At 40.6% G+C, this 72,089-nt stretch overlaps 1 long non-coding RNA gene across 1 annotated transcript; it reads right to left on the reverse strand.

The window, feature by feature from the left end:
• Positions 1–12,722: 12,722 nt before the first annotated feature.
• LOC112545178 (uncharacterized) lies at positions 12,723–37,400 on the reverse strand. The gene is made up of 6 exons (XR_003088615.3): positions 36,654–37,400; positions 29,314–29,447; positions 24,980–25,072; positions 23,200–23,382; positions 18,082–18,220; positions 12,723–14,374 (listed from the first exon to the last, which is right to left on the reverse strand). It is a non-coding gene; the product is annotated as an uncharacterized LOC112545178 (long non-coding RNA).
• Between the last annotated feature and the right edge of the window lie 34,689 nt (positions 37,401–72,089).

Consider the following 72,089-nt stretch of genomic DNA (forward strand, 5'->3'; position numbering starts at 1 on the left):
CTTCATAGGTCATGTTTTTTAGACCTTTAATCATTCTTGTTGCTCTTCTCTGGACCTTCTCCAATTTCTCCACATCTTTCTTGAAATGTGGTGCCCAGAACTGGACACAATACTCCAATTGAAGCCAGGCATGTCCACATTAACAGAGCCTGCCTCGGACTAATTTTGAGGCTTCCCTGTAGTATGTACACACTATTTCAATTTTGTTATTTGGGAAATTATTACTTTGAAATAATTTCATAGTGTAGACATGTCCTTAGATATATGTTTATGTTTAAACACCTGATAAGCATATTCACAACACTGAAAGACATCAATTAAGCCTTTAAATAGTATCTCAAAAACGCAGGGCTCCATCTATTCTAGAACACCATTCAACATCACCCTCTCCCGAGAAAATCCAGGAAATTGCCAGGCAGTATGCTCTGAAATTCCTCAAATCTGAGCCCTTGCAGGCCAATCTGAGGAGTACATTTGACAGCTGAGGCTCCCCTTGCAGAGCTCTGGCTACTGGCTCTCGTCAGTCTGGTTCATTGCAAGTACTGCAGAATCACAAAGTTAGAAGAATGTTTTCCATAAGTGAAAAGTCAAAAGCATTAAGGACATTGCAGGTTAAAGTAAATTACTTGAACTTAATTACAAATTAATTTGTAGACTATTAGCAAAATGAAGGTGTAAACAATAAACACACCTTATATATCAATCTTCAATTACAAGACAGAGATCAGGGAAAGAAGCAAATCTCACACTCTTCCTTAAAATACCCAGGAAACAAATAATCATTGTAATATTTAAGTTACAAACTGACCTCCCTTTAAGGTGCTTAGAGGAAGAGGGGGCCATAGGTGACAAAAAACACATCTGAAATACAATAGAAAAAAAGTCTTAGTCTAAGATTTAAAAAATTAAATGCCTGAAGCTAGAGTTCTAAATCTACATAAGGTGCCTAAATCAAATGGCCTGATTTTCAAGAATGCAAAAACAGGTAAACAGCTCCTCACTTTAAATTTTGCCCTAAAGTATGTGGTAGTGTTTATTTTTGTGAGTCTTGTTTCTTTTTTAAGAAGAGTTGGATTTGGGGAGAAAAAAATATATACCTATGTGCCACTTCAAAGGGCAACTGCCTACTCTCCTGATTATTGGATTGCTATTAGCCAGGACCCCAAAACACTTAGGGATAATGGTGGGAGTATACTGAGACCTGACGAAAAAGAGCATCAGCTAAACTACTTAGAATTCTGATACAGAAGAAATAACAATCAGTTCTTTATTGAATGCTGCAGGTTTGGCACTTTCAGGTAGTTTGGCATCCATTAAATATTTTGTTTCATTATATCCAGTCATGCTACATTTTTCTCATGTAATTTAATTTGAATGTTGCTGGGAAAGCACAGCCACAAAAGCACAAAACAAAATTCATTTAACATTCACTGCAGAGACTTTTTTCTATTGGGAGTTACCAGTGTTAAACCTAGCAACATGGAAGAATGCTGTCCCAAATACACTGGCTTTTTCCCCCCTGGCATCCTTTCAACACATATCTCACACCTCACTCAGAGAAATGTCTCAAGTTGAATGTAAAAGGAGAGTATTTTACATTAATATCTTAGGAATTCTATACATTTTGCATATATCCAAAGGTTTAAAAAGGGTCTAAACTAAATCCTAAATGTAATCTGGCTTTCTGGCAAAATTGCTGGATATCAAGGAGCAACCTCTCTCAAATTACATTATTTGAAATTGGTTTCCAGCATCCATTATATGACTAAGAATTCCTTGGCACAAGCCAGACATCGACCTTGGTCATTTTTTAATAATAAATACACATTGCAGTGCTCAGCACTGAACATCTATGTGATTTTAGGATTCTAAATCTCACTTTCAAAAATGATTTAGGCTATTTTACATATTGAAATGAGGAGTGCTAAATACCATTTCAAATCTAGACTTTAGTACTATACAGTTCACTTTGCAAAGTATGCTGTATAGTAGTCTTTAGCTCTTTGTTTTATAACAAAGGAAACACCCAGATATTTACATATGCATACATATCTAATTTAATTTTCATTGTCTATATTGGTCAGGGCTGGCGTTAGACTTCACCCAGCTCAGAGCAATGTGTGAGAAGCTCAGATCTGGCCCTCCTGGAAGGCTTGGGGTTTCAGGAAGAAGGGGCAGAGCCAGCAGTGGTGAGCTCTGTATGCCACCTAGACCGTGCCATGTGGGGCTTTGGCAGCAGATGCCCAGAATCCCAGGCCCTTTTAAAATTGCTGGGCCCCAGGGCAACTACTGCCTTTTTCCTCCCACTGTTGGCAGCCCTTATCCTGATGTTTATATGGCCCTCATCACTGCATTATAGGAGTCCTAGGCTTACACTTCTGTGAGAACAAGTTACCAAATGTGCTGTCACAGCTATGAATATATAGGCCCAGCCTTGGGGCAAGGTAAGCAAGGTTCCCTTGGTCCCGGCACTGCAATAGACAAAAATATTTGGGGACTAGTTGCCAATCAGATTTATTGTGCTGAGCAGGTCTCAAGTTGTGCTAACAGTTGTTTTAGTTTTGTTTAGCGATTAAATTGTATAGCTACAAGCATTTTTAATGAATAAAAAGGCTTCACAAGATTATTTTTTATTATGTCACACTTCACAAACTCCATAATTTAGCACAGATATGAAAACTTAATTATTTCAGTTATGGGGGTGTTTTATTTTGTCACGCCTTGACCCGATGTACTGTAAAACTTCCAATAGAAGTTGGGTCTCAAATAAATGCTGGGTCTCTAATACAACCCAGGGATCTCAGGCAGTTTATACTAATAGACATCGGGTCCCTAATACAAGCTGGATCTCTATAGAGGCCAGGATGCCAGCAACACTTTGTTATACCAGCTTACTGAAACAGGGAGTTGATGCAATCATCTTCATCTGTATCGAAAATGGCCTCAAGTCGCAGAAAAACATACCAAAATCTCCAAAACAAAGAAATTTACTTTCAATGAGTCTTTTACTCTGTTAGGGTATGTCTACACTACAAAGTTAGTTAGAACTAACGGATGTTAGTTCGAACTAACTTTCATAGGCGCTACACTAGCGCTCCATTAGTTCAAATTGTATTCGAACTAACGGAGCGCTTAGTTCGAACTAGGTAATCCTCATTCCACAAGGATTAAGCCTAGTTCGAACTTACTAGTTCGAAGTAAGGGGTGTGTAGCCCCTTAATTCGAACTAGTGGGAGGCTAGCCCTCCCCAGCTTTCCCTGGTGGCCACTCTGGCCAACACCAGGGAAACTCTATTGCCCCCCTCCCGGCCCCGGCCCCCTTAAAGGGGCACGGGCTGGCTACGGTGCCCGTGCCAGGTGCAAGCCTGCCAGCACCCAGCCAGCAGACTCTGCACCTGGCACGGCTCGAGCCAGCCACCCGACGCCCCCCAGCCCTCCCCCTCTTCCCAGGACCAGGCTGGCGGCTCTTGGGAGCTTGCCCGGGACCGCAAGAGGTGGGCACCCGCCTGGTCTAGTGCGGACATCGTGGACTTCGTCCACGACCTCCACACTAGGCACAGGAAAGTGGCTGTCTAGGGCAGGATAGCCGCCAGCCTGGCCACCCAGGAGCAGGTGTGCATGAAAATCAAGGTGGTCCACTGAGACCCCCGACCCTGAGCCCTGAACTAACAATGGTCGTAGTGGGTCAGACCAAAGGTCCATTTAGCCCAGTAGCCTGTCTGCTGACAGCGGCCACTGGAGGGGATGGACCCTGGAGGGGATGGACCGAAGACAGTGACCAAGCCATTTGTCTCGTGCCCTCTCCAGCCTTCCACAAACCTTGGGCTGGGACACCACTTCTACCCCCTGGCTAATAGCACTCCATGGACCCAACCTCCATGACTTGATCTCACTTCTCTTTAAACTCTGATCTAGTTCTAGCCTTCACAACCTCCTGCAGCAAGGAGTTCCACAGGTTGACTCTTTGCTTTGTGAAGAACAACTTTCTGTTACTAGTTTGAAGCCTGCTACCCATTCCTTTCCTTTGGTGTCCTCTAGTCCTTCTTTATGGGAACTAATGAAGAACTTTTCTATATGCACCCTCTCCACCCAACTCCTGCTTTTAGAGTCCTCTATCCTGTCCCCCCTCCGTCTCCTCTTTTCTAAGCTGAAAAGTCCCAGTCTCTTTAGCCTCTCTTCATATGGGACCTGTTCCCAACCCCTGATCATTTTAGTTGCCCTCCCCTCTCCCAGCCTCTCTCTTCCCCTCTCCCACCTCTTTTTCCCAGTCTCCCCCAGTTTTGTTCAATAAAGATAGATTCCATTTTGGAAGACGTTATCTTTATTTTGTACATCAAGAAGAGGGGCTAGGGAAGGGTAAGTGGAAGAAGGTGAGGGAGGAATGGGGTACGCGCCCCCAATGGGGAGGACTGGGGTGGCTCTGCGGGCTTCTGGGGGTGCAAGCTCTCCTGCAGCCCCCCCAATTGCCCCCTCTCCCCAGATGGCAGCCTGCGGCAAGTGCAGCCGGTCTGATGGCCGAGTGCTGTGATGTGCCCAGTGTGGGTACTCCGGGCAATCCAAGCCAGGACTGCTTTGCAAGCGGGGCACCACTGAGAACTGTCTGTCCGGGGTGGGGGTCAGGACCCTTTAAGCACAGCCCTCAGCTAGCCTGAGACAGCATCTCCACGCTCTAAGTCCTCCTCTGATGCCCTGCCAGCACTGCTTCCTGCCATCCTTAACCTCTGTTCAGGGTCCACTTAATGTGGACATGCTAGTTCGAATTAGCAAAATGCTAATTCGAACTAGTTTTTTAGTCTGGATCCGTTAGTTCGAATTAGCTTAGTTCGAATTAACTAATTCGAACTAAGTTAGTTCGAATTAACGCTGTAGTGTAGACGTACCCAACACTGAGAGTACTGACCAGATGTTTTAATAGACATCGCGTCTGTCAAATAAATGCCATGTCTCTAATACAAGCCAGCAGTCAGACAGTTTCTACTAATAGATGCTGGGGGCTTCCACTGGAAGTTTTATGGTAGTGTATAATGAATCACAGTGAACAGTGAAAGCATGGCTGATGACATTGAAATAGACACCAGAGCGGTGTCTACACTGCACCCCTTTTCCAGAAAAGGGATTCAGATTAGACACTTCGGAATTGCAAATCCGCGGGGGATTTAAATATCCCCCGCGGCATTTGCATTTACATGGCTGCCGCTTTTTTCTGGCTTGGGGATAAGCTGGAGAAAAGCGCCAGTCTAGACGCGATTCTCCGGAAAATAAGCCCTTTTCCGGAGGATTTCTTATTCCTACTTTAAAGTAGGGCTGGCTTGAAAGTAGGGTTTGAAAGTAGGAATAAGAAATCCTCCGGAAAAGGGCTTATTTTCCGGAGAATCGCGTCTAGACTGGCGCTTTTCTCCGGCTTATCCCCAAGCCGGAAAAAAGTGGAAGCCATGTAAATGAAATGCTGCGGGGGATATTTAAATCCCCCGCGGATTTGTAATTCCGAAGTGTCTCATTAGCATCCCTTTTCCGGAAAGCGATACCAATGTAGACACAGCCCAGTTGAAATTTCTTAAATCTAGAAGTGTTGGGGAATAAATCCAGCAAGCGACTTGTGCTGTCTAGTCTAAACTCCGTAACCCCTCTACTAGTTTTGACTTAAACTGGAGCATCTACCGGGTGGGCCCTGTTGTCAGCCTGCTGCTTTGGGCCCGCAAACTCTTTGGCTGGGCCTGTGAATATAACTGCTACATTTCCATGAGCTGGGTGAGCAATCACAGCCAAAAGTTATAAGTTTATATGTAGCACTTCAGCTCATGTATTTTGTGTTGCTGGTGTATATATGTGGGCAGAGTTGGCACCGAGGTTTGTTGTAAGGATTGGTTCATGAGTTAGAGTTATTATGGTGCAGTGTGTAGTTGCTGGTGAGAATATGCTTCAGGTTGGCGGGTTGTCTGTGGGCAAGGACTGGCCTACCTCCCAAGGCCTGTGAAAGTGAGGGATCATCGTCCAGGATGGATTGTAGATCACTAATGATGCATTGGAGAGGTTTTAGCTGAGGACTGTAGGTGATGGTCAGTGGTGTTCTGTCGGTTTCTTTCTTGGGCTTGTCCCATAGCAGGAGGCTTCTGGCTACACGTCTGGCTCTGTCAATCTGTCTCCTCATTTATGGGCTGTGTCCAGACTCAGGGGTTTTTTCAAAAAAAGTAGCCTTTTTTCGAAAAAACTTCACCTGTGTCTAGACTGCAGCCGCATTCTTTTGAAATTAATTCTTTTCTTTCGACAGCGGTAAACCTCATTGCACAAGGAAGAACGCCTTTTTCGATGGAGATCCATCGAAAATAAGTGAATGTGGACACAGGGAGGCCACTTTTTCAAAAATAATGGCCTTCAGGAAGAAGCCCTGGTGGACAATCTGGGGCATGCCTTGCATGTCTCTGGTTCCTGTCTGCAGCCATTTCTTAAAGGGACAGGCACCCTCACAGCCACTTGTGGCAGCAAAGCAGCCAGAGCGCATGGCTGGTGAAGTGCAGCATGTCCCAGCCCCAAGACCCTCCTGGCCCTTCTAGAGAGCCTTTTGGGGACCCAACCAGGGGCTCCAAACGCCGGGCACCGTCATGGTCTGGGCCAGAGCTCAAGACCCTTCTCGAGCTCTGGGGAGAGGAGGAGGCCTTACAAGCCCTAAAAAGCCAGCGGCGAAATGCGGACATTTATGCCCGCATGGCAGAATCCCTGGCCCAGAAAGGACACTACCCCCACACCCAGGACCAGGTGCGCTCCAAAGTTAAGGAGCTGCACCAAGGGTATGTGAAGGCCAGGGAGGATAGCTCCTGTTCTGGGACAACCATCCACTCCTGCCCTTATTATACTGAGCTGGACCAGATCCTGGGTGGTGGTGAAGCATGCACACCACGGCGTCTTGTGCAGTCAGGCTTGGCGGACCCTGTGGTGGACGCGCCAGAGCAGGACCCAGAGCAGTCAGGAGATGGGGACATGGTGCCAGAGGAGGACAGTGAGGAGACGGCGACCCTCACCCTGGAGCCAGTCACACAGACCCCAGAGGCCTCCCAGGTGTCATCTGACACCAGAGATGAAGCAGCAGGTGAGTGCAGTGAGGTTGTGTAACACCCGGGGGGGGAGGTAGGTGGGTGCACAGTGGGTGATGCACAAGGGAAACCTGTAATGCTCAGGCTAATGCCCAGGTCACACACGGTGTTACCTTCAGAATGTCTGATTCCCCTGTCTCAAGGAGAGGGCATGCCCTTTTGGACAGCTGTTGCACACATGACTGATTGTGACAGAAATGTAGCCGTGTTTCTCTGATCTGAGGAAGTGGGTCTGGCCCACAAAAGCTCATCCCCTAATAAACCATCCTGTTAGTATTTTAAGTGCTACATAGTCCAGTTTTTTATGACTGATTGTGTCTTCTTCTTTTCCTCCACAGCCGGACCAGCCGTGCAAGAGGGCTGCAGCACCCCAGCCCCACCTCCATCTCGGGGACATGGGAGCCGCAGACACAGGCGTGTGTATGCGGACATCCTGAGGCAGCATGTGGAGGCCATGCAGGAGCTCAACACCATCCTGTGAGAGAGGGCAGAGGCAGAGGATCGGTGGCATGACCGGCTGATGGAGGAGCTGGTCCAGCAGTGCACGTCCCTGAGTGCCACTCTCAGGGAGGTCTGCGGCTTGCCTGCTCCTGTCCCTAGTCCTGCTCCTCCAGCACCCCATGACCCCACCCCACCAAACCCCCCTTCCACAGCAGCATCCCTTTCCCCCCTTGGACCTCTCTCTCCCCCAGCCCTCCAGTTCCCCAGCCCCTCTCTCCCCCAGCCCTCCTCTCTCCCAGGCCTCCCAGTCTCAAGAGCACCTACCCGCTGTTATTCAGCCAACTGACAGGTGCACCACCCGATCCTGTGGCTATGGTGGACCCCGAACAAGAGGCCCAAGCAGGAGACTGAGATCAGGCAAGCACCGTGCAACCTGATCCCATTCCCCCCTCCAGGTTTCAAGCACCCCCATCACCCCAGTTAAATGACAAGGAAAGTGTTAAACAAAATGTTTATTGTACATAGTTTGGCATGAAAGTATATTTTCTACATCAAAAATGAACAAAAGCTTTTTTATGTTTGCAACAGTTATAGTATTTTCCAGTGAGTGATATTTAAAAAAAATAAAACAGAACTTATTCTTTTGAGACAATCCCTGGTGTTTATTATTTCTCCAAGCAGGGTCAGGAGATGGGTTGTGGAGGGAAGCTTCTATTGGGCCAGGGCCCAGTCGCCAGGCAGAAGCCCCTCAGTAGAGTCAGTGGCCTCCAATTGAGAATTGCTCCCGTAGGGCCTCCCGTAGGCAAACAGCGCCTGGCGGATGGCAGCTTTCCGGGACTGGGCAAAGTGCCTCTCCTGACCATCAGCACCTGTACCCCACCCTGGTAGGAAGGCCTCCCCTTTCCTCTCCACCAGGTTATGGAGAACGCAACACGCGGCCACCACCTCAGGAATGTTGCTCTCCCCCATGTCTAGGTGTGTGAGCAAGCACCGGAATCTCCCTTTTAAACGTCCGAACGCACATTCCACCTGGTTGCGAGCCCGGTTAAGGTGAGCATTAAACTGCTCCTTGCTCGCATCCAGGTGGCCGGTGTAGGGCTTCATCAGCCACGGCATCAGGGGGTAGGCGGCATCAGCCACTATGCACACTGGCATGTGCACATCCCCAACCGCAAAGTTGTGATACGGGAAAAATGTTCCTGCCTGAAGCCTCCGGTAGAGGTACGAGTTCCTGAAGATGCGGGCATCATGTGCCCGCCCTGACCACCCAACACAAATGTCAGAAAACTGGCCACGATGGTCGACCAGGGCCTGGAGGACCATAGAAAAGTAGCCCTTTCTGTTAATGAATTGGGCTGCTCGATGGGGCAGTGCACAGATTGGAATGTGTGTCCCATCGAGCGCTCCTCCACAATTCGGGAAGCCAAGGGCAGCAAAGCCAGCCATGACGCTGTCCAGATCTGGTAGACAGACGAGCCTGTTCAGCAGCTCCGAATTGATGGCCCTCACCATCTGCAGAATGAGACAGACAACAAAATGTTAGAAGGGGTGCCTTATCTCTTAGGAGGAGAACCCACCACCCACCTTCCCTCTCAACCACCCCGGGAATCCTCTCCTCAGAACTCCGCCCCCCCCAACAATTCAGGGTGAGTGGAGGAGCTCTCTCCCACTCACACTCCATTTTGCCCTTCCTGACAGTCTCCCTTCCCCCCACCCCAAACTGTGACTGTCCCCAGACAATGACTTACCTCCATCAGGATGTATCTAACAGTAGACCTGCCCACTCCAAATTGGTGTCCCACGGAGCGGTAGCTGTCAGGGGTTGCCAGCTTCCAGAGGGCAATGGTGACCCTCTTTTCCATGGGGATAGTGGGCCACAGGTGGGTGTCTTGCCGTTGCAGAGCAGGGGCGAGCCAGGTACACAGCTCCTGGAAAGTGGTCTTTCGCATCTGGAAGTTGTGTAGCCACTCTTGGTCATCCCAGGAAACTGAGCACTCCAAACCAGCACTGCAATGCCTTGCTTACCTCCTAGAGGGACAGCAAAGGCAGCTGCAGAAGCAGAGCAACGGGTGTTCAGGGGCGTCCCTTTAACCACGCGTCTCTGCAAAGGGCAGGCAGCAGCACCCGGAAGGAAATGCTGCCCCCATGCCCTGGCAGAAGCAGTTCCGGGTGGCTTTTAATTTCGAAAGAGCGTCCAGCTCTAATATCATCAATTCACAGACACCTACCTTCCTTCCTCCCCCCCCCCCCGCATCCCCCTCCTGTTCTGCAATGTGATTTGTCCTTTTCATATTTGTTCATTTTTTTTAATTGTATCCTTTGGTATATATGGTTGTGACTACTTTCTTCCACTATTTGATCTGAGGAAGTGGGTCTGGCCCACGAAAGCTCATCATCTAATTAAAGACTAACAAGATGGTTGTTAGTCTTTAAAGTGCTACATTGTCCTGAATTTTGCTTCAGCAGTCAGGATGCTCTTTTTCGAAAAAGCGGATCGATTTTCCGATCCGTGTATTGTAGTCTAGACGCGCTTTTTCGAAAGAGGCTTTTTCGAAAGATACTAGATATACTAGATACTAGACATAGCCATGGTGAGGACTGGCCTACCTCCCAAGGCCTGTGAAAGCGAGGGATCATTGTCAGGAACCAATCCTTGCAACAAACCTCGGTGCCAACTCTGCCCACATATATACACTAGCAACACCATCACAGGACCTAACCAGATCAGCCATACTGTCACTGGTACATTCTCCTGCACATCTACTAACATAATATATGCCATCATGTGCCAACAATGCCCCACTGCTATACACAATAGGCCAAACTGGACAGACCCTATGTAAAAGAATCAATGGACACAAATCTGATATTAGGAATGGCAACATACAAAAACCTGTAGGGAAACACTTCAATCTTTCTGGACACACAATTGTAGATTTAAAGGTAGCCATCCTGCAGCAAAAAAACTTCAGGACCAGACTTCAAAGAGAAACTGCTGAGCTACAGTTCATCTTCAAGTTTGACACAATCAACTCTGGATTAAACAAAGACAGTGAATGGCTTGCTAACTACAAAAGCAGCTTCTGCTCTCTTGGAATTCACACCTCCAGATCAGCTACTAGAAGTGGGCCTCATGCTCCTTGATTGGATCCACCTCATCATCTCCACCCTGATCCTGGCCTGCATATTTATACCTGCCTCTGGAAATTTCCACTACATGCATCTGACGAAGTGGGTCTTTGCCCACGAAAGCTTATGCTCCTACACTTCAGTTAGTCTATAATGTGCCAGAGGACTCTTCAGCGCTTTTGAACATTCAGACTAACACGACTACCCCTCTGATACTTGGTCCTATACACTGACATTACAGCTAGAAGTCTAGCCATTTTAGAGTTTCTGGTTTCTTTATGAATGAAAAGTGAGCAGTTAAAATCTATACACCAACTGATCTTAGACTTAAATGAACCTATCCACAGTAGAGAGATCTTCCATTTCATAATTTTTCTCTGGAAAAAAAAATTGGGGATGATAAAAAGGAAAAAAAACCAATAAAGAGAATCTGAGTCCCAACAGTTAAATATCCTTCAAAGAGCAGGTAAAATTAACTAACCCTTTAGTTAACCAGGGCCAGATTCTCAAATGTGGCCTCCAATCATTACTATAAAATTATTTGCACACAACAGGGCTAATCACTCTACCGGTGTGAATTCAGACTCACTCCACTGACAGTGACTCTACAATCATGCATGCAAAATGGGTAATTCCATGCATTTGTGTCCATCATGAGAAATATATACAGGTTTTAAGTCCTCAAAGAAATGTGCATGCAAATTTTATGAATGTACCCTAGGAAGTTTCATATCAGCAAGTTGAATCAGAAAAGCAGAGCTAGGTGATTCTTCTCTCCCCCCCGGGTGCTATATTATCCAATGAAAGGCTTACAATAAGTTTGCACCTTTGACATAAGATGATGATGTATGTCTGGATTTTCTGGTATGCATCCCATTGCTGTTGGCTGATTCTGAAGGGAAGAGAGTAGAGAGACAGGTCCATATAAGGGCTTTGTGGGAAAAGAGGGAATGTTTAAAAGATTTATGAAGAACACTTACAGTAGCATGAGAATTACAAAGCAGATGAGTACTGTATGAAATACTTACTCCCCAAAGAAAAATATGTCTAAGGTCTGTCTCCAGGAGGTTCTTACTGTCTACAATTCTAGTCAAAATGATGGCACACCAACACTCCATTAAGAGAAGTCAGCACTTTATACCACCTCTCCAGTTAATATAGTTAGCTTTCTATATCTTGTATTACAAAGAAGAGCCTGGGCCACTAGGAAAAGAACTTAATTTTTCCAACATCTCGTGGTCGTATGAAATTAAGCAGCTTAGTGAAAAAGAGTTTTTAAAGGGTGCAAATCCCAGCTCTGTGAAGCAAAGATTGGAGAGCTCATTGAAAGATACTCACATTTTGCTAAAACTTTCTGGCAACTTGAGCCCCAATTTTAAGTTCAAATTTCATGATACTGATGCTGAATTGTTATTGACGTTTTGTCACTGAAAAGATTAAGCTAAAAATATTAAGCCAAGAACATTAGAATGGTAGAAAAACAGATAAGGCAGAATAAAATTATTTTATGGCCCTAATTTTGAGCTAAAAGTATTACCTCAGACAGATTAGCATAAATATTGATTTCAGTGTAGTTACTCCACATTCACACTGTGTGTTTTGAGTGAAAATTCTGGCCATTTCAAAGGGCATTTGGTCACATTACTGAACACCACGTAGCTTGATATGCTTTTCAGCTTCTGACCATGAGATTCTTAGAATTGGAATATTATCGTCCAAGTACCAGGATTAAGGCACATCGGCAGAGCTGTGCGAGATGCATATCACCAGCTCATATTAGGTCTAGCTCTTGCCATTACCACTAATCTATCACTCTGGTGAGCAAGAATTTGGAATAGTTAGGGTGATCATATTTCCCAAAAGGAAAATGCGACACTGTGCAGAGCTCGACCCAACAGTTTTCCCAAGCCACTCCCCTCCCATCACCAGTCACTCATATCCTGCTCCTCCCCTCCCCATCATTCAAACCATGTCTGTCCAACACAGACTGAAACCTTTCCTCACCTCGCCTCCAGCCCATCACCCCCTGCAACAGGCTGGCATTTCTGCTCAGCCTCCTATGCCGCACACACACACACATTCTTTGACACTATACCACATCACTTTTTTTTTTTTTTTTTTTACAAGAGTTGGCATTTGTCCCATTTGCACTTGTCTTTTTGATCAGCTGGTAAAAGCAAATGGGAGAATGCCCTCTTTTGCCCCCCAAAAAGTCAGGATGGCTGGCACAGGGCTTGAAAAAAATACTGTCCTGGCCAAAATGTGACGTATGGTTACTTTAGGATAGGCTCCAAAGGTGTTGTCAAATATATTAGAAAGTTAACATTTGAACCTCTGATCCTCATTCCCACATAGGCCCTGTCAAGCTTAGGGGAGTTTTTCAAATATTTTTTTATTATTGCTAACAACAGTTCACTTCCGCTGGTGCGGACAGAGACTCTGTCGAGTGGAGACAGACCATTGCCTTCGGTTAGTCCTCTGAGCAAGGCTAATTATCATGGTGACTATCACTGTTTGCTGGATCACCTGCTGCTGGTGGAGAAGAAATATTAGCAGTGATGGAAATATTTCCTTAGTGTAGACAGGACCAAAGAGCTCAGAATTCTAAGTGACATAAACAAATGCATTTTTTATATGGATGCAGGAAGACAAGAAGAGAAAGTGAAGTTAGTTACAAAGGGAGTTCTACCAAAGTAAGGATTTAGCTAGGCACAAATACAGTCCACATAAATGATGCAGTATCCTTGGACCAACTAATCAATGTCACCCCTTTTGGGACTCCAATAACCCTAACAGTCTCCAACATACAAGCAAATTTGCAACTGCTTCTCACAACCATAACCTAATCCCGTGACAGATTCTCCCCACCTCAGACCTCCATCCAGGGGTGGATATAGAGCAGGGTGAATGGGGCGGCCGCCCTGGGCCCTGCGCTTAAAAAAGCCCCGCGCATGCGCCGTGGCGCCACCGCACATGCGCATGGCGTCACGGCGCATGCGCCGTGGCAAAGGGGAGCCCCGCGGAGTTATGCTGCCCGGAGCCCCGCAAAACGGTCATCTGCCCCTGCCTCCATCAATATTAACACCAGCATAATATGGTATACTATAGGCAAATCTGAGCTAGTACAGTGATCACTGTATGTAGTAAGAATAAATAAAGAAATAGAAGGGACAATGCAGTTTCCAAACATCGGCAATTGGAAAACATCCTAGGATTAAAAGGTTTCAGCAAAGGAAGAAAGAGACAAGCTAGCATATTTAACACTTTCTCATTGTTGCTAACAGAATTAACGTTCATAATTAATTAATTTATGGACACCTGCTTGATATCAACAGAACAGACACACCCCTGCAATTACTTTCCCTTACAAAGGCACATTTATTTCATTCTGATGACACATGGCTTTTCTAATTTCCTGTGTAACCACCTCCAGCTCTCTGTATATCTTCCCATTTCAAATTGCCAACAGGCTTCATGCATATCTGTAGATGTTTGAAAACAGCAGGAAGAGCTTTTTGATGTTTCTAAAAATGTTCAACCAAAGTTTTTTCTGGGTAAGCACAACAGCGCAATAGCCTCTGTTTGCAGAATCTCTCCTTTAGTTCATGTCATTCATATGAAAGGACTTCAGTCTTCTGAGAAAGAGTGATTTGCCATATCGTTAACATCTGTCCAAACTGCTGTAGTCAGAAGTCTTTCTTATTAATGACAATGCCACTGTGAAAATAAAGCAGCAGGAATCATAGTGATATTGGTACATTTTCAGTAGTCAGCAGAAGACCTTATTTTCTATGATTAGCTCTTAACAATGTCAAGTGAGAAATTTAAATTAACGAGCACTTCACTTATTGAAATTTCAGCACTTTTGCTATTTTCATTGATTTCTATTTACTTTGGCAAACTCAGACACAAAGGACATATTTCTAGATGTGACTAAGCAGACTAGTAATATACTAGCAAAGATGGATAAAGTGATTAAACATTACACTTAACTCTGAGACTACTCTGAAAAATTAACATAATAGAAGAAATAGGTTATTTATGAAGCACTCTTATGGTTTCTGTGTTCCAGTCAGTGTCACCTTAAAGTTATTTTCTTCTTGATCTTTCCATGCTAATGACTGGCCTATAGTACTTTCACTGGATGGTAAATATGGTGTCAACATTTTAATATAATCCATTTAAGTTTGCACTATTTTATTCATTGTTCAATACATACCAGAAAAACAGCAATGTGTCATAGCTACATTCTAGCCTCCTGGCAGAGACCAACATAAAGGACTCAACAATACTTAGCCCTTGTAAAAGTGAAAAAGGTTGAGAAGCACGCAAGGAACTTTTCCTCCCACACCCTTTACATTCCCTGCACGGGGTCCAGCTGCATTTCCTGTTAGCACCACCTACAGTGCTAACCAACTCAAAAGGTACAGATTGGGTGAATGAAAAGACAAGGCCATGGCCCCACTCCCAATGGCTTGTCGAAAGAAATGGTCAAATGGAAAAACAGAGCATGAAATAGACAGGTGAAGCTGTAGGATGGCCCACCCTCCAGGAATGTCGAGGAGTCTCCAGGAATTAAAGATTAATCTTCCAGATGCTGCAGCAAACAGATCACTGAGAACTCTCAGAAGGAATATCCCAGTGGGGGGCAGCACTACCTTGGCACCAGGAACTTCTACAAGATTCAACAATCCATTTTGGGATCCTCTTGGGTATAGGGAGGGCAGGACTGACTTCAGCTCTGCCGGAGGCTCAGTCAGTAGGATAGCCATTTATTTTTCTTCTGGGTGGGTGTATGAGCCAGAGTCTTCAGGAGAAGCTCCAATAGTAAGTCCTAGAAAATCTGACAGCCCTACGCAGTAGACTGTCTCAAGTCTGAGAGCATATGACAGCAACTGTTCTTGGAAAGTTCTTAGGCCTGTATTGTCCAGGTAGTTAGATTAGATTATCACAATGCTCTCTTCAGGCCTAGGAATGTAATCTATGAATCTATAACAGTGCATTACAGTGCACCTGGAGTTTGCTGCCAATCACATCCCAACACCAGTTTGGTTCTGTCCTGACCTTCAAACAGGCTTGTGACCCAGAACTATATGCTGAAGTCAATAGGAGTTGCCATTATAGCCATATGGATGTAACCAGTAGTGAAATTTTACCCTACAGCAGCAGAATATTCCTATCTTCAAAACAGAAGCATGTTTACAGGCAAATTCTGCAAGGTGATAAGATGTCATGCATGCTCAGGGTCTTGTATTTAATCACCCAAAAGATGCATCTACTAAAGCTTGGTAATTAACATGAACAGTGGCCCTGTGTCCATAAAATCTTAGAACCATATGCTGTTCTGGATTTGCATGTGCAAAACCTTCTGACATTACCGAAAGAAACGTGCATGCATCAAGAATTGTATTTGATCCTTAAAGAAGAATCTGTTACAAAATTGACAGATGTGGAAAAAGAACTTCACTTATTTTGACCTCTTTTATGCCACATAGACCACATACATTTAAGTCCATGGGAATTTTTCCACTGATTTCATTAGAAGGATCAGGTCTGTAGGGATTTGCCTAATTGTATTTGTAAGTAAAGTATGAAGCCTATATTGCTTGAAGATTTTGACACCAATACTTTCCCTCCTAATGGCGCACATCCTAGAAAAATAATTCAGGACTGCTAGGCCCAGGGCTTTCTTCTTGAACTACAGGAGCTTGGCCACAGCAAAACACCCTAATATTTACAGAAGGCCAAACCTGCCATCCTTACTAATGATGTGGCGAAGATGACTCACAGAAGCCTCTTGTTAAAATTCTACCACCAAAGTAAAGGGAGGGTTGATTTTGGATGGAGTTCACCCCTTTCTCCAGTCAGCTAAGTCATCTTTAGGGCTCAGACACTTCTGAAGAGCAAATAGTTTGGTTTGGGGAAAGGATCAGATTTCAATCATTTAGTATTAAAAACAGAAAGGTCCTTGATGAGCATGCCTTAACCCACACAACGTCTGAACCAGCAATCCTTCATTCGAGATCACTATACTCAGCGATTATACACTGCATACTGATATTAGTTTGGAAGCAAGATAAATTAAACTAAAAAAAACTTTATTGCAGAATAATAGTGTTCACATGGAAAATTATACTAGTGTAACTATAGTGCTATAGTTATGCTGGTATAGGTTGAACCACTCCAATCCAGAACTCTCTGGTCTGGAAACATCCGTTGCTTGGAATGATTTTAATTAGCTTGATGTCTACTTTTCATGGATGTGACCAACTTTCCTGTCATACAGTTTGTTTACAGCCACCAGTCCTAGGTCTCAGTGTTCCGTATTATTTAGCTCCAATTTACCCCTAAATCCTTAAATGTAGGTAATGCTGCTAGACAATACTGACCTCCCATGGTCTGGAAAATTCTCTGGTTCAGGACTGGTCAGGTCCCAAGGGTGCTAGACTAGAGAGGTTCAAACTGTATAATTATGTCAGTAATTTCCACATGTGGACAAAACAAAAATGTGAACATTTCCCTCAAGTGCCCTTATCCTGTATGTTTGCGAAGTCATCTCGCACTCTTTCTTGGTTACAGCTACAGTATATGAAGGTTTCCGCTTAACTGGGAAATTAAGAGAAAACATTTCCCAATTCCTTATTTTTGTTGTCAGGAACATGGGTGCCTGTGGACAAGTAAATTTTAGCCTGAGCTGAAGGGAAAAATATTTCGTTTCATCTCCTTGTTTACTCATTCAAAACTAAAACAGTTGTAGTTGTACCCGAGTAAAGATTACAGGAGGTCCAGAAAGCCTTTTATTTAGATCACCAAGCCCTCAAGCTACACCTTTAAAACTTTTGGGAAAGTTTGGATTCAATCAAAAGAAATTGTACTGTAGCTTGAATTTCTCTGTCAGTAAGCTACACAATAAGAGACAGAAATTCTGTACTGTATTAGAAGCACTCCATGATTTTTAGAAGAAGAAAGTGAAAAGTCACTTGTCAGAAACTACATTGGGATACTTGGTAGGCAGCATGTAATTATTTGAGCTGGATTTTGGCAAGAGTTTGAGGATTAACCTTGTTTGTAAAAAACATGGGCTTTTTAATTAAAAAGTCAAGATATGATTTTGCATCTCATTGTTGGAAACATCTTAGAAAGGCTGTTGAGCTACTATGCCATGTGATCAGCACTACTCCAAGTTTTCTAAAGCACCAGTTCAATTTTAAAATTATAGCTGATACTTTTTCCTATGGTGCTTCTGTAGCAATGCTAAAAAAAAAAAAGCTACAATGTGCACTCACTAAAACAAACACATTTTAATTAATAACCCTCTTCCCTGCATCCTTAAACTGTGTGTATTTATTACAACCAATGCATTACAATTAACTGAAGCAATGCATACAGAAACATTCAATATGGCAAGATAAGAGTATACTTACCCAGGTAACAAGCGATATAGCTGTGTACACAGCTACCAGCAAGCTCTCTATAGTTTGTAGACAGGTATTTGGTACAGTTGTGCAGGAAAGGAACTACCTTCCCCACAAAAATTTTCAAGATCTTGAAAGAATTTTATGTCTGGAATTAGAATTAAAAGTCAAAATTTCATATTTTATGAACCAGTCCTCCCCCCAAAAAAATGGGATTGGTTCAGCAGCTGAAACAATTTGTTTTGATAATTTTGAAGCATTTTGTTTTTATTGCAATCTTTTTTTATGTTTTTAGTACAAATTAAAGTTTCTAACCAAAAAGTTGGGTCACAAATCCAAAACTTTGTTTTGAAAAAGGTCAAAACTAGATGTCCCAACAATTTCAAAGTTTTAAGAAAAAATGGCAAATTAGGAGATTCAGTGAAACTGAGCCTTTCCTGTGGATAGTTTTGGTCTCAAACCCAGATTTTCTGGTGAAACATTTAAATCAGAAAATTCCCAATCAGTTCTAGTTTGGGACTAAGATTCTTGAATGCAGTTTTCAAATGTGAACAAAGAGATTCCCTTTATTGTACTAGGTAAAGGAAATGTACCAACGAATATTGTACACAGCTATAACATAACATATACAGCTATACTAGCTCCATTATATAAGAATGTTATTTTATAGACACATTAGCCCAGGTTTTTATGCCAATTAGGTAAGTCTTAAGTAAATAAAATCCTAGTTCTACAAAATGTAGCCACAATGTGCTGTGTTTTTGTGCTGCACAGTAAAAGCCTCCATAGGAACTACTTAGTTTAATGGGAATGGAGAGATGAGGGGGATGGAATTTCCCAAAGTTATGCTATTCACCCTCAACCTTGATAATAAGGCCAGATATGTTCTTCAAAATGCTGTTGTCTGCAGCTACCATACACATGCTGCTCCTAGTGTTCAACCCTGGATTCTGTGGCAAGGGCACAGTTGAGATCATGCCATGATGAAGTGAAGGTAATCACAGACTCACAGCACTTGCAGGTAGCCACCCCCCGAAAATGGAACTAAATTGCCTCTGGAAAGAGAGTTAGATATTATTGTAATGAGTCATGGTGGGGTGGGAGGTATCATGCTTGACTTAAGGGCAGGCTTTTCTTATGTTGCCTGTGGGAACCGTTTTTGACAGGTGATCAGATAAAGAAACATGATTCTCCCCCTTCCCCCACCCCATGCAAGAGCAAAATGAAGCCTCTGTCTATTGCTAGGATATGTCTGGAGTGGGGGGGGGGGGGGGAAGAGGACAAAAATTATCTTTTGTGTGGAAACCATCTGGCAGGGAAGGAGAATATTTTGGAGGATTATGATCTCACTATTAAGAGGAGTGGTGCTATGTAGTATGGATACAATTAAACAGTCATCTCTTCAAAATGGAAGCTGAGGAAATAGACTTTCAAATGTGGGGGGGGCAACGTGTTTTAATTAGTTTGCCATCAGAACCTCCCTCTTGTTCCTCAGGAACAGTCTGGACTAGACCCCTCTTGTGGTTCTCTGACCCTATGATAAGAATTAGCTTAAAATAATAATTTAGAGAGCACTGAGACAGATGGTATCAAATGACAGACACTTGGCATTTTCTACCTTGCAACATCAAACTTAACAACCTGCAATTCAGAGTAACAAAGGGAGTACTCATTGCAACTTCAAGTTGAGAGGATAAAAAGGTATTGCTCCAGCATTAACTCCTCTCTTTCATATTGTTACTGATATGGAAATATACATTGATTGCCTGTCATTAAAGAATTGTTTTGCCCCACAATGCAGTGGTTTGCGTATTTCCCCAAAAGCACTGGGGGAATGAATCATTACTGAAACAATTTACTTTCAGTTAGTGCATGAATGCCTTCCCATGATGCTTTGATGCTTTGTTTGTCCTCCTATAAAAATTATTTATGACCCAAGTGTGATCTTTTAAATCAGAATACTTATTCGGAAATCAAAGCTCTAGCATGCTAATGCAAGTAGAAGCCCTGACTAATTTTTCAAAGCCACACTGAATATTCAAAAGCTGGAACTGAAGGAGAGGAGTTAACATTAATTAATATTTGAAGCAGTAAAATAAAAGCAACAGTGAAGCTAATTTTGCAGGACAATTAATCATGAGTCTTGCTAATTACACATGGGATTTTGCAAATGATTTTTTTCTCAGGTAGCAGAGTAAAAATGATAATCCACTACCCATCAAAATCATTGGCTTTTTACCAATGTCCCCAGCAAGAGCAATTAGTGAGAACAGCAGAGCCCTAGTAATTGCATGTCAAGAGAGGAGAATGTTAGAATTTTAATTGCTCCAAATAAAGACCACTTGCTTATACATACACCTGATTGTCCAAAACAAGTCTGCAAACCAGAGCAAGAATGTAACCACTTCCAGGTGTCTGCATAAAAATAACTCTGTGGGAGAAGCACTCTCTAAGCAACACTTGCAGTTTCTGAAAGAAAATATCAATATGCACTTACATTGTGAACTGCAGTGTCATCACTTGGCTATAAGAACTGCAACAAAAATATCACCCACTTGGGGGAAATGTGCATATTTTTATATTTGCCAAATATTTATTGCTGACATTTTTTGAAAAACTTTAACTATCTTCAGGGTGCCAACAGCTTCAAATTTACTGAATTTTAGGATCACGATAAAATGTTTTTAACAAGACATCTCAAGAGAGCATAAAATAAAAATTACCATATTCATGAGTGCAAGCCTGTAAGATTGCAATGCTATAAACTGGATGTCTATAATTTGCATGTGACTTTCTTAATTAAAAAAAAAATCTCTAGTAATTGGAAACCCCAGAACTGTTTGCACTTCATCCCACAACCTTTACATTCTACCTTCTTTTGTTTAATATATGTACACACAGACACACACAATTGCAAATTATCAATAATATTTAACTGTGTATCAAGATCTAAATGATGATGGATACATTTAAATATTGCTTTCCAGGAAATTACTACTCTACTGGTCATGAAGTAGCTTAACACATTTATAGTTTAAACATAATACCCATGTTTTGCTCTTCAAAACATGCACCATTTACTCTCATTTTTAAACCAAATGACCAAATTGCCTTTTACGTGCCTCTGGTTCCTATTGTCTTTTGGTCTTTTCCTTCCATCTCTAAGTACAGCATATTGAGGTGTTAAACTGTGTATTTCCTGCTATTAGCTTTGTTTGTTGGGCATCAAGATGACAGCAGTAACCTTTACTTGCCTCAGTATATTCTTTGCATGTTCAGAATCAGTTTACACTGTTTATTACACCATGATTACTTAAAAGAAAAAAAGCAGGTCATACAGAGTGCTGCTTTCTTTCCTGAATTACCAGCAGATCACAGGTGTTTATCAGACTCCCGGAGGTGATTCAGGTAATAAACACTAGTATGGCAGCTTAAATGGTTACAAGCTTTTCCACAGAACTGAGTCCTTGCAGTCCTATCATTTTGCATATATTGCTCACAAATGGCAAATTATTTATGCAGCCTCTTTAAGTGATTGCTTATGGCTTTTATTTTATTTTTCCAAAGCAGAAACCTTTTTAAGATGTGACAGTTTGTTCCCATGACAAGGCAAAGTATACATTTATCCATATGTCTGATTTGTTTAAGTTCCTGTAGATGCATTTTGCCTGTGACCTTGCTGTGCCCTCCCATTAGTTCAAATGCCATTTCTGAGATAGCACCAAAGTCATAACAACAGTTACTTTATCTGTAGTTGGGTACTGAGGATAACAAGAATATCCAACGTTCTGTTATGGGATGAGTTTTGTTTAGAAATTCTTTATGGGAAGTACAAAGACAGGAGTGGAGGTTGAAGCTGTCAAACATTTTCATAGGCTGGCCCATACCTTACTACAAAGGTGGGTTGCCTTCCTTCCCATTCACGAGTGTTCAAACTACCACCCTCTTCCATTCACAATGACAGAACAGCTCTGTGGCTACCACCCAGGAATTGCTTACATGGAAAAGCAGTGTTAGTGGAGTGTTTCTGTATATTTAAATGTAATTCAGCAGCTGAGAGAAAAAAAACAGCATGATGTGAACAGCCAGCTTTCCATGGACCACCAATTTGAGAACTACTGTGATATAAAATGTAAGCTGTGACCCAGTCCTGTGACCCAGTTCAGTCCTCCTGAGGTGTAACAGTTAATTCGAACTAAGGACTTAGTTCGGATTAACTTCTGACTGCCGCCTGTAGCCGCGGGCAGTCAGTTCGAACTAAGGGGATTTAAAAATGGCGCCCGCCCGGGAACATGCAAATGAAGCCCGGGATATTTAAATCCCGGGCTTCATTTGCAAGTTCGAATGTCTACATTAGCCACCCTAGTTTGAACTAGGGGGCTAGTGTAGACATACCCTAAGGGTGCATCTACACTGCACCATAGGTCAAATTCAGATACACAATTTTCGTAGCTCAAATTGCGTATCTTATTTCAAAGTTATTTTGAAATAACTTATTTTGAAATTTGGCGCTATCTACATATCACTTATTTCAAAATAAATTGCTATTCCGAAACGTCCCTTACTCCTTGTGGAATGAGGCTTACAGGGACGTCAGAATAGTGAGTCTGTTATATTTCGAAATAACAGGCTTGCTGTGAAGACCCGGGACAGTTGTTTCGGAATACTCCGGTATCCCGAAATAGTGTTTCAGTGCAGATGTAGCCTAACAGTCTAAATAGACAGATGTATTATCCCCATTTTGCAAATGGGGAACTGAGGCACAGGAAGATGAAGCAGTTTGCCCAAGATCACACAGTAAGTCTGTGGCAAAGTCAGGAACACACATTCTGAGTCCCACACCAATGCCTTAACTTTAGGGCTATCCTTCCCATGCAGTTGAACACAGCAACTAAATGCGCCATTTTATATCAGTTTTCTCAAAACGCTGTAAAAACTAGTTCAGAAAGAAAGCAGTAGATATTGTCACGCCTTGTCATTTATTGTACTAGGCAGTAAATAATTAAAGTTCAGATTGACCTCTATTCTTTTAATACTCTCTATTACTTGTCTATAATTTAGGTTCTCTAGTGCTGTCTGTATTTTTGGTGCTATTTTAACTTGTCATTGTTGTAAATCTGATCTTACCTTACAGAACATGAAATACTGTTTGTGGACACCAGCCAGTACATATGAGCAAAAGAAAGTGCAGCAGGAAACGCCAGTGGTTTGGGAGAAGTTAGAATGGTTTCCGATAGCTTCAGTTTCATAATTCCAGACACATTGGTGGGTAATAATTTTCAGAAAAGAAAGAGTGGCTCAGCCCCAGATCTTTGTCAAAAGAAAACAAATATAAATTCAAATGAATTCATGTTATAGGAATGTCCCAGGTGATTAAAGCTTGGAAGACTCCAGAACACTTGAGCAGTCCAGGAGACATGTCTTTGTTCATTCGTTTTCTTTTAAAAGGAAAAAATATCACTAACTCAGTGAGGCCACAACCTAATCAAAGTCAACACTGAAATAGTGACATTGGTGACCACTGAAGAAGCAACTTTCTCTTAAAAAAAAAAAAAGAGTAATACATTTAAAAATATTTCACTGCCCAAATAGCTTGGTGTAATCTCAGTGACTTCAAGAGAATTACATCAAACAAGAATCTGGCCCCATATTTTAATTGCACTGTGTTGCTTTATTAGATGGAAAAGTTTTCTCCCACAACACTGTAAACAAAGGAACTAGACAACTGGTACTGAATATGGCACATGATTTGCTAATAGGGCAGAGAAATGTATGCAGTACAGCTGTTTATATCAGGCAAACAGGTGCTTGATTTTGGATTTGCTGACTAACTGCAATTTTAATGGCTTTTCAGTGAGATGTAAAAGGGGAATTGTGGAGTCCCCCACACCAGCTGAGGCTCTGGCCCAGAATGTGTCAATAAAAAAGAAAACTGCTTGGCATTCAATTGCTAGATCTTTTTGGTCAGATCTGGTGGAATTTTTAAGGGATACAATTCAGCATAGAGAGGGCAAGTAGGAAACACAATTTCGTGGAGTTTCAGAAAGGTGCATGACTGTCACTCTCAATAAATTACAGCAATTTATATGGCTTTTTTATTACAGGTGCAAATAAATATGGACACATCATACAGAGACTTAACAATTAACCACAAATCAGGTAAATATACATCTATATGCTACCAAAAAGCCCACAAAAATGCAGGCACAAAATCAGAGGCTAGGTTAAGGATAGATTAATTTATCTAAATTAATATTAAACCCAGGACTCTGCAGCACAGGCTGAAAAAGAAGAACTGGTAGCAAATGTAGAATTTAGATCATATCACCTTCCCTCTTCAGGGGGTACTGGGTCCAAGACTGCCCTATCAAAGCTAACAGCAAGAGAAGTAATTAACACAGCAGTGTTCAGAAAAGAACAAGAAACGCTAACCAGAACAGAATCTCTCAGAGTGTGATTGTTAGCCAAGAAGCAGAGTTCTAGACAGCTCTCAGACTCTCTTTTTTTACATTCTTAATGGTAAAGTATAATTAAAAAGACTGCTCTCCCAAGCTCAAAGACTGTCTGATGTTTTCAAACAGGAGAAGATACTGAGTGGGAAAAAAATAAAACTGCCTATAGTTTCACATTACACAGACTAAACTCAAATATTGTCTTTTGAAGTCAAGCTTAGTTCAGTTTTTCATTCTCAGTTGCTTCACAATCCCTTTCCAATGTATAGCACTATTAAAGGTCAAATAGTGTCCTTCTGAAAAATTATCAGAGAACCACAGTGACTCTAGCTAAATGTTGGTAATGCCCCAATCCCTGTCCCCAACCTGCCCTACTCCTGTCACTGAAGAGATGTATACCCAATCCTGTCCAATCTTATTCCAAATTGCTCCTTACCTTTTTCAATATCATTTACCTTGGCGTTTTCCCTGTTTTACGTTTCCATTTGTGTTCCTACTTTTTCCATTCTTTAACCTATTTAGACAGCTGCTTGGAACCTTTTCAGGTGCTGAAATATGAAAATGTACAGTGAAGAAGAGAAGAAAAAGAAAAAGAAACAGGGCAGCATTTCTCAAACAAGGGGTCCCCACCCAAAAGGGAGTTGAAACCCTATTGTAAGGGGTGGGGACGTCATGTTTTTGCCACCTTACTTTGATACCACCTTCTGAGCTGGGGAACCAGAGAATAGCAGTTGGGTGTCTCTGAAGTTAGCACCACCAGTAGCAGCAAAAAGGGTGGCATGGCAGGAGAGATGGGGTTGTTACTTTTGGGGAATGGGGATGATCATAGCCTGGAATATTTTCAGAGGGGGTCCCAGAAGAGATAAAAGAAAGGTTGAGAACCCCTGATATAGGGTAACAGGATGAAGGTATAAAATATCATCAAAATTTGTCTCCTGCAGGTAGGCTCCTTAAAAATTACCCATAAAGATAAGATTCAGGACCCAGAATTCAAACACTTCTCATGACATTTATTTCTTTTCTTCTCCGGGTAACATTTTGAGTAATAAAATCCTAGAACACTAGAACTGGAAGGGACCTCGAGAGGTCATCAAGTCCAGTCCCCTGCCCTCATGGCAGTACCAAGCACCATCTAGATCAGAACTACTCAACTTTGGAAGCCCCGGGGGCCACAGTGATACTCACAGCACATGCGGAGGGCCACAATTTAAATGTGGTTGAATATACATGCAAATATATATGCAAATAGTTTCACACTGATGGGCATGAATACAAAAATTAAGGCAAGACTACACAACACACAGGCCCCATTTAAGTCAGTTCTGCTGATATTAATAAAATACAATATTTACCCAATTTCCACCCATATGACAGCACTATTAATGAGCAATGACAGTCCAGGAATTTAACTATTAAAACACACATCAATAGAAGACTATTATATTGACTACTTTTTTGTTTTTCTCCCAAACGCGGGCATCCTTTTAGATACTTGAAAACTGCTATCATATCCCCTATCAAGCTGTGCCTACACTACAAAGAAAATTCAGAAAAAGGTATGCAAAACGCAAACTGCAATTTGCATATCTTTGTCTGCTTTTCTTCCAAAAGAGGCTTTTCAGAAATGTGGCCTGTCTACACGGGGCCAAATGTCAGGAAAAAAGCCCTCTTTCAGAACATCCCTTATTCCTCATAAAACGAGGTTTAAAGGTTACTGAAAAAACGCATCTGGTTTTCCGAAAAAAATTTTTGGAAAAGCAAATGCATTCCTTGAACGCAACAGAGCTTTTCCGGGATACATCTGGTATCCCAGAAAAGCTCTACAGTCTAGACATACCCTCAGTATTCTAAACTAAACACACCCATCTTCTTTCAGTTTTCCCTCATAGGTCATGTTTTCTAGACCTTTAATCATTTGCTTTTCTCTTAACCTTCTCCAATTTCTCCACATCTTTCTTGAAATGTGGTGCCTAGAACTGAACACAATACTCCAACTGAGGCCTAATCAGTGCAGAGCAGACCAGAAGAATGATTTCTCAAGTCTTGCTCATAACACTCCTGTTAATGCATCCCAGAATTATGTTTGTTTTTTTGCAACAGTGTCACACTGTTGACTCATATTTAGCTTGTGGTTCACTATGGCACCTAGATCCCTTTCTGCAGTACTTCTTCCTGAACAGTTGCTTCCCATGTGTGAAACTGATTGTTCCTTCCTAAGTGGAGTACTTATTTGTTCTTATTAAACTTCATCCTACTTATCTCAGACCAATTTTTCTAGTTTGTCCAGATCATTTTGAATTATGACCATATTCTCCAAAGCATTTGCAACCCCTCATACTTGGTATCATCTGCGAACTGAATAAGGGTACTCTCTATGCCAATATCTAAATAGTTGAAGATACTGAACAGAACCAGTCCCAAAACAGACCCCCGTGGAATCCCACTTGTTATACCTTTCCAGCATGACTGTGAACCATTAATAACTACTTTCTGAGAATGGTTATCCAGCCAGTTATGAACCCATCTTATAGTAACCCCATCTAAGTTGTATTTCCCTAGTTTATTGATAAGAAGGTAATGCGAGACAGTATCAAATGCTTTACTAAAGAAAGTTAATAGAAAGTTGATAAAGAAAGTTAGACATTTTCAGCATGAATTAGCACAAAGCTATCTACCATGAATATAACTGAATATGACTATGATTGTAATAAACTGGAAAAATGCAGCATCCAACAGACAAAGCTCTTCTATATAATTAAAGTAAATCTAGAATTCACTATGTAGAGTCCTTGGGTGGCTGCAATACTCTATATGTGAGAGCAGATCAGTGTTCCCTGTAAGCTGTGCACTTATGTGGCTGCTCAGGAGAGATTCAAATGACACTCAGCCTGATTATCAGAACACCCACAGCTAGATGCCTTGGTGCACTTAAAATTATTCTGCGCATGGATGGAAAATATTAGAGGAAACATTGGAGCAGATACAATCAGCCAGAAATCCCTTTCATTAGGAGCTAACTACTGCTTCACCTTGTGTGACTATGCTGTGAGACTGAGTGAAGATGCCACAAACAGCTTTTCCCCTCCACCACCACGAACCAGGCAAAAGTTAGCTGTGCTCAGATGCCAAGTGGTGCCCTGTGATCACAAACGTGGTTTTAGATATGGTTTGAACCTTCCATGGATGTCTGTCCCAGGAAACAGGTGCTGGGGAGAGGAGTAATACACATACATACACTTTTCTTCTGCAGCAGCTATATGGAGCACCTGCTGCATGGGCTGCCCCTATGCTCGTCTAATAATTCATCTATACTCATCCTGTTTTGCTAAACTGCTTCAGTTGCACACACCAAGTTCGGTTAACAAGAGGAGAATGTAGTTCTAAACTCTGTAAGAGTGACTGGAGATAATAGATAATAGCTCATAATAAATTTCATTCTTTAATTAAGAAAAGGGAAGGGTGCTCTGTAATTATCTATGTATAATAGATAATTATTATGTAGCCTTCAATTTCTCCACTGCAGGGAAACATCTCATACTATTTTCAGGAAGAACTGAACTCATGGCTGCAGATATATACCTGTGTTTGTTGCCAGATCATTTCCTTATCACTGAATCTGTGGCACATTAAGTCAAAAGATACTCCCAAAATTACATTTTTCTCCTAACAACATAGGCTACACCAATGGCATGGCTTTCTTTCTAAATGCTTGCACAGCATCAAAACAAAGTCATGTGCATGTTAACACACTGAAAGCATGACTATGCTATGCAGAAGGTCAACTTTTTTATTTTCCTTTAGCCTCCAGGTCTCCATTCCAAATCTATCCCTTCTGCAGAATCCAGCAGAGTTCACAGTGTAAGCTCCTCAATCTTATTAAATGTCACAGAGCTTGAGTGGTCAGGAAAGGAGCACTCATTGGGTGGATGGGGAGCAATCAGCAATTGAAATGGTTCTCATATATAAATATTAAGTCTCAGAGCGGTAGCCATGTTAGTCTGTAACTTTGTAGTTTTTAAAGTTTTAGTATTCCACAGGACTGTTCATTATATAGAAGTATAGTTCATCAGTAGTGCTACCCGGCCCAGATAGTGAAATGATAATGGGACTAAAACACTTAATACATCCACTACTTGCTATCTCTTCTTTCCATAAGAAGTCCTCCCCTTTTCTATCACTGTTTCTGGCAGGGGGTTCACTCTCACCACCATCAATGCTTTAGCAAGTACATCATTCTCTGGACAATGAGGTAAGATCAAACAAGAGCCTTCTTGATGAAGTTCACACCCAGGGTCAAGATTCCAACTCTATAATGGTCCTGAACCATAAAAAAAAAACAGAATTCAATGCCATGTCCTAAACTTGAAGAATGCTCAGATCTAGACATTGATCCATATCTGCACTTTATGAATTGAACCCAGCTCTGAAATTTTGTAATAAATTCCTTTAATTTCATCTCCTTATTTCATCTCTACATGTTTCTGACTCAAAGTAGATCCTTTCAGGCCATGGCTCTAGTACTTTGAATTGTGTCTCTTCATCATGTATGCTATTTGATTAACAGGTGACCTTGGCACTAACCCTGGTCCAGACTTTAAAAAAAAAAAATGTCCTGAGCCATGTGGATGGAGATGCAATGAAATTAATGGGATGAATACGGTCCATCATACTGTGTCAATGATTAGGCCAAGTCTGCCATTTGGTAATAAAAGGTAATATATGCAGAGCATTAGTCATTATTTCATAATTATTCTTATTTATTTTACTTTAATACCAGGAATAGCCTTACCTGAAATGCAAACAGTGTCCCGCTATTTTCTCAACAAAGCGTAAGTTTCTTCCTTTGTGCAAGCACAGTAGTGCTTCACATCAGATGTACTATTCAACTCACATCTCCTTTTCTGTGGAGTGGGGAGAAAGCTTCTGATTGAAAGAAAAAGCAATCTTCATATTAGATACACAATGGTAAAGACCATAATGGCATCTAAAAGCATTTCCAGTAACACTAACAAAAATTTATTGCTTTCTATATGCTTGTTAATTACATTAATCATGATGAACTCTAATATTATCTACTAATAATCTTATATTGATATAGGTATAGATGCAATGTATAATATATATAGGAATTCTACATTTGTCTGCATGAAGGACAAATGGAGTGCACTTTTTTCATTACAATTTCAGCTGCATTTTCTTCCTATGCCTTAGGTAAAGTCAATCATATATTGCCATGAAAAGAAATCCATAACTCATACTGTTCTGAGGTCAGTATTTCCTATTTTGGGGAGAGAAGGTTCACTTAGTATTGCCATAGAGCCTGTTATGTAGCTCTGAAAAAGGGGTAGCACATTCAGAGATTTACAGGCTTCAACTGAAAACACTTTATGAATGTTAATAAAATTAATCTTCATATTCAAATTCCTTTTATGCATTTAATTTATCATCTGTTGACAATAACATTTTATATTTAATGTTGGAGTAAAAAAGGTTTCACAATAAAATGGAGAATGTCAATAAATATGCCTAATACCTCTTTTAAAAAGTGCTCATATTCATGAGCACCATATATAAGTTTTCTGACTAAACTCTGTCAGCTCTTGGATGTCAAGCAAATGTTTAACAAAAGTCCACAGCATGCATTTATAAGTGAATTTATAAGCATGAAAGTGAATGCTGTTGAAGTATGTGCTAATAAAGAAAGGATTGTCCACTGGTTGGGGGCTAGTCCAGGACTCCAGAGATGAAGGCCAGCTCTACTGCAGGCTTCCTCTGTGACCTTGGTTTACATTGAGTTAGTTTCTGTGTGCCTCAGCACTCCACTTGTAAAATGAGGATGGAAATAGTTCTTTTTCTCACTTGGCATTGCGAGGAATAATACATAAAAGTTCTGAGGTGCCCAGGTACTATAGCAATGAGGGCTAGAATGTACTCTACATAGATAATGATCATATTAAACCACAGTATCTACTATGTATCAGTGAAGATCAGTCACACACACCATAGACAGTCAGAGTGGGTGTTGCTGAAATAGTCAGCCACAGAAATTAGATGTGACAGGACCAATAGGTCATCCAGTCCATACTTCCTGGGAGTCAGTGCTGCTTGTGCTAAATCAATGTGGAAATCTATAAATTGGCAGTTCCTATATAATTACATGAGTGTATTCGATACCCATCTGTTCTCCAGAAGCTAGATCATTATGTTTTCTCATTCTAGGGTTTTTCTCCCCCTACCACCACCCCCCAAGTCCAATGGATGAGAAAAAAAATTAGAATTGGTCAAAAATTCAATCCAGATTTTTTTCCCCAACAACCTTTCTGTAACCAAAAACTTTCACAAAAGCTTTCTCTTTTTAAAATTTACATTTTGCCATAATAGGACATTTTAGAATTTCAAATAATTTTTGTTCAAAATGTTTATGTTTTCATTTCTTCTCCCTATTTTTGTTTCTTTCATTTATTGTTGCTACTGAATGCAGTACCACAAGGGATGCCTGATTAGCTATTTTAGAGTTTTTCTTTTTCCTTCACTTTTGCAGAAATCACAAAGAAAAAATTAAACTCTACTCTGAAACTTTTCAAAAGTTGGAAAAATGTTGAAGAGTTCTGGGATAGCAAAAAAAAAACCCCTACCACCTATAAACTACCAACCCCAAGGAATGTGAGCTTCATAGAATCATAGAAGATTAGGGTTGGAAGGGACCTCAGAAGGTCATTGAGTCCCAACACTGCTCAAAGCAGGACCAATCCCAACTAAATCATTCCATCCGGGCTTTGTCAATCCCAGCCTTAAAAAACTCTAACAATGGAGATTCCACCACCTCCCTAGGTATGCCATTCTAGTACTTTACCAATGCCTAGTGAAATAGCTTTTCCCCCAATATCCAACCTACACCACCCTACACACTGCAACTTGAAACCATTGCTTCTTGAGGACTGCTATGAAATTCTCACCCCATTCTTCTCTTCTGCAAACTAAAAAAGCCCAATTCCCTCAGACTCTCCTCATAAGTCATGTGATCCATCCCCCATTTTTCTTGCCTTCCAATGCACTCTCTCCAATTTGTTCACATCCTTTCTGTAGTGGGTGGGCCAAAACTGAACACAGTACCTCAGATGTGGCCTCACAGTGCCAGATAGGGATGTGTGTGTGTGGGGGGGGAGGGGGGGAAAATCACTTCCCCCTATCTGCTGACAATGTTCCTGCTAATGCAACCCAATAGGCTGTTAACCTTTTTGGCAACAAGGGAACATTGTAGACTCATATCCAGCTTCTCATCCACCGTACACCCCAGATCTTTTCCATCAGAACTGCTGCTTATCCAGTCAGTCCCCAGCCTGTAACAGTGCTTGGGATTCTTCCATACTCTGTGCAGGATTCTTCACTTGTCGTTGTTGAACCTCTTTTGTCAGACCTCTTTTGGCCCAATCCTCCAATTTGACTAAGTCATTCCAGACCCTAGCCCTACCCTGCAGCATACCTACCTCTCCCTCCCCCCTTACTGTCCTTCATGAACTTGCTGAAGATGCAAACCATCCACTCATCCAGATAACGATTGAAGATGTTGAACAAAACTCGCCCGTGGACTTGCCACTAGGGTGCTCGCTTGAAACCACTGAAAACTAGACATCAAGCCATTGATCACCAACCCCTGAGCCCGAAGATCTGACCAGCTTTCTGACCACCTTATAGTCCAGTCTGCCAGCCAAGCTACTGTAACTTAACAGCAAGAATTCTTTCAATGAACTCAGAAGCAAAAAGGAAAACGGGGAAAAGAAGGAAACCAAAAAGAGAGAGAGAGATGATTTTTTTAAATATTATTCTGTTCTGAACCCTGAAAAAGAGGAACAGCTTCAAAATTTCACATAGTTTTTGTAAAATTGATATTTTCATTTTTGAGTAACTCTAGCCCTACACTTTCACTAATATAGTCAAGAATATTTATTATGAATGATTTTTATTATGATAATGCCTTAGGACCAACCAATATTGGTGTCTCTCTTGTGCAAGGCACTGCCTAAGCAGAGTAGCGGACAGTCCTCATCCAAAGAGCTCAGAACTAAAATAGGAAAAGTAGACAAAGAGTAGGGGGAAATAGTGTGTGTAATACACACACTAGAACTATATCTAACTATATAGAGGGGGAAGAGAATCTCAGTTGTTCTCTGCATCTGAGCTGTGATGCTGCTTTTTTAAGTATTGAATTCACTCCTGCTGCCCAGCTTTCCTTATTCTAACTGTTCGTATTTACTGCCGTTGTGCTCAGCCTAAACCAGACTGTGCTGTGCCTACACAGGACAAACTGCTTTTAATTGTCACTACTGCAGAGACACTCTAATGAAGGATACTCAATTTTGAAAAGTATAATTTCCTTATTTGCTTATTTTTTGGAGGCATCTGCATCCTTTACAGTTCAGATTTCACCTTTATTTTTTTCTGTGTTTTCAGAACCAACATATTCCCAAATATTTCTCAATGATAGGATGTCCAGATGGGACTGCTCATCTGAATCTGATCATCAGGCTACTGACTCAATCTTACTAAAAACCCCTCAAAATTAATCAAAGTTACTCAGAACCTGGGTGAAGAGAATCAGAGTTTAAAGGAGAAGCAGATCACCTCTGCCAGAACCCCAACAATACAGAATCATAATCAAACCAAAATTAGAATCAGAACCAGATCACAGTTGACTCAATCACCCAGAATTGAAATGAGAATCGAGTCACAGCCAACTCTTCCAATCTGTGAATGTTGAAATCTGTTTTAACTGACAAATATGTATGGACATGGCTGTGTTCTTTTCCAGTCATCTGCGTGACAGGGTCACAAAAATGATATAAACACCCTAGATTCTTCACTTTGCCCCAGAAAGATTATCTGGCTTTTTTTTAAAAAAAAGAACACGGTGTTTGACTCTAAAGGAAAGAAAGAGCATCTCATTCTCAGTCCTTAGTTGTAAACTAATTTTATTGCACTTAAATCAAATTGTCAGCTCATACGTCATTTCCAGCTAGTTCTATATACTGTATATTTTATGTCTGTGGTTCCATGTTGTACTTCAGAAATACATTCACACAAAACAAGTGTATTACAAGAACAGAAAACTTTAAAGCTAGAACACCTTAAAGAACAGGAAGTTTCTATGCTCTAAGAAGTTTATGTATTATATTGATTTAAGAACTGCCAGACCAGACCAGACCAGTGACTTAGACCAATGTCTTGTTTCCAACAATTAGTCATGGAAACTCCAGAGAAAGTTCCAAGAAATCCTGGAATAGTCTATCACGAATAACTTCCTTTTGGATAATTTTCTTCCTATTGCCAGACAGTTAGTAGTCATTTTATGCCCTGATGTATTAGCATATCCCAATGTTTCCTATCTATATGAATGTAAACATCCTATCAAACTTTTGGTATCAGGGACTTATGGTTACATGTTCGATTCACTGTGTACAGAAAAGTCTCAGAGGGGTAGCCATGTTAGTCTGCAAATATAAAAACGAGTAGTCCTGTGGCAGCTTAGAGACTAACAAATCATATATATAGTAGCCCAGTGTCTATGAGTCTGTAACGCCGAAATGCTGACTGTTCCCTCTAGGCGGCGCTGTTGCCTGAAATGCTGGCTGTTCCCTCTGAGCGGCCCATGTTGCATGGGGAGTATGGGGCCCAAATGGCCGCTTGCTCCCCCGTGGCAGCCCGGCTGAGCAGCGCAGAAGTCAGCCGAGCGCCACAGCGGAGAGGAAGGGGGGGCGGGACAGTGACATGCGGCGTCACCGCCCCGCCACCCTTCGTGTCCTGCCATGGTGCTCGGCTGACTTCTGCACTGCTGCATGGGAGCAAGTGGTGCAAGCAGCTGTTTGGGCTCCGCGCTCCCCATGCAGCACAGGGAGTATGCAGCCCAAAAGGCCATTTGGACTCTGTGGTCCCCCAAGTGAGAGGCAAGAGGGGGAAAAAAGCTGGGAGAGAGGGGGGGAGGCAGTAGGAGGAGAGAGAGAGAGACAGAGCGAGAGACCGGAGGCTCAGGAGAGAAGACTGACATGGAGGAGAGACCTGAAAATCCTGTCTTATGACGGGCTAATTGGCTAGTTATTATATATCGTGAGCTTTTGTGGTCAAAATCCACTTCCTTGGAGCACATCTACACTGCAAGGCAAAAGTTGATGCAATGTCAGCTACGTCAATTGCGTAGCTAAAGTTGAAATAGCTTAATTAGGCTTTTGACGCTGTCTACAGGGCAGGAAATTGAAGGAAGAACACTCTTCATGAGGAGTAAGGGAAGTCGAAGGAAATGAGGGTTACGGGAATCAGAGTAAGAAACTTGCTATCTCGAAATTATTTTGAAATAATGTCTTGCTGTGTAGACACGCTCTTTGTTATTTCAGAATAATATCCGTTATTTCAAGATAATGCTGCTGTATAGCTCTATCCTCCGTGAGTTCATCTAAGGAAGAGGGTTTTGTCCACAAAAGCTCAAGATATGATGAGTTAGACTCTAGGTGCCACAGGACTACTCGTGTAAAGAAAAGTATATACATGCCTACCACACATTTTGTGTGATATGCAAAATATGTGACCTTTCGTGAGGTATGAAGGTTTCATTGGCACTAACTTGGGATCACTTCCACAGCTTACTCATGGCTTCATTGCTTGTGAATAAAAAAGGACCATTAAAATTTTTACACCACAAAACACTATTATGTACTTTACATATGCCGTTTTATTCAAAACAAATAAATGTTACATTTATTCTGCATTTCTACGATATAACAATGAAATTTATTTTTTCATATGCACACATCCCCATGGACAAATTGTGCATTTTTGAAATTTGTTAACTTGTACCTTCAGAGTTATCTTTTGCACTTATGTACTCTATCTTACTTAACAGGACATTTGATTGATGGGTTACTAAGTTATATATAAGCAACTCAGTACAGCAGTTTTGTAATTATGGGACATCACAGCAAATACTGGTCAATGAAAAAGTCCCATGTTCATATTTTCATAGCAAAACCAATTATTTGCATTTAGAGAGAGCTTCTAAATTGGACACTATGGAGTTTTACTCTGTTTGACTGAAGCTGGATTCTATGAATATTTTATGCCCCGATTATACCACTCTTCTGAGCTCTGCCATGTCTACAATGGACCTGAAAGGTCAGCTTAAAGTATGTGTGGCTGGAGTCAGCTTACCTTAAGCTGAGCCATGGTGACATCCACACTGCAGAAGGCTGATGAGAGCAAATGCTCCCATTTGCTTCCTTTACTCCTTATAAAAAGGGGGAGTACTGGATGCTGGCAGGAGTTGCCCTCAGCGTTTGATTTATGGGTCTCTGCTAGACCCACTAAATTGAATGCTAGAAGTTCGACCTTTGGAGTGTTGATCTTGCAGTAAGTATTGGCGTTCCCCTGGTGTGTTCTATCCTACTAGCTTCAGTGGAATAGTAACAGAAAAAATACTTCTGTGGGTGCAATGGTGATTAGCATTGAAGGCACTAATTTTATTTTAATCCTGCACATAGATTGTGACGTACTGAGGGAGATTTTCAAGTTGTAGGTAGGCATCTAAGTGTCATTAGTGCCCTTAAAAATCTCCCCGAAAATAGCTGAAAAGAGACCTTTAAAATTACGGCTGAAATTCTGAGCCTAGTTCTGCCCTTAGATTGACATGTAAGTGTAACTATTCCCAGGTTACATCCACACTGAAACACTATTTCAGGATACCGGAGTATCCCGAAATAGCTATCCTGCATCTTCACAGCAAGCCCATTGTTTTGGGTTTGCTATTCCTATGTCCCAGTAAACCTCATTCTACGAGGAGTAAGGGATGTTTTGGAATAGCTCTTTATTTTGAAATTTGGAGCTGTGTAGACAGCGCCAAATGACAAAATAAGCTATTTCACAATAGCATCCAAATAAGATACATAATTTGCATGGCTCAAATTGCATATCTTATCTCAAGTTAGGTGCAGTGTAGATGTACCCTCAGAGAATCTGAGGGCAGATCCAAGCTCTCCATCCAGAAACTGATCCCCTAAATATATTGCTGCAAAAACCTGGTACTATCTCAAATCAGTGCCCATAGTAGCATTCAAATTCTATTATAAAAGTCTTGAACATTCTTACCTTTGTCTGTGCCAAACTGTGACATTGCTAGAACTGGTAGTGGGGGTTATTTAATGTAACCTTTATATTATGTGATGGCTAGATAAACTTTATTAAAACTACCTCTCATGTTCCAAAAGAATGTTGCTGCATTATGTAGCTCCCTTAATGTTCATCCTATTATATCTCTGGTTACCATGGCAATATCCTCCTAGGTATTTGTAAGGTCAGAAAAAGAAGAGCTAACCCTCTTACTCCTAGAATAACTAATGTGGTTCTGTTACTGGCTTGATGTAAATAGTCTCAGGTGACAGCAAACTATACATATAGTCAATTACAACTGTTCAAAGGAAATGATTTGTTGTAACAGCCACTGTTCAACCTCTGTGACATCAATGTTTCTATGGCAACAGTTGCCTATTGCACTGCTTAGAATTGAGTATTGATCAAAGTAGGACCAATGCTATTTCAGAGACTTGCTACTTTTCTGTGTGGCAATTTACGATAGGAACTCATAACATCACTGTATATTTCAAGCCCCAAGGAACCAATTTAGCAGACAGTTACAGTAGAATATTAGCAGAGGTCAATAATGGAAGTCTGATTATAGTCCTAAGACAATTATTCAATGCTTTTGTTGTCTGCCCTTTCAACATTCCACCAGCTATTAAAATTTTCAAATAATAATATTCATGCCTCAAGAAAGTGCTGAATTCATTCATCTTCTATTTTAAACTTTATTTTTCATTGTTATGTTACCTATCAATAAAATTATTTAGCTATATTAGCCAAGCTCTGACCTCTCAGAGGTAAATAACTATTGATCAAGAAGTAAAGCTCTAGTGGTATACTCAGAGTTTCCATTAATGGTCTCATTGGCCCAGCAGATAAGGTGATTCTTACCGAAATGCAGACAGTATGGGAGTGAAGGATAACACTAGGCAATTCCTTACCCTGAACAATGAGATAAAAAACTACTGACCCCAGCTATATGATGAGTTCTTCTCCTAGTTCTGTTAGCAGTAAAGTAGAAATCCTACTATAAAATAAAATCATTTTAAAAAGAGACGCATAGAAAGTGGAGGAGTTTTATAGGAGCTGTTTTCCATCCCCTTCACACAACCTCTGCATCTGTGCAATCAAAGCACTTCATAAAGAATTAGGGAAGCCTCAACTGTCATCTTATTAATTTTCCTTTGAAAAAACAGAGAAGGCCCAATTTTGTTCAGTGTTAATGACAAATATGGAAACATCAATGATCATTAGGAATTTGTGAAGGAGTCATAATAAAACAACCTTGATGTCATTCCTATTCTGCACTATTATTAGGGCTCTATCAAATTCGTGGCCATGAAAAAATGTGTCACAGTCCATGAAATCTGGTGTTCTGTGTAATTTTACCCGATACTATACAGATTTCAAATGGGAGACCACTGTTTCTCAAACTGGGGTCATAAACCAGCTGCAGGGCAGAGGGGTCACAAGGTTATTTTATTGGGGTTGTAGAATTGCCACCCTTACTTCTGTGCTACCTTTCGAGCCAGGTGGCCAGAATGAAACAGCTGTTGAATGGGTGCCCATTCTGAAGGCAGTGCTGCATCAGCAGCAGCACAGAAGAAAAGGTGGTAATACCATTACCATGTCATTCTTACTTCTGTTTTGCTGCCTTCAGGGCAGGGTGGCCAGAAGGTGACAGCTGGTGACTGAGGACCCAGCTCTGCAAGCAACGGTGCAGAAGGGTGGAAATACCATACCAGGCCATCCTTACTTCTGGGCTGCTGCTGGCAGTTCTGCCTTCAGAGCTGGGCTCCCAGCCAGCAGTCACAACTCTCTAGTTGCCCAGCATTGAAGGTAGCACCACTGCCTGCAGCAGCACAGAAGTAAGGGTAGCTGTACTGCAAGCCACCCCTGATAACCTTGCCACCACTTTCCCCTGCAGCCTTTTTGGGTTCAACACTGTGAAATTTCAGATTTAAGTAGCTGAAATCACAAAATTTATTATTTTTAAAATCCTATGACTGTGAAATTGACCACAATGGACCATGAATTTAGTAGGGTCCTAAGTATTACTGAAGTAATTGGAACCATAGACAGACAGATGCAAAATTTCCCCATATTGTGTTTTATTTTCCCAGGGAAGAGGCCCATAGGGATTTATGTTACTTTTATAAAGGAGGTAATTGGAGTTAACTATACTATTCCACAAGCTGCTCAGTAGGAAAATAGGTTCCAACCACCATTAATAATATTAGGTGGAAAAAGGTTAATGGAATTAGAGACATATCCACCTGCAGGTGAGTAAGTTGTCTCTATAAAAAGCTGCCCAAACATAGCAAGAAGTAAATGAAAAGCTACAAGAAACAGAACATTGAGGACAGGCTCACCAAGGGAGTGGGAGGACAAAGGTGGCAGCTGCCCAGGACCAAGCAATTCAGAAGGGCCTGGTAGTGGCAGTGATGGCTGGAGCCCCACGCTCTTTAAATTGCCGCTGGAGCACTGTATAGTGTTCTACGGGCAGCACTAATGGCTCGGAGGAGGGGCTACAGTGCAGCGTGCTCTGGGAAGTGCCAAGGGCCGGATGGTCCCAGCCCCACTCCTGCTTGGAGCATGGAGCCAGGACCTCCCCACACACACCCCTTTCCTAAAGGCCCAGCAAGCCTGCCAGCTGCCCTGGTTGAGAGGGGAAACTAACAGCTTATTCACCCAGAAGACTTATTCTGCTGGGGCAATATAGGGTTCTGTTTCCTCATCCTTCCTGTTCAATCTCTGAGGAAACAATGAAACTCCTTGCCCTGTGATGCCAATAGGATGTTGATGCCAGCATTCCCTGTGTCCCTTTTTTCACTAGATTCAAGCAGGGCAATAGCCTACTTACCACAGCAGCTAGACAAGATGAAAGCTAGTTGACTTGGATACCAGATGAGGCAGCTACATGTTGGATGGCAGGAAGATGCAATCAGTGTGGTAAGTTGCTTAATATCTCTAACAACTTTCTACTGAGCAGCTTGGCCTGCTTTTTAGTGAAGTAGGAGCTCATTTGGGTCCTCTACTGCCTCCAGATATCCAGAGATCAGCAGCCATAAGTACCTGTTTATGTATGCTGGGTCAATGATATTGAGAACCTTCTTGAGACACACAGACCTCACCCAAAGACTTCATGCTTTGTCACCCCTAGACTGGAAAATAACAATCAGATCTACATATAACTATTCCTGAAGACACTTTAGAAAATGTGACTAGTGCAGAATGCTGCTCATTTACTTAGCAAATATTTACACATGGAACATATTGTACCCGTCCTTCACAAAGTTCATTGGCTCCTAGATGTTTTTAGTACATATGAAAAGTCTGGTTTTTCTCCTTTTCTAGTTTGGGATCAACTCTCCACACATGTGCCAGCACAGCAGCTGAGAGCAGAGTGAGCATGCAGTCCTGAGATTTGTATGGCTCAGAGCAAGGTGTAGAATGTTTCCCCCACCCTCTGTCCAAAGGAATTTGAGTTGGTTGACTTTCAGAGAATATTAAAAGGCCCAACTATTTACTCAGGCCAGCCATTTCAAAGTAGAAATAGGACATACTAAAAAGACCTACAAAAAATTAATGTGTCTTAGAAGATTCCTCTTCAGAATTTTGACCAAAAACATTGGAACAACCTAGAAAGAGATAGCTTCAGAGAATCTTTCTGAAATTTCCTAATGAACCCAGTGAATGCTGGAACAGGACTTGCAGTGCTATGTGGATATGAACAATAAGGTTTGTAGTTTATGTTCCTGATCACTGCATCACAGGGTCATGATTTAAGGAGCTCTCCTAAGACATAACATTCAGCATTGTGATGAACTGCTGTGAAACTACACAAACTGTGGGCTCATCTACCTCTCATTCTTCAAACTCAGTTACGACGTCTTAATATTTGCAGAAATGTAACCATCCTTCCCATACCACCTTTGTTATTCCTGCATTTCCTCCTGTAATCAAGCCATGGTTATTCCTTTTACCAACATATACTTGGCCTCATTGGGCAAGAGGAATCAAAGAAAAGAATTAATCTTGTCTTTCTTGGCACACCTACCCTTTTGGTAAGTCAGTCATAGTAAACAGGTACGCTGGATACATTCAACAGTTTGCATGCCAATCATTTCACATTCTCAGCATTCAGACTTGCTCATTGGCTAGTAAGAAGTGGTCATGCCCTGAAAATAAATTCTGAATTCATGTCAGGAAAAAAAGGCAAATTTTAATAACTGACAGTATGTAGAGTTAAGGCAGGATAATAATCTTTGCTTGAGTAACCACTCAAGGAGGACTGCTATTCTTCTTAATGAAGGTTACCTCTACAGCCAAAGCCAGCAGTATAACGCAGTTGGACTTTTATCTGCTCACTCTTTGTAATGTCATCAGTTCTATGACTCTCATTCCTGAATAATAGTTTAGAGTTAACAGCTGTTTAAAAAAACCAAGAAGTAGTCAGATAAAAGGAGGTTGCTGCTGCTGCTACTGCTGCTGCTGCGTGCTCATTGTCCTTTGCCTACAGCAAGGCAACACCTTCTACCCGCCTCTCTGGTATTTTCCCCTTAGCAGCATTGTTAGGAAGTTAGCTTTGGAGTTTATTCCTAAACTTTAGCTCAGAAGGGACAAAAAAGATCTACAGCAAAAACTCTTCCATGTTGGTCACTATCATGTCATTGTTCAAAATCTTGTCTTGAAGATTTGCTTTTATAACCCCTTTCAGAAAACTAGAGAGGGGCTTTTCTACGTAAAGCCAGTTTATTCAAGTCTCATGCTGGGGACTAGGACCCAGCCCTTAGTTATAACAAGCACAAATAGCAAAGATAAGTTTATGCGAGTTCCACACAGGCTTCAAATATTCCAACCCTTTACAATTAAGTGCTTAGCATGCATTACATCTGCAAAAGAATGCTGCAGAGCTATTTACTTAAACATTTCTGTTTGGTGAAATGTTTCTGCCAAAATTACGAATCTAAATTAAAAAGGAAGTTTGGTCAAACAGCAGATTCTGTTTATTCCTGCCCCAAAAACATGAAGGGCATATCTACACTGAAGGGCAAAAGTCAAATTAAGATACGTAACTTCAGCTACGTCAAATGTGTACCTGAAGTCGAAATAGCTTAATTCAGCTTTTGGCGCTGTCTACATAGCAAGAAGTCAAAGGAAGAACACTCTTCCTTCAGCTTCCCTTACTCCTTATGAAATGAGGGTTACAGGAGTCAGAGTAAGAAGTCCTCCATCTTGACATTATTTTGAAATAATGGTTTGTTGTTTAGAAGCGCATTATGTTATTTTGAAATAACATCAGTTATTCCAAAATAATGCGGCAGTGTAAACGTTCCCTAAGAGATGATTCTCCTTCTACTTACACCAGTATTAATCCAGAGGAACACCACTGGATTCAATGAACTCATACCAGTATAAAAATGGTGTAAAGGATAAGAGATTCAGCCCCTCAATCTATAAATAGAAACTGTAATAATTTAAAATTTGGAGCCACTGCACATTCTGGGGGGGGGGGGGGGTATATTAATTTTTCTTTACAAAGGTAAAAAAAAAATGGCAAAAAATGCTAGAGATAAAAACACTTAAGTTTCTGTAATATTAGAAACTCCCCATGGGTGGGCCATATGCAGACTTTGTTGGAGATTATATTAGAAACTAAATTAAATCCCATCTTGCTCGTGGAGGTATTGTTTCTTAATTCTCAGCATTGGTTAGAGGTGGACAAGGGGTTAGGTGTAGTTAATGAGGGTTTTTTCTGTGTTTCCAGATGCTCACAATCACAGTAAACAATTTCAGTAATGTCAGAGGTTATTAAAAATAAAATTACAGGAAGTTGTCACATTAAAAACACATTCATGTGTTCCTCACGTTGATCTGTCTAGTGTATCCTAATTCCTGAGCCACATATTTTAAAACCAGACAGGATCATTGTGATCACTTAGCCTTACATGCTGCATAACACAGGCTATAGAATTGCAATCAGTGATTCCGATATTTAACCAAGATTGTGGTTGAAATAGAGCATCTTATTCAGCAAGATATCCTGCAAACACTTCTGTGAGGAATTTTACTCCCACGATGAATAATCTCATAGAGCTCACAGAGGCAAACATACTCACGGGATCAAAGAAACAAAACTCAGTTTATCACAAGCAAAATTCTCCATTAAAAGTGGAGAAGTTGTTGCATTTTATTTTATAAAGCTTCTTGTTCCCTAGATTAGGAAAGAGCAAACCCTAGGTCTCAAAAAAATAAAATCTATGAAAGAGAGAAGAGGGGAACAGGCATCCCAGTAATTAAGGTTCAGGATGGTATATTTTTAGGTGTGATATATATGACTGTTGAACAGTGGCAGTCTAGGGTCTTAAAAATACTGACAAATTAAGTAAATAATCTTAGACAGCATTCAATAAAGAGAATATCCAAAGTGGATTTGAAAATAATTTGTTGTTATCATCGTCATCTGAGTGCTATCAGTGTGTGTTGTAATCCTGTACAATACATAGAAATGGGCAATATTTTGCTATTACTTGATTCCTTTTGGTCTTTATAAAGCTAAAAGCCCACAGAGGGGGTAAAAGTCAGAAAAAAATAATTACCATAGATCTTATCTTGTTCTCTATTTTGGATCTTCTCATTTTAGAGAGCTTGATATTAGCACAGAGTTTTAAAAGTGATGGACAAAAAAAAAAAAAAAAAGTTCAATACAAACATACTGCATTAAGCTACATTTTAACTCTGTGTCTCTGTACCCAGCTTCCATTGAAGAAAAGGGAAACATTATTTGAAACCATGATACAACCCTTTCACATTAATAACGATAGAATAAATAATTTAAATCAGTATAGTATGCTCTCAGACTCCTATTAGAAGAAGAGGAAGAATCTGCAAAAGTGAGAGCTACATTTCAAACAAAGTTTTGGGGTACTCAAAACCTGGGGTTTGGTTTGGGCTTCTCTCTAATTCCAATAAAAGCCTTTCAATTAACCAATCTTGTAGCTTTTGAGAAGATTGTTTCATAAGTTGAATGTGTTACAAAAAACAGAACTCATTCTTATGAGAGAGGGAGCCAGTTTCTTTTAAGAAGGTGAAGGGGAAAGGAATGCTCAGTTGCTAGACTAAGAGCTGGGTTCTATTTTTATCTCTAATAATAACATGCTATGTGATCTTGTCATTTCACTTCACTTCCCCTCCCCCCACTTTCACGATCTTCGTCTCTCTTGTCCATTTAAATTGTAAATATTTCAAGGTAGGTACTGTCTCTTGCGATGGGCATGGGCATTGCTTAGCACAAAGGGACCTTGATGAGATCTAAATTTCGTAGACTACAATAATCCAAACAATGACAACATTCAAATAATGCCAATCACACCACATAAGACCAAACAAGAATTATCAGAGACATGCCAAAATCCTTTTGTGATAACAATGGAACCTGGAACTTTTGAAAGAATAAAAAGTTAGTACCGAGGGAGGAAAAAAAGGAGGGGTGGAAAAAAGGTGAGATAAAGGAGAATTAGAAAGGCAAAAGGAAATAGAAGGATAGCTAAGTCAGATGAAAAAAAAAATTCCTGAAAATGGCCACTTACAAAGTGCAACTTTCCCATGCTACAGTATGCAACATGGCATATTTAAAAAGGATTTAACATCAGTGCTTTACTAAGTAGTGTGGACACTGCCTACACCTTTTTATTTGCCTAGTGCAGTGCCTTATGCCCATAAACGTCATCCACTCAGCAAGTCAAATTATTGCTAACCTACAAAACACATTAGGTATAGGTTTAAATCAGTCACATTTTAAGATATACTGCATTTTTGTTCCTAACCAGATTTATAATATATTCACCATTTAAAATAGCCAGCGAAATGTTCTTCATAATGTATTGTTTGTTGAGTTGTCTTATCTCTGCCAGCAGCGTAAAGAATACAAGCTCTAATTTGTATTGGCCCGTGCTTACTACCAATATAACTGCTAGCTACCAAAAACACTCTGGAGCCATGGGAAAATGAGCTGAGCTGAAACTCATTAGAATTAGTGATATAATAGTAAAATTAATGGGCAAACATGGTACTTTCCATCATAAGCAGTTTGTGCTAGGATTCTATGGCAATGAGAAACCTTTTCAGGTGACAGCAGACAGGGAACAGCCAATGAATTATGTGTGAATGTCTAATGGTGTATAGCAACATTAAGGTATGCTTAATGGCAATGTTCAAATTTTGTTCCAGTTATCAAATCCTCCTATTTTACAGAATATTAAGCATTTGTGTACATTATCAATTGTCATCAAAGTAATTTCAGCACAATAAAACTGATCCACACCATCTTCATGCTAAAAACTAGTACAATCATCATTGCAACTGACTAGGGGAAAAAAAGAAATGGAAGGCAAAATTCAGAACATAGAAGTTTATTAGTCAGAAAAATCTTCTCCTTAAGGTTTATATGCAGGATGTAAACACATTGCTACATCATGTGCCACTCCTTAGTCAATATTTACCAGGCAAGTGGAGTAATAATGTGCAGACATCATTGAACTCAGACTGCCTTCTGAATTTATAGTTTTCAGCTCATGATAGAGTTGCTCTGTATAAATTATGACTGGGATTATGCTTGGATTGTGCCACTGGCACAAGTTATTTCAGATCCATCTCTTGTTTCCAGATGGTTCATCTGTTTGTTTTTTAAAGATATTCAAGATTCATTATGTTCAATATTTGAGATCCTTTGTGTTTGCCACACATTTACACATTTTTAATGTGGGTTAGCTGAATAAATCTGTTCTCAGACAATGGCTAAAAAGCTAACATCTGTGGTTTTTCATGACAAATGATGACTTTAAAATTTCCCTAAATACTTGAGTCCACAATAAAGTATTTGTCTATGAGATTATCCAACTATTATAAAACTTCCTGTTCATCAAATATTATAAGGAACAGAAAAAGATCTGCCAATCTTTGCAAAAATTATTTCTTTCATTATATAAAAGTTAAAAACGTGCAAGTCATCTTCCATATTTATTTTACTCTAGTAGTAGGTATAGCACATGAAGCTCATCAGTGCTTGGGGGGGGGGATAGCTTAGTGGTTTGAGCATTGGCCTGCTAAACCCAGTATTGTGAGTTCAATCCTTGTGGAGGCCATTTAGGGAAATGGAGCAAAAATTTGTCAGGGATGGTACTTGGTCCTGCTGTGAAGGCAGGGGACTGGACTCAATGACCTTTCAAGGTCCCTTCCAGTTCTAAGAGATAGGCAATCTCCATTAATTAGTGGAAGGTTCTTATAACAGGGTTGACACAAATCATGTGTAATAACATCAGTAGAACTTGGCAGCATTTGGAGCTGGAGTACCTCAAGGGCAATTATTGTGTCTGACAATAGAAGGAAATTTAGTCAACAGTATTCTTTAGCTTCAAACTTAGTTCTAACATCACTTTCATGCTCTGGAGCTGGTCCTACAGCTTGAATATTTCTTTTAAGATTCTCTCTGAGAGACCTCAGTCCTGGACCTAGTATCACAAAAAAGCACCCTGGCAGAGAAGCCAAGGACTAAAATAGAAAAGAATGAATGATCACCACACTCCCAATAGCAGTGTTGTTATTGTTTGTATTACAGCGGGGTGTAGAGGTACCAATCAAGAGCAGGGATTCATTGTGCTGGGCATTGTCCATACACAAAGTGAGAGAGAGAATCTCTGCTCCCAAGAACTTTAACTCCAAATAGACAAAACAGAAAAATTACTAATTAACCTTATTTTGCAGATGAGGAGCTAAGACACAGAGATGTTAATGAACTGCCCAAGGTCACAAAAAGAGACTGTGGAAGAACTAGGAACTCCATAGAGCAGGTAGGGGATTTTTTTTTAAGTGGGACCCTATCAGTTTTGAGGAAATTCTCTTCAGGAAAGATTTCTCTGGTTTGAGAGAGAATTGGGGAAGGGTGAGCCTCTCCCTCCCCTCCCACAGAAGGGAACAGCAGAATAGCCTAAGCGTGGTGATTAAGGCACTCACCTAGCATGTGAGATATTGAGACTCAAACCTCTCCTCTCCTTCAATAGGAGCATGGACCTGAGCCCACATCTCCTATCTGCCAAGTGAACACCTTCACCCTCCAGCTCATTGGATATTCCAGAGTTCATAGATTCCAAGACCAGAAGGAAACATTGTAATCATCCAGTCTGAGCTCCTACATGACAGACCATAGAACTTCTGTAGAATATTTCCTAGTGTGTATCTTATAGAAAATATCCAGTCTTGATTTAAAACTGTCTGATGGAACATCCACCACAAGGGTTGATGAGCTGTTGTAAGTTATTAATTACTTTGACCTTTAAAAATTTAAGTCAGACCCTAACACATTTGTCTAGCTTCATCTTCCAGCCTTAGGATCCTGTTGTACCTTTCTCTGCCAGACTGAAGAGCCTGTTGATTAAAATATTTGTTCTTCATTGCATACTCAGACACTTATCAAGTGAACTGTAAACTCTTATGTCTTAGTTAAGACCGACTCAAAGAGCTCAATCTGTTTATCACTATAAGGCTTGTTTTCTAATTTATTAATTATTCTGGTGGCTCTTCTCTGAACTCTTTCCATGTTAGCAACTTTGTTCTTGATTTGTGCACACCAGAACTGGACAGTCTTCCGGAAGTGGTCACAACATTGCCACACATACAGTTAAAACAACATCTCCACTCTTACTCAAGATTTCCATGTATCCACCCTGGACCTCATTAGCTCTTTTGGCCACAGCATCACAGTGGGAGCTCATGTTCAGCTGTTTATCCACGATGATACCCAAGTCTTTTTCAGTGACTAAGGACTCTTTCCTAGGAAGCAATCCAGTGAGTATGGCCTGCATTCTTTATTTCTAAAGATATACATTTACATTTAGTTGTATTAAAACACGTATTGTTTGCTTGCAGCCAGTTTATTAAGTGTTCCAGATCACTCTGCATCGGTGACCTGCCCTCTTCACTACTTAGCACTCCCCCATTTGTGTCTCATCAGCTAACTTTATCCGTGATTATTTCATGCTGTCTTCCAACTCATTGATAAAAATGTTAAATAGCATCAAGCCAAGAAAAGATCTCCACACGACTCATTGGAAACACACCCATGTGATGACAACTCCCTCTTTACAATTACTTTTAGAGACCATTTAAAAATATGGAAAGTTATCACATTAACCTAGTGCACATTAAATGGATTAAAAACTGGTTGATAGGTCTCTAAAAGTAATTGTAAAGAGGGAATAAGTAAAATGCCTTCTCTTGCATTACCAGTATTATATCTACCAAATTTGTGACCACATGGGAAAAAAATCCAGTAAGTTTAACAGGATCTATTTTCCATAAATCTGCACTGATGTGCATTAATTACATTAAGCTCCTTTAATTCTTTAGCAATCAAGTCCCATATCAGCCATTTCATTATCTTGCCCTGAACTGATGTCAGACTGGTGCACCATAATTAACTGGGTCTTCCCATTTATTCTTTTTAACTATTGGCATGACATTGGCTTTCTTCCCATCTTCTGGAACTTCCCCAGTGCTCCAAGAAGATTCTCTCTCATTCCCTGCTGTTGGGGGTCTGTGGCGGTGTATGGATTCCCCGTCACTAGGGTGCGGACACAGTCTCCTTGGCCAGGAGGCAGCTGGTTGTCTCTACAGTCTGCGAAACTTCCCTCGTCTCCGGGTAACCCCGAGTCCATAAGGGGCCCTGCTCGCAGGGCAGTGTGGCCCAATGGCAAGAGTTATTATACACCCCCCCCCCTTGTTCAGGACAGTGTGACCTACTAGCCAGAGTCAGTAAATAGCCCTCAGGTTCAGGGCAGTGTGTCCTACTAGTCAGTCAGTAGGATGGGAGCTAATGCCCTGGTAGGGGTACCTGGGCCCACCCAGCTCCACCAAGTGCCAACCCATGGCCCTGTGAGCATCAGAACAGTCTGCCTCTCCCTCGGCGAGGAATTGAGCCGAAACACGCCAAGTATACTTTGGTGGAAGAGGCTGCCCCAGCACACTCCCTGGGTTACTTCTTACTGCTTCAGTCAGACTAATGTCCCACATGGTAGCTGGATCTTCCGGTTCTCTGACAGCAGCTTCTCCCTGGAACTTCATGGGGGTTGCATGGAGGCCATCTCCCAGGTCTCCACCGTTGGGTTTACTGGCTGTAGCAGCTCAGGAGATCCGGATGGAGGTCCCAGTCCTTTGCTGGCCAGCCCAGACTGAGCTGCTCTGCTGCCTTTTATACTGCCCCAGCATTTGGAGCATGCCCCGTCTGGGTGAAAGGGCTAGACTTCCTCTTCCCACAGAGTCTTAGCCCCGCCTGCTTCAGTGCAGGGTATGCACTCCCCATCACAGGGACATAATAATAATTGTATAAATAATTAAATACTCATTGGGCCAGAGAGAAAGAGAAAGAGGGAGGTAGCCTAACTCTGTAACTCCCTGATTAAGGCACACATTTGGTATAGAACTGGCCTATGCTCATGTCCCTGTTCTAACTAAGACATAATTGGACTTTGAATCTGGGTCTCCCACATGCCAGGTGACTGCCCCAACCACCAGGTTATTGGCTATTCTGGAATCAACATCTGATATGGCTTGTGTGTTTTTTTAAGCCTTGAAGACTGTTGGTTTTGGATCAATGTGGAATAAGAAAATTTTCAAAATCTCACAAAATGTCATGCAATTTATGTCTAAGCGTACTACTAAGTAGAAGCCCCAAGTTTACTCTTATCTCCCATTCAGATTACAGGCAAGGACATAGAGGGCAGCCTGAAGTGTTGGAGTCCTGCTATACCAGTTCTGCAACTATTTTGATTACATTCTAATCAAAGTCCCATTGATCTCAACAAGAATGTTTCCATGGGTATGGGATCAAACTCTTAATCTTTATCGATCCATATTTCCATAAGCACTAAATAATCATAATTAAATATATTAAATCCAAAAAGAAGATGTATAAAGTATGAATAAGCAGCTACCAAAACTTTTAACTTGGCTCTTCCTACATTTATCTATTATTAAACCCAGCACTGATGTGGAGAGGTTACAGAAATTACATTGACAATACAGTGGGAAAATGTTGTCTGCAATCTGTTGTATATTTCTGCTACAACTGCAGACCTGTACCTTCGACACTTTTATTTTAACTAAGTCATAAAATATTTTCTGATATATAGCCTAAACTAGCTTATTCAGAAAAAAAAATGAAAACAGATATAGTAATCTGATATATATATTTACTAGACTCCAGATTTCATAGCATGTCTTTTCCTCTCCTATCTCGTTCATTTTGTACCATTTTCTATCTGAGTTATAAAGTCTAGTTTTCACTTGAATAACCAACAATGCTAATGTGGCTTAATTGTGGCTTTTTCTAATGTTTCCTGAAATTGCCCAATATTTATGGTGTAAGAAATATATTCTAAAACCTCCTACCAAAACAGAGCATGCAAAAAATAATTCTGTTAAATACCAGGCCTTATCATGTTTGTCCTGCAGTACATTAAATCTTTAACACTGATAAAAGTTTGCGGTTTTTATATAAAAACACCAGCTTTTAGATCATGGCTGGACTTTTAGTTATGGTGCAGAGCTAAATGTTCCTTGCGTAGGTGAGTTTTTCTCTGATATGATACAATGTCAAGGAATAAATATGCAACAACACAAACATGTCACTGTAGATATGAGGAGAAATCCTGTTACTTGTGAATCTTGAATGCCCTAAACAGGGTAAGACTGAAGGTTATTTTGGCCAAAGGGCCAAAAACATGACTATTTTGGACCTCATTGTGTCAGAGACATGTAGTTGGATAATTTGTATCTGAGAAGCCCACAAGAGATTACACCATGCCTTATTCCCAAGCCAAGCTGCAACAGCTTCTCTCTCTCCTATGCTCACACTCTAAAGAAAAAAAAATAGCTAGTGTATAAGCAGTATTCCTCATGTAGCCTTCCCTAAATCCTTCCCTTCCTGTACTGGGGAGCCACAATGGTTCCACTTTATCTGAGAAGAGGGAGAACAAGAATTGCTTCATCCTGAGCCTACTCTCACTTGGTAGTGGGGGTGGGGCGGGGTGGGGCGGGGCCTCTACACAAAACAGGAAGAAATGTAACATTTATGTTGTGTTCCACTTTTGTACTTCGGATTCACAACTAAAATGTCAAATCCAAACTCCCAAGCATGCTGAGAAAATACAGATTGTGTCACCTTTTTTCTGATCAGCCCCTACTTTTTGTAGGTCAGGCCCATTTCTATCTCTTGCCCAGTATAGTGGTGCAACAGCAATTTCTCCTATCACAAGCCAATCCATAAGAAGCACCATAATCCATATTAAATGGAAAGCCAAGCTCAACCCAGTAGCTGTAAGCCAAGTAAGAGAGTGTCTGCAAACATTTTATGCCACAGTGTGGTTTTCAGACGGATAGAGAGGTTACCTCCCAAAGAACTTCTCTTCTTATTCATGATTCTACTGACCACCACTTTTCCCTTCACTATAATATGATTCCTGAGGCAACTACAGACGTCGTTTACAAAGATGGGATTTATGTATTTTAGCCAAGATAGGACGTTTCTGCTCTAGGAAGAGAGCTGCTCAAGGAAATATTTTGTGGAAGCTCTATGGCCTGTGTTCTATTGAAGCTCAGACCAGATTATCCTAGATGGCCTGGTAAAGAATCTGAGATAGACGAAGGAGTGGAAAACCAGGCAATGGTCAGGTTCTGCTACTGATCAGAGTCAGGAAGACCTTTTCTAACTAACCAAAAGACTAATACTTGCAGCCTGAGAAGCCAGCATATGTGGCTTCTCTTACAGTAGGTTTTTGGGATTTGACTACACCACCTGAAGCATCGCAGAAAACACAATCACAAGGGGGCTTTACCTAGTCAATCCTTCTGTCCCTGATGTCCTAGCTAGAACTGGAGTATTCAGAGTTCTTTCATTCCCTATAGAGGTCTTAAACTCACAGTCAAGGTCATCTCCTTAAATTGTAGAGAAGCGAGTCTCTATTGGTTCATCAGGTGTAAGCAGAGCCAATAGCCACAGCAGAACCACCCAGGAATGCACAGATACTTAGGAAAGAAATGCCCCCAGGTCCTTACTAGTCCTGGATACTCAGAATGAACAATGTATTCTGCACTGGGCTTTACAGATGGATTTTATAATCCAAAGGTGCTAAGGTTAGTCCCACCGACGAGGAAAATTTTGGTTTAAAATGCTGCATTTCCATAGCACCTTTGGAATGATGATCTAAACACCAAGCAAGTTAGCCTGCTTATTATTCCAATTTTATTGATAAGGATACCAAAGCAGAGATATTGTTGGCCTGATTTTAGAAAGCATACATGCTAGAAGTCCCTATGTAATATATGAATTTCCATTATTACAAGTGAATTTGGCATACATGCATGTTCACATGGCTAGTGGGGTGCATAAAATCGTTATTGGAATGCAGAAATTATGCATACAGTTGTACACATGCTTTTGAAAAAAATAGGCCCTAAGTGACTTATTCCAAGTCAACATGTTTGATACAAACAGAAGGAAAATCAAATTCTCTTGACTGTGTCCTAGACCATAAATACAAGAACAGTTTTGCTCAGCATTTGAGTGTCCCTCTAAAAGCTTAAGAGAAGTAGCAGAATTTTTGCCACCAATGGAGAAGCATATTCTCTCATCTTCAAGGAGTGCTTATACTATTCATCATTTAACACTTTAGATAATGATAGTGTTAGATAATGAGCTATTAACACTGTTCACCTGCACGTTGATGAAAATATTTGTACTGGTAGCAAGCCACTTGAATGAGGAAATAAAACAAACTGTGTACCCACATGGTATTTCAAGTTTCTATCCATCAGCTCACAGTTTCTATCCATCAGCATGTCATATTGTAGAGGACAAACAGATGTGCAAAATAGCTGTTTAATAGGGGAGAAATACTGTAAAATTGTTTATAATGGGACCATGGGTTCTTATAGGCAAAATAAATTACAAATAGATTTCTCAATTACACTTAGAGGCCTCATAGTTGATTCTTATATAATGTTCAAAATCAATTTTGCATGGAATTCATGTGAATGTTTCATTAATAATAAAACAGCAGTAGGTAACCCTTTCTGCATTCCCACAACGACAATACTCAATGGGAAAGCAAACAGCCAAAGCTTACAGCATTACCATAAAATACTCCAATCTGCATGCTTTGAACATTCAAATCTCTATCTGGGACTATCAAAAAAATACAAAAATGAGGAGAAAAACTAACAGCATAAAACCAAGATACAGTTCAGCATGTTTTGCAGTCTCTGCTCAAAAAAAGGACTGTAATTAATGGAGCGTCAGAAGGCCAGCATGGAGGTGGATTATCAGTAAATCTCTCCAGATTTCCATTTTACCAGTCTCAAATAGTCCACAAATTTAAACCACTGCATTCAGATAACTCTCCTTGAAACTGTAGAGAACTCAAGAATTAGAGCAACAAGCATAGAGTTTACGTTAATTATTCCTATTATTTGTATAGCATCAAATAATAGGAATGCTATTAATTTTTGAATGCACAATTTACTTTATTTCTTTCTTTCCTTTGTGTTTACTCTTCATATCTTATTTTTGAATGCAACAAAATACTGCAACAATACTCTTTACATATAAAGTATTGTTATGTTTAGAGAAAGGGGAATCCTTTACAGTAGTAATGTCATATAACTGTTTGAGTAAGCATGTTCTCAAACACCATTCCCTCCGAGGCTGAATTCCTGCACACCCTGGAATTCTGTTATTTTCTACTTCAGGAAAGCAATTGCTTCACTTTAAGCACATATTCAAGTTCTTACATGAACAGGTTCTGAGGCTATAGGTGAGTTTTGGGCACACAAGGAATACAATATTAGATTTTCAATATATTGAGGCCCAACACTCCAGGAAACTTATCAGAGAGATGTTTAAGAAGGAGCACTGGCACCCTGTAGTCCACTGGATGTCTAAGAACCCCAAGTTTTATATGATCAAATTTCCACCTATCTTCTAAAGAAAGAGTTGAAAGTTCTTCCCCAGGCTGGAAAAGGGAAATAATGTCTCTGATTTGACCCTGGTGCTTATGAATTGGTAGTCATCTTTTCCTGATAAAAATCAGTCAAACAGGGAACCACACATACTAGGCAGAAAAAGAAAATGTCAGGCTTTATTACACAGCAAATTAAAAAGGCAGCTGAATTTGTGTGCTTTGATTGGTTAATATAAGAAATCAGAACAGTGACTAGTTTAACATAATTCACTGCTCAGAATTTGAGACATTACAATTAACAATATTAAAACCACTTCTTAATAAAATGATCCAATGACACTCCACTGGGGAGTTAATTTGAACCTAGTTGTGGGCATGAATTAATATGCCGTAACTCATCCTTTGGTATGTCCTAGTTCTTAAAAATTAAAATGTAGACAAAAAAATATTCAAAATTCAGGAGAAAGACACCTCATTGGTAAAAAATAAAATCAGAGGAAAAAAACATGTTATCAGTATAAGAGTTGGAAGCATGCCTTTCTTTCTTTTCAAGCATCTGAAGAAGCGAGTTATTTCTCATGAAAGTTTATGCCCTAATAAATGTGTTAATCTTTAAAGGTGCCACTGGACTCCCTGTTGTTTTTACTAGCACTAACCATTCATGCACTATACATTTCAAAGTTCAGGGTTAGGAGAAAAATTAACCTTCAAAAGCTTTTCTTGTTTCTGCCTGGACTGTGTAGGTCTTTAAATATCATTTGTGGGAGGGACATATGAAGAAGGTGATTGCATCTCCCAAAATGACAGCCTGTTTTATTTGTTGTAACAGTCTTTAATAAAATTGCTATAATCTAAAGCAGAAGGTCATCCTTACTCTGAATTTCCTGCCTCCTGTCAGTTTAAATCAGATCCTTAATACTATCCTAATGGCAACTTTTCTATATTTAAATTAATTTTACTTTACCAAAAGAAATAAACAACCAAAAAACAAGGTTTGAAGGAACAACAACCAAAAAAACCCCTGATACTCTGATCCCTCATGACTCACCATTGGCTGCACTTTCCCACCAGAAAAATTACCCTCTCCTTTTGGAAAAGTGGCTCAGCGCCATCCCATCGCAGAAATGGTTTCAAACTGTCTTGGAGTGGTGCCACATGGAACAGGCCAGATGCCAAACAAACTGGCTGAGGTTTGGTTGGTTTTTATGAACTTCCAATTTGAAACTATGCTATACATAATGTGATTAGACCCGACTTGAATGTTATCCCTTATTTTGTTGAAGTTTAATTATTTCCTTAGTGTACTGTCATCCCCCCATTTAACTAAAACATATGCATTGCCAATGTGATGTAAGGTTTATGTCTTTATATACCAACACTTCATGAAAGCAAGTATTATGCTCTGCAATAAAATGATTTCAAAGTGAATCCATTTTTATGGCTCAGTCCTGCAGTCTTGCCCAGCCCTTAATTTCAATGGGAGTTGTGCCTGAGTGAGGAAATAGGAACAATCCCAGTTCCAGATGAGACACATGCTGTGTAAATGGCTGGGTGTACTTATTTATTTAGATTCATTCCTACATTATGATCCACATAAGCAGACGGCTGAACCCACACAAGGCCAAATTAACTCCATACATGCGGATCACAGTACAGAACCAGGGCCTTGATTCTTATACCAAAAACAAATGTGATTCGGTGCACATATTAACTGTATTAGAAACTGGTTAACTCACAGGTCTCAAAATGTAATTTGTAAAGGGAGGGTTGATTCTTGACCTTGTGGTATTTAATATCTTCATCGATGTTATTTTTTTTAAACAATCATCACTGATAAACTTTGAAGAGGATACAGAAATTGGGGAAGAGTGAGATAATGAAGATTGTCACTTATTTGGAGTGATCTAAATTGCTTGCACCCAGCTTACCAAGCAAGCAATACTTGAGGGAGACTCCACCCCAGGTCATAGTGACTCTGATAAAGATCTTAGAGTCATGGTAGATGATCAGCTGTACATGATTATCTGCTGAAGACAATAAAAAAAAAGCTAATGATGTATCAAGTAGAAGCATACAAGTTATTTAACCTCTATTTGTCAATGGAGCAACCACTGCTGGAAGACTGAGTCCAGTTCTGGATGGAGCCCACAATTTAAGAATGATGCTGCTAAATTGGAAAGACTTCAGAAAAAAATCCATGAGAATGCTGGATAGATTAGAAAACGTACCTTACAGTACTAACCTCAAGAAGCTCCATCAGTTTGGCTTTCCAATGAGTTAAGAATTAACAAGTAATTTTATTACACTAATAGGTACGTACCCAGGGAACAAATATGTAATAATCTAGAGGGGAGTTCTATGACCTGTGTTACACAGGAGATCAGACCAGATGATGATTGTGGTCCCTTCTGGCTTTGAAGTCTAGGAACCCTACCATGTGCATGACTTTATATGACACCTTTATAGAGCTATAACCCTGTGGTTTTTGTGCCAAATGATCTGTATTGTAACAAGGTATATGTTTTAAAGAGGGAATATACAGTAGGTTTTCAAATTATTCAAATGTTAATGTCAGGAAAGAGCATTATGATAATTTAGTATGAACTTCTGCAAAACAAGCCAAAGAGTGAGAGGTTTGATATCTTGGGTATTTTATCTCTGTATATCCTGTTCAGTTCCACCCCAGATCACTAGTGACCAAAAGTCATTAAGATCTGACAGTTGTTTGTTGGCCTATGAAAAACAGGTGACGTCAACCTACTACCATTGGTGACATGTCCACATTTCAGAAACCCCTAATGCAGGATACCAAATGGCTGACTGGTGAATGAATGGCCAGTCAAGTTATTTGAGGTAAGTCAATGGGCCATATTGAAGAAACTTGCACTGGGGGTGTCAAATTCCATGATTATCAATCCATTATCTTTCATAAGACCTAAATTAATTAATTCCTTTATTAAATGAATTTGATAAAGCTATATGAAAGGTAGCCTTACACTTAAAAGCCATGACACAGGGAATGCTGGATGTACATGCTGTGCCTATATTGCATGTGTAAGGTTGACAACATAAAAATAAAAATGTACCTCTGGGATTTTTATCCCAAGCAAAGCATTTGAATTATTATTATTCAGTTGCTTCCCTACAAATATAAGCCCCAAAGCACTATTGAAACAAACAGTAGGTATTCTTTGAAAGGCTAGCTTTGCTTGGTAAGGTGAAGTGCTAAATGCACATCTTTGCATTCAGCTCCAGGAATGTGAAAGTAAATATTTGGAAGTTAAAATGGGGTTTTCACAGTATCATTGTATAAATCAAGGTTCAATGCATTACAGGCTGCCCCCAACTTGCGACCCAATCAGTTATTGGGATAGTATTACAAGTCAGGGGCATCATAACTCGAGCCTTCATTTACGACAAGCGCGTCATGTGCTATTGTAAATGCAGGGCCGAGGACGTAAGTTGGGGGATTTCGGCCCCTTCTGCATTTACGGAAAAGGTCATAAGTAGGGGGGATTGTAAATCAGGCCGTCATAAAGCGGGAGCCTCCTGTATACGGTTATAGAACTCTGAAACAAATGCTTCTTTAATATAGAAATGTAACACCTTGTTGTGACATCTAGTGCCAGCACTGGCAAGACGTGGGCTAGCATGTGGGCTTTGCCACTGTACAGTTTTGCTGGATTACACTGTCCATGACCACACCACCATAATTTCCCCCACCCCTTTTCCTTCATGCGCTGTGACCTGGGCTTTCTATCAAACATTCAATGTGGGAGATTCAGCAGGAGGGCATTCTCAGCAACCATCATGTCAAAATACATCAGGGGGAGGAAGCTGCCAGGTGCTTTGAACAGCAAATGACTTGACACACTCTCCTGGCCCCGGGTCTCGATTGGCCTGGGAGCAGAGGAGTGGCAAGGTGGGTCGCCGGCCAGATCAAACAGCTTGGCGGGCTGGATTCGACCCGTAGGCCATATCTTACTCACCTCTGGTGTAAATTCATTCCTTGAATATCAAAGAAAAATAATAGCCTTGGTGGCTGGGGGAGGCAGCAGACAGATGCACTGAACTGTGAATGTGCAAGCTCTTCACAGAATCCTCTTTGGACCAGTGGTTAAAGCAGATCAACAGTGAAGAATAGGAGGGGGAGCTGTCAATCACCACAAAAGCCAAGCAGAAGAAGCAGCAATGGGGAAGAGCAGTGTGTGCTTTATGGAAGAGGTGGGAAGGAGTTGTGCTCCCCCTTCACTCCCATTAAATTAAATTCTGCTTAGGAGGCAGGGATATCCTCTGGGCAGGAAGATCACATGTATCTCACAATAGATCTCGAAATTAAGGCAAAGGCAGTCTTTTCCTGGACTCCTGCTGTCTCCATTTCTACTGGCAGCTATCAGAACAAGCTGCTGGCAAACTCCATGGGAAAGAAAGGAGAAGAACTATGCCCAGAACCAAAAATAAATGATGAATCCAATTTCTTTGGTTCCCAAAGTCTCAGAAGCACCAGTCACGGAGGCACCATCTTGCATACTTGATACAAGATCTCCACTAACTCACCAGCCTTTCTGCAGCCACTTTTAAGATACCACCATGAAATAAATTATCCAAACCCTTGCTTTAAACAAACAATTGACAAGCTTTTAATTCCTCCAGGGGTTGAGGTGAGCTCTTGAGAGGGCACATGGGATGCAATAGGAAAAAACATGAATTCTGTGGCAACCCAAGCTGTGAAGAGAGGAAATTCTTGACTAAAATCCAAAAGAACACCACAAAATAACTTAAAGGAGGCTGGGGCTTGGCAGAATTAATGATACTGCAGAAGCTTCATTATGCTGGGCGCACAGATGGGGAAGGACTATAACAAACATCACACTTGAACAGCCCCCTCTACACTGAAAGTCTAACTTTTTCTCTCCTTATAAGGAGAAATCTGAAGTGCTGGGATTTGCTCTGTGACATACTCTAACTCATGAGACCAGCACAGAATACTTCTGGCATTTGGCAATTAATCAAGAACTGAATAGGTCTAAACTGTCTTCTCTGATCACAGCCCTGCTCAAGTGGCCCTGCACTGGTCAGGGTGACCAGCGTTCTCCCTTCCTATTATGTGGTGTAGTAGTTAGAGCCACTCCATACAGCAGCAGCATACCCAGGGGATACAGGATTGGTCTGTGGATCCATGGTGACACAGAACCACTGGCCACATGCTCTCACACCTTACCCACCCCAAATTCCCCTCTCCTCAGACCCACAGGGATCAGTGTTCTCTTTCCTATGTGCTTTGCACAGAGCACAGGCTTTGACCCAAGATGTGGAAAGGCTCCGTAGCCCATATTCTTACTCCTTTGCAATCTTGGCCATGTAACTTAGAGGGAAAGATGGGAAACCTTAAAAGAAACAAGCATTTAAAAAGCTTCCACAATTGTATGTGTCCTTGCCAGTCCTTTATCTTGCCCCAGGTCAAGGCCTTCTTAGAAAGTGTTAAAAATAGGAAGACACTGAATACTTGACCTTGCAAAGAACTGTTTCAGTCTGTGCATCACCAAACAATATACTCTCACACTTTTTTGGTTCTTCCTTCTAGGAATGCTTTGCAAATCTCAAACTACACTCCCTTCAACAGAGAGCAGATAAACCTGTTGAAATGACTAAACCTTCTGAAACTGCCCTTGCCTTCATTGCAGGAATTCTTGTGGGACACATTTGACCTCCTGGCCTCCCAAATCAGGAGTTAAAGTAGAGGAGGGTAAAGGAAAGCAGACCAAAGGAGAGTACAGTGCCTGCCCCTTCTTGCCCTAAGTAAGTCCTTGCTCAAAAAAAAAAAAAAAAAAAAAAAGCCCAAAATCACACACCTACTTTCTTTACCTATTCATTAATGTTCAGTTTGGTCACAGATATGACTGTTTTATTGCAATAAAATACTGCTTGTGCTTGTTTGGAAATATAGCTTTATTCTGCTGAATAGGGAAAGGAACAATACAAAAAAACCAAAGGCACTTCTCTTTCAAACCAGCTCTGAAAAGTTCTAGTGCATTCTTGATAATTCAATCAAATGTATCAGGATGTCGGTATAATGAAGAATCCTTGTAAAATACACCCTCTAAAACAATCCAAATGTATATCAAACTTAGTTATTAAATAGAACTACTCACTGAACAATATACTTTTATATTCACTAGCTGGACATGTAAACAGCTTTGCATCTTTATCTTCATCTTTTACAGTCACAGTAGCTTGTAGTTATAGTTTGCCTCATACTAAGAAACCCTGTCCAAGTAATTTCTCCTGACATACATCCACAGGGAAGTATAGGTCTGAAGCCTGTGCACAGGTTTGGACATCTGGTTTAATGCATATCAGTTTAAATGGTTAAATATTTCACTGTATTGATATAGCTGCACATATTCATATGGTAATATTCAAAATCAGTCAGCTAAGTACTGACTTGTTTCTTCTTTTCCTTTAAAATAACCATATCCACTAAACACATTAAAAGCTCAGACAATTTAACAGTTTAAGAAATAAAATCTAGACATAGCTACTGTTGAAAAGCAAATCAAATTCTCTCCCCAAAGCACTGAGTTTTTAGCAAAGTTTTACTCTGTGGTAAAACAAAACTACAGCTGTCAGAAATATGGCAGTCTAACCTCTTAACAAATTAAAAAATACCATCTGCAGGCAATGTGGTGCAGATTAACAGATGTTGCAGAAGTACAAAGCCTAAAGAAGGGAAAATGGCTTGACAGTTCTAAGGTTAATATGTCTGAAAAGAGATAACATATGTTTCTCTGACTAAGAGAAAGAGAGGCTGCAAAATGCAGTAATTGCTAATGTTTATAAATAGCTATTGAACCGCTAATGCACAGTAAATATCTGCATACATTTTTTTAAGTTTCCTTAAGAACAGTAAGTAGATCAATTAGAGAGGACTACAAGTTCAGCATCTTTCCATGTACCATTAGTTGTCTAGTTTAGCTGGAGAAGGTCCCTACACTATCTTTAATCTGCTTGTAAGGGATTTTTGTGTGTGTGTGTGTCCAGGAACTCCTCTCATTAAAACTAACTCTTTTGAAATATGCAACACTGGCCAGCTAGTCCCACTTGCTAATGGTTCTGAATTGATTCTTAATTAGTTGCAGTTTTGGACAGAATCCAATTAAAATAGCTGAGTGCTCCAATAGGAGAAAGGGATTTGGCTAAGATGTGTTCTGCTTTCAGCCCCTGAGATTTGCATTGAGCTAGCACCAGCAATGGCATGTATGCAAAATGTAGCAGAATTTAAATCATATTCTGGGTTCAGGTTTTGAACAAAAACCTTCATATGGTAATTTATCCTCAAGCTATAAAATATGATGAAGAAAGGCATCCAAATGCTGTTACAAATTTACATTCTTCCAGTGCTCTTCTAGTCTCTCTTAAGGAAAAGACAGGATACTAATTCAGGAGAGGAGTATGAAATCTTTTTAATAAATCACTGAATATTTTCTGTACAATTTTATTTGTTGTATATTTTCTAACCTTCTGTTTATATTCTAAAAAGCCTCTGGGAAGCTAAAGATTACATTTTCTTGTTTTTCCTTCCAAAAATGACTGAATAGTTGCTACGAGCTGAAATATATTTTTGTTTATGAGGGCAATCAAAGGCCATTGGACAGGTACTGCTTTATGGTTTGAGTTTAATTATAGAAAAGTGTGGTATTAAAAAAGCAAGGTCTTCTTAAGCCCTATCTTGAGAGGGTGTCACTACGGTTAGGTGACAGTGATGTCACATGAACAGCTTTTGTATTCAGCAGCAATAATTCACTGCCGGCATGTGGGGATTGATCCCAGCCACCGTATCCCCAGAGGAGCCTCCACCAGGAATGGACTCACATACTCTTTGATCTGCAGATTAACATGAGCAGGATCACAAGCCTTTGTCTCTTGTAAACATCTTAGGTCCCTAAATTTCTATCTAGCAAAAGGCTGAGTCTTGTGTTTATTTGGGTAATGAATTGCAGTAATTAATGCATGCATTGATTACTGACTCTCCCTTAAAGGCCATTTCCATTTTTAATTTATAGAAAATGCATACAATTCCCTTAATCAGAGCAGAGCCAGGATTTGCAAATAAATATAACATACAAAAAGAAAAAAAAAAGAGAGAGATTACAGGGCTGAATTAAGGTGGACAAAAATGGATTTAATATTGCACTAAAGGCATTTAAATAACAAGGATTACATTGTGTAATTTGGGGGCCAAACTTAACCCTAGAATAAACAGGCACCAATCCTATTGATGTTAATTAAAATACTTTCACAAGAGCAAGGTTTGGATGTTCATTTTATGTCATATTTGACCAGGATGTTTTAGATGCTGGATTGCTTTCTTTCTGTCTTTTGCATTACAAAGACTACATCATTTACTAAGCATTCACAAGTGGAAGGATCCTAATAGCTAATCTGCATTTCAGTTGTGAATTGCGGTTATTATTTCAGTGCCAACAAAGTGCTTGGCACTGTAGAAGGTGCACGTTATAGACAGACCCTACCCTAAAGGGTTGAAGATTTTGCAAAACCAAACAAGCTTACCAGCTAATAAAAACTATAATTACCTAGCCTTAAACTGGTCCTTTCACAAACTAGGGGCCCAATTCTAAAAATAAGATAGCATCACACCACAGTAAAATCAAATGCTCCACAAACAAAACAGTATTATTTAGAAAATGAAATAAACAAATAACATCAATATTTAAAGATTCCTGTGATACCCCTTTAGGCACCAAGATTATGCTTTTTTTATTTCACACCAAAGTTCTTTGTATCTATAAAATTTCTCTCTCTCTCTCTCTATATATATATATATATATAAAAATGCGTGTAATAGATGCCTCTGTGTGTGTGAAAATATTGCAGTATAAATACACAGCAAGGGAGACAATGCTGTGCTGAGGAATGCAATCTAATATTTATCTGAAATGCACAGGTAAAATAAATTAGAATATACCCTATGGCATGTATGCAACATAAAAGGACACAATAAAAAAAATGATTTGGAAGCGCATACAAACTAAAGGAATACCTGATTAACCTTTCACTGACTCCTGTGCCACGTGATGCAAAGCTTGCCTTCTTCCTAGAGTGATGGCTTTAGAAGAAGATGTTAAATTTAACCTCTGGCGCAATGATAAATTGACAATAAAAAATTCAATGGCTTGGTAATTACCAATCACTTTGGACATCGGCAACATTTTTCAGTTCTGTCAGTGCTCATTGGCACAAAAGCTTCAGCTGAAATTCTCTCGATCTGCCTCTTTTTAACTTTGTTTTCATGATGCAGATTAAATCTGCCACCCTATTACTGATTCATTTTCCTAATTTTTCATGTCTGCACCATGGCCCAGCTGCACCAGGCTGATAATTGTGGAGCCCAGCCCTGATGATTAACATCAGAAGAATTAATTATGCCTGCCATTAAAATTCCAGGTTGCACATGGTGATCAAGAAAAATTAAGTTTCTCTAGACCTCTAAATCATTTCACCTTTGAGGAGAATGATAGTGCCTTGACAGCTAAACTGCAGCCTGTGTTCTAGAGAAGGACTAAACCATGTACCCTTTGTATAATCCATTTCATACCTTCCTAATTATTCTTACTGGTTTACTCCACTTTTTAGAAAGATTTGGCATTCAGCAAAAAAAATTACAAAAGTAAAATATCTAGCTGAGCAGTGGATTCCTGTCAAAAACATAAACCTTTTTACCTTCTCTTTTCAAGAAGCATCTGTTATATTAATTTATAGATTAAAATATATATGGAGAATAAAATATCCAGCCATAGAGGTAGTGGTACAGAAGTGTATTGAGGTAGATCATTTACTTGTACAGCAGTTACAAAATGAAAAGAAATAATAATTTTAGTGCTAGATAAAGGCAATGGTATTTCTCAAAAATAAATTGATAATGAAATAAACATAGACTCCTATGATCTTTAGGCTAAATAATAATGAGTTTTTAAAAAGCCTGTTGATTGACTCATTTCCAAAATGACTGTTGCAAGAGAAACTCAAAGTGTATTTGGTCTAGCCTAAGGTATGAAATTTACTAGAGCCATAAAAAATAAGATGATATGCATTTATCATGTTCTTTTTCTACACACTGTTTTCTTTTTAAATTACCATACATATCATGTATACTACAGGGATAGCTTTAGAGGACTGCAACCGAGTGTCATATTTTGATGAACAGATGTAAATATCTTATGCCTAATGGTAAATGTCACTCACCACTTTACAAAGAGTATGCATAAACTATGCATCATATCTGCTTCATTTGTTATATTTAGGCAGTGCTACCATGGAAGGACTATTTACATGCAGATAGTCTTGTTGTTTTTATAGGTAACAGACTTCTAGAATAAGCTTAACAAAATAGGAGCAAAGCACATCACAAGAACAATTATCTTCATCTATAAAGTATGTTATAAAACAGGAAGACTCAGTGCACTGAGAGATTGATTAACTTCTACTGGAAATCATGTGCATGGGGAAATAAGAGAAAGATCCTTACACTTAAAACTTAAATCCTGAAGCTTAAGATGAACGTCATTGCCATAGCTCAAGGATATTGTATTCTATATAAAATAGGCCATTTAGTACTTGTGATAATTTTATAGCACTGTCCCACAAACTTGCATAGTATTCATGATTAAATGAACGTTTATTGTATTTGTAGTGATATTCCAGGAATGCCATAAAATGAGCGATGAGGTCACATATTTAAACATTTTTAAAACACTTCTTAACTGAAAGCATTGAAAGTTGCTGCCTACCAGATTTTCAGCTATTAATGTTCATTCAAACCCCTTTTCTTCATAGACACAAGCCAAGTTCCCTCTCATTTCTTCCATCTATGTGCAGAATAAATTTTGTTATATGCACCAGCATCAAAAACATATGCTGCCAGCTGTGTCAGAGTGCCCTCAGCCTTCTAATCAGCTGGATGGCATATGAATCTCTTGGATGGGTTCTCAGCTTACAGGGAGCAATAGTCGCAAGTGTTGAATTCTGAAGTGTCCACATTTCCATGAAATCTCAGAGGTTGAAAGAACACAGAAGAAGACTGTCAAAAGGTTTATGCAACAAGATGAGAAAAATATCAACAGATTTTCCACCTCTGTCATCAATGAGGAGAAAGTAAATTAAAGGTGAAATATGTGACATGCAACATGAGGAAAAACAGATCAACACACTGGTCTTGTACACTGCACAATGTCAAATATGCATTGAAAGACTAAATTTTTAAATTATCATCTTATGATGACTAAAGACAATGAATCAACACACTACAGTATTAAAAGGTTTCTCATACACTCAGGCTACGTCTACACTGCAACCCTACTTTGGGATACCAGAGTATCCCAAAATAGCTATCACGTGTCTTCACAGCAAGCCCATTATTTCAGGTTCACTATTCTGGAGTCTCTGTTAAACCTCATTCTATAAGGACATTTTGGAATAGCACTTCATTTTGAAATCTGGCACTGTGTAGACAGCGCCAAATGACAAAATAAGCTATTTCAAAATAGCATTGAAATAAGATACGCAATTTGCATAGCTCAAATTGCGTATCTTATTTCAAGTTACGGTGCAGTGTAGATGCACCTGCACAGATTAATTTTCAACATTGCCATAGAAAACAAATAAGATGGTATCAATGAGTAACTCTCTTTATTTCAAAATAACAAGTGGAAACACTACCACTTATTTTGAAATAATAACTCCTGCTTTCCATGAGTAAAAACGCTTATTTTGAAATAGTTATTTCAGAAGCTATTCTTTCAAAATAAGTTATTTTGAAATAATTTCTCAATGTAGACATTCCCATAGGCACTACATACCTAAAACCCACAGAAAAGCCAGTCACATTAGCACATGCATACGAAGAAAGTTACCTATACACACTATGGCTATGTCTAAACTACATCCCTCTTTTGAAAGAGCGATGTAAATTAGGCAGATAGAAAATGCATATGAAGCGGGCATTTAAATATCCACATTTCATTTGCATAATCGCGTCACAACATTCTTTCGAAAAAGGGGTATTTCGAACTTGAAAACGCTGTCTAGACATGGTTCTTTCGAGAAAAAACACTTTTTCAAAAAAAAATGAGTACAGGATCTTCTGAAAAAGGGATTTTTTTAAAAAGAACCGCATCTAGACAGTGGTTTCACTTTTGAAATACCTTTTTCCGAAAGAACACTGTAATGCAATTATGCAAATCAAGCGTGGGATATTTAAATCCCCGCTTCATTTGCGCTTTCGATTGGTCTAATTTACATCGCTCTTTCGAAAGAGAGATGTAGTTTAGACATGCCCTATGACTCTCTCCAAACGTGGTAGAGATGCCATTTGGCAAGCCATCATGAAAGGAGCTTGGAAGAATACTCTGGGATTAAGCCTTAAAGTGAAAGGAGTTATGGAGAAATGCATGTGCTTAAATTCCCCTAAAACAGCCATAGACCCCCTACACACAACTCATTCTGCAGGTTATTCCTGCTAACTTACAAACAAATTCTGTATGTAGCATTTTGCCCCCTTTATGGGTGAAATACAACATCTGTTTAAGACTACACAACAGCATTAGGGATAGTTCTAAATCATAGAGTTCAAATCCAAATGCAGATCTGTTTGGATCTGAAACCAGGATTAAGATCTGGCCACAGATGTAGGGGACTACCATGAAGTTTAAATCAGGAACCACTATCAGGATGAACTATCACAAAGTTAGTGGGTTTCAGTTCTGAAACCAGAATTTTGGTTGACCTTTTCCTATTCAGACAGGAACAAAAGTTACTATATATAATGAGAGTGAGGAAATGTAGGCGAAATTTTAGAGTACAATAATGTTTATATAGTCTTTTGGAGATGCAGGTAACTGTATCAGAACACTGCTAAAAATTAGCTAAAAGACATAAGAACGGCCATACTGGGTCAGATCAAAGTTCCATCTAGCCCAGTATCCTGTCTTCCAACAGTGGCCAATACCTGATGCCCCTGAGAGAGGGAACTCCACAAGGAAACTTCAAGCAATCCCTCTCCCTTCACCTATTCCCAGCCTCTGACAGAATCTAGGGGAACCATTCCTACCCATCTTAGCTGCCCAATGCTAGCCATTGATGGACCTAAGCTCCATGAATTTAGCTAGTTCTTTCTTGAACCCTGTTAAAGTCCTGGTCTTTACAACATTCTCTGGCAAGGATTTCCACAGGTTGACTGTGTCCTGTGTGAAGAAAAACTTCCTTTTCTTTGTTTTAAACCTGCTACCAATTAATTTCATTTGGTGACTCCTAGTTTTTATGTTATGGGAACAAGTAAATAACTTTTCCGTATTCACTTTTTCCACACCAGTCATGATTTTATAGACCTCTATTATATCCCCCTGAGTCTCCTCTTTTCTAAGATGAAAAGTCCAGATCTTTTAAAACTCTCTTCATATGGGACCTGTTCCAAACCCCTAATAATTTTTGTTGCCTTTTCTGAACCTTTTCCAATGCCAATATATCTTTTTTGAGATGAGGCGACCACATTTGTACGCAGTATTCAAGACATGAGCATATCATGGTTTTATACAGAGGCAATAAAAGGTTATTTGTCTTATTCTCTATCCCTTTTTAAATTATTCCTAACATTCTGTTTGCTTTTTTACTGCTTTTTGAATGGATGTTTTCAGAGAACTATCCACAATGACGCCAAGATCTCTCTCTTGAGTAGTTATAGCTAAATTAGTCCCCATCATATTGTATGTATCGTTGGTATTATTTTTTCCAATGTGCATTATTTCACATTTATCAACATTAAAGTTCATTTGCCGTTTTGTTGCCCAAACATTTAATTTTGTGAGATCTTTTTGACGCTCTTCACAGTCAGCTTTGGTCTTAACTATCTTGAGCAGTTTAGTATCATCTGCAAATTTTGCTACCTCGCTGTTTACCCATTTCTTCAAATCATTTATAAATAGGTTGAATAGGACTGGTCCCAGTACAGACCCTTGGGAGACACAACTAGTTACCTCTCTCCATTCTGAAAATTTACCATTTATTCCCACCCTTCGTTTCCTGCCTTTTAACCAGTTCTCAATCCATGAGAGGACCTTTCCTCTTATCCCATGATAACTTACTTTCCTTACGAGCCTTTGGTGAAGGACTTCATCAAAGGCTTTCTGGAAATCTAAGTACACTATATCTACTGGATCCCCCTTGTCCACATGTTTATTGACCCCTCAAAGAACTCTAGTAGATTAGTAAGGCATGATTTCCCTTTACAGAAACCATGTTGTCTTTTCCCCAACAACGGACAGGGCATGTATTTGCTCGGTGCCCGGTTACAAATGAGTATCTGTGGCTTCAATGGGACTATCCATGAGTGTAACTGCTTAGCAGGAGGGAGAGGTTCACTATCTGCTACTAAGTAACCTTCTCAATGCTTTGTTGGTAAATGGTATGGTAAATATGATTATCCCCAAACTACAGTTAAATTGGTATTATCCCTCATTTTCAGATAGGTTTAGGAAGATATAACTTGCTTAGGAGCTAGTCTTTGTTTAATTTTAAATGTCTTAAATAAAAGGGGCTGCTTTCACTTTCTTTGAAGAGTATCTCACTATCTATTAGATCTCATTCTGGAAGATTTTCTGCATCCACTGAGAGCAATTCTGGGCACCAGGGCAGAAATCAATGGGCCCCCTGCCCTCTTTCCTCAGTTGGTACCATAAACCCACTCTCCCACCCTGCCAGAAGATCCCTGGGCCTGGCCAACTTCATTCTCCACCTGCAGGGATTTGTTAGCATCTTTTAGGCTTGAAGAGCACATTCCAGATTAAATGTCATCAGAGCCTTAGCAATAGGAAACTATCACCCCCCAGCTCCATTACTAGGTGTCTCTGCATATGCAGTCCAGAATTACACTGACATCCCTTCCTGGCATATCACATTGCAAAGTCTGCTTGCATTTCACATAGCAATCGTCCCATGGGATTGCTTGCCGAAGCAAGGCATGTAAGATTTAACTCCTAATGAGTTCTATTGGTCATAATGATAGGCAGAGGTGTCAGCACATTAGCAGCCTAACCACCGCTACATTTTTTGTAGGCCTCATGGCAAAGGAAATTTTGAAGGAGGAATATGAAGGAGAATGATAAGGCTGCTTTGCATATGTTTATGGGGTGCTCCTCCCAAGTGTGAGGAGCAGCATGGGAATTATATGCATGTCTTTTTGTGTGTATAAATGCTTAATGATAGGAGTGCTTGTAAAACAGTTATTTGTCCCATACAATATTCATTACTTCTATGCTATTTGGATTTTCTCAGGATTTCTTTCCCCCTAGAATTTAACATACTCTCAGAACTGAATGTACTAGGTAGAAAAGAACTAAAAGAACATTCAGAATACCCTAGGAGAAATCACAGAAGAAAGAGAAGTAGCAGAATTCGTGATTAAACAGACTTATGCTTCAATGGACATAAACACTGCCTTTCAGCAGCTAGATATATCTGTTGTGTACAGTGAATGAGTCATGTTATAAATATAGACCAAAATAGAGAAGTATTTTAGTATAGTATTGGTGAGTGAGCCTTCAATGCAAAAGCCCAAATCTGTAAATCTTTACTCAGAGAGGTAATCTTTGAACAGGTGGATAAAAATCAGATGTTTTAAATAAAAAATATGATTTAATTTAAATTGGATATTTTTAAATCAATAAAATACTAAATTTCTCATTTATAATAAGTTATCATAGAATCAATCATAGAATACTAGGACTGGAAGGGACCTCGAGAGGTCATCGAGTCCAGTCCCCTGCCCTCCTGGCAGGACCCAGTACTGTCTAGACCATCCCTGATAGACAGTTATCTAACCTACTTGTAAACGTGTCCCCCCTGTACTCCCATGCGAGGCGGGGGGGTTACGCTCTTTCACCTAATCCCATGGATCTAGCCCCCTAACGATCGTCCCACCAGAGTCCCAGTTAATTGTGCTACTAGTTTCTTAGGTCCTTTCACAATGTCGGTTGGTTCGCCTCCCGGATGGGGAGAGGGTGGCCCGGGCCCGCCCCCTCTCATGGACCCCAGCCCAGGGCCCTAAGGACTCATACATCCAGCTTGTCCGGTCCAGCTGGCGGGGCTTTAGCCGAAATGCGCCAGCCAGCAGGCTCCCTTGGCCTGCCCTGGGCTGCTTCCTCTCCCCACCTGGGTTGGCCCGCCGAGGCGGAGCTTACCTCCTCGGTTTGGGGCCCATCCGTCGTCCGTTCCCAGGGGGAAACACTCTCGGTACTCCCCCCCCCCTCACACTCCCGGCCGGGGTTTAAATCCCTGCGCCGCGACCCGCCAGCGGGGCCCCGCCCAGCGGCGCGGTGTGGGCTCGTTTCCGGCCCCGCGTCCCTTTTCCCATTCCCCCAGCCGCCGCGCCACCGCCGGTGCTGCCGAGCAACTGGCACACCGCGATCAGCTGGGGAGCCGCTCGGGTGGCCCCTCCCGGACTGTCCAGCTCCCGGCCCTCCGGCTCCCCTCCGAGGGCCGCTAAGCATGCGGCCATCGGGTAGGTCCCAGTGCGGGGCGCCTCTGCCCCGTCACACTACTCTTAAATATCTCAAGAGGTGGAGATTCCACAACCTCCATAGGCAATTTATTCCAGTGTTTAACTACCTTAACAGTTAAGAACTTTTTCCTAATGTCCAACCTAAACCTCTCTTGCTGCAGTTTAAGCCCATTGCTTCTTGCTATATCCTCAAAGGCCAGGAAGAACAAGTTTTCTCCCTCCTCCTTGTGACACCCTTTTAGATACCTGAAAACAGCTATCATGTCCCCTCTCAATCTTCTCTTTTCCAAACTAAACAAGCCCAATACTTTCAGTCTTCTTTCATAGGTTATGTTCTTTAGATCTTTAATCATTCTTGTTGCTCTTCTCTGGACCTTCTCCAATTTCTCCACTCAGTGGTCCCCAACCTTTTGTGGCTGCCAGGCGCCCGGGGGCGGAGCCGCTCACAGGCCGAGCTCCCTGGGCCAAAACCAGCATGTGCCGTGACCCCAAGCAGGGGCTGCCCATGCGCCCAGGGCCAGCTCTGGCATGTGCCGCGACCCCGGGGCAAGGGCCGCCCATGCGCCACATGCCTGGGGCTGGCACAGCCCATGTGCCGTGCGCCCAGGGCAGGGCCAGCTCAAATTATTTGGCGGGCACACAAATGGCCCAGCGGGCGCCATGGTGCCCACAGGCACTGCGTTGGGGTCCACTGCTCCACATCTTTTTTGAAATGTGGTGCCCAGAACTGGACACATACTCCAACTGAGGCCTAATCAGTGCAGAGTAGAGCGGAAGAATGACTTCTCATGTCTTGCTCACAACACACCTGTTAATGCATCCTAGAATCATGTTTGCTTTTTTGCAACAGCGTCACACAGTTGACCCATATTTAGCTTGTGGTTCACTATAACTCCTAGATCCCTTTCTGCCATTCTCCTTCCTAGACAGTCACTTCCCATTCTGTATGTGTGAAACTGAGTGTTCCTTCTTAAGTGGAACACTTTGCATTTGTCCTTATTAAACTTCATCCTGTTTACCTCAGACCATTTCTCCAATTTGTCCAGATCATTTTGAATTATGACCCTATCCTCCAAAGCAGTTGCAACCCCTCCCAGCTTGGTATCATCTGCTAACTTAATAAGAGTACTCTCTATGCCAATATCTAAATAGTTGATGAAGATATTGAACAGAACCAGTCCCAATTAAATCTTATCACAAACATGCTACACTTACACATTTTACATAATACATGCACCTTATTTTGGAACATCATGGTCACAGATCATAATGGTGATACAATAAGTCTATTCCTATTTTACTTCAACATAAATCAGCTTTCCAAAAGGAGCCTCATGCTATACTTGTTTCAAGTGGGTCTTATACCAAAATTAAGTGCACTCTAAGCACTTTAAAAGTTTAAGGACAGCCATCAGCTGGCAACTCAGGATACTGCCGCAACTGCAAATGTGAAATATTTATGCAACATTTAAGATTTAGTTTAATAAAATATAAGTGCTATTGTGTTTGTATGTATGACTTAGTTCGTACCATTCCTAATACACTGCTCCTTCATTTGCAGCTTGACACAGGTAATGAGTATTATGTACTATTTCCTAAATTAATATAAATCAAATTATCTAAAAAAATTAGATACCATATGCCCTCTTAGATGTTGTAAAATGCTGTTCTCAGCTGTACATTTACATATTCTAGTGATCAGATTTGCACCATTGTTTGAAGAAACATATGAAGAAGTATTAGTCGGAGACTTGCTTTAAATCAATTAGTGTGTGTGTGTGTGTGTGTGTGTGTGTGTGTGTGTGTGTGTGTGTGTGTGATGTAAATCAATCCAACTTGGTCTTTGACTTCAGTGTAACA

Source organism: Pelodiscus sinensis, chromosome 7, assembly GCF_052426305.1.
Source record: "Pelodiscus sinensis isolate ZL-2025 chromosome 7, ASM5242630v1, whole genome shotgun sequence".
NCBI classification, from domain to species: domain Eukaryota; kingdom Metazoa; phylum Chordata; order Testudines; family Trionychidae; genus Pelodiscus; species Pelodiscus sinensis.